The sequence below is a fragment of the Homo sapiens genome, chromosome 2 (assembly GCF_000001405.40).
Source record: "Homo sapiens chromosome 2, GRCh38.p14 Primary Assembly".
In the NCBI taxonomy this organism is placed as follows: Eukaryota; Metazoa; Chordata; class Mammalia; order Primates; family Hominidae; genus Homo; species Homo sapiens.
The window spans coordinates 526,309-597,681 of record NC_000002.12 but is presented as its reverse complement, the minus strand read 5'-3'; the positions used below and the strand labels follow the sequence as shown (position 1 = coordinate 597,681).

At 44.0% G+C, this 71,373-nt stretch overlaps 2 long non-coding RNA genes across 3 annotated transcripts, besides 6 other annotated features; both read right to left on the bottom strand.

Annotated features, from left to right (window-relative positions):
- Positions 13,898-15,097: an enhancer, noted in NCBI's record as "MED14-independent group 3 enhancer chr2:582585-583784 (GRCh37/hg19 assembly coordinates)". NCBI's record gives its function as "activates an origin of replication core promoter dependent on BRD2, BRD4, P300/CBP and CDK7 cofactors, and independent of MED14, by STARR-seq in HCT116 cells {active_cell/tissue: HCT116}" and the evidence as "EXISTENCE:reporter gene assay evidence [ECO:0000049][PMID:35650434]".
- Positions 34,464-35,013: an enhancer, noted in NCBI's record as "H3K4me1 hESC enhancer chr2:562669-563218 (GRCh37/hg19 assembly coordinates)". NCBI's record gives its function as "activates a minimal SCP1, AML or CMV promoter by ChIP-STARR-seq in naive H9 embryonic stem cells {active_cell/tissue: H9 hESC(naive)}" and the evidence as "EXISTENCE:reporter gene assay evidence [ECO:0000049][PMID:30033119]".
- Positions 35,589-39,481, bottom strand: LOC105373352 (uncharacterized). 2 transcript variants are annotated; one of them, NR_136168.1, is made up of 3 exons: positions 39,343-39,481; positions 38,466-38,573; positions 35,589-37,604 (listed from the first exon to the last, which is right to left on the bottom strand). It is a non-coding gene; the product is annotated as an uncharacterized LOC105373352 (long non-coding RNA). The 2 variants fall into 2 exon arrangements; NR_136169.1 differs by having other exon boundaries at positions 39,405-39,481.
- Positions 45,461-45,961: an enhancer, noted in NCBI's record as "H3K4me1 hESC enhancer chr2:551721-552221 (GRCh37/hg19 assembly coordinates)". NCBI's record gives its function as "activates a minimal SCP1, AML or CMV promoter by ChIP-STARR-seq in naive H9 embryonic stem cells {active_cell/tissue: H9 hESC(naive)}" and the evidence as "EXISTENCE:reporter gene assay evidence [ECO:0000049][PMID:30033119]".
- Positions 45,962-46,462: an enhancer, noted in NCBI's record as "H3K4me1 hESC enhancer chr2:551220-551720 (GRCh37/hg19 assembly coordinates)". NCBI's record gives its function as "activates a minimal SCP1, AML or CMV promoter by ChIP-STARR-seq in primed H9 embryonic stem cells {active_cell/tissue: H9 hESC(primed)}" and the evidence as "EXISTENCE:reporter gene assay evidence [ECO:0000049][PMID:30033119]".
- On the bottom strand, positions 51,015-51,877 carry LINC01875 (long intergenic non-protein coding RNA 1875). Its single transcript, NR_146470.1, has 2 exons — positions 51,646-51,877; positions 51,015-51,442 (listed from the first exon to the last, which is right to left on the bottom strand). It is a non-coding gene; the product is annotated as a long intergenic non-protein coding RNA 1875 (long non-coding RNA).
- Positions 69,322-69,843: an enhancer, noted in NCBI's record as "H3K4me1 hESC enhancer chr2:527839-528360 (GRCh37/hg19 assembly coordinates)". NCBI's record gives its function as "activates a minimal SCP1, AML or CMV promoter by ChIP-STARR-seq in primed H9 embryonic stem cells {active_cell/tissue: H9 hESC(primed)}" and the evidence as "EXISTENCE:reporter gene assay evidence [ECO:0000049][PMID:30033119]".
- Positions 69,844-70,366: an enhancer, noted in NCBI's record as "H3K4me1 hESC enhancer chr2:527316-527838 (GRCh37/hg19 assembly coordinates)". NCBI's record gives its function as "activates a minimal SCP1, AML or CMV promoter by ChIP-STARR-seq in primed H9 embryonic stem cells {active_cell/tissue: H9 hESC(primed)}" and the evidence as "EXISTENCE:reporter gene assay evidence [ECO:0000049][PMID:30033119]".

The following is a 71,373-nucleotide window of genomic DNA, read 5'->3' as shown; positions in this document are numbered from 1 at the left end:
TGGCTGAATAAAAACCTCTTCCTTCTTTAATCCGGTGTTTGAGGAGTTTTGTCTGCGGCTTGTCCTGCTACAATACAGTGGCCCGAAAGGCAAGGAAACTCCCGCAAGCGTTCAGAAAGGCTGCGGGTTTTTCAGGTAACATTTCTGCAGCCACTGATGTCTGACCCAAAGAGCTCTGAATGCTTGCCAGAGAGATGTGTAGTTCTAATCCCAAAGCCCTGAATGTTCTGATTTCCTCATTAAGACTGACTTAACATGAGCTATTTAGTCAGCTGAGTTATCAACTGAAGAAAGTAACCGGTGTTTCCCACTTATTTTCTTCTGTGGTTGTTTGAAAACAGCCGTGGTGTGGACAGAGTTCATGCAGCCTTGATGGTGGTGTGTCCCCAGCTCCACGCACGCACTAAACCTTTAATTCATTTCAGCATAAATAAGTTAATGAATATGCATACATGAATAAATTAACTGGCATAGTTTTAGTCCTATTGAAGTTTTAAACTCACCAATTTATCCAACTTCTCTGCACTGAGTTTTTATTCAAGTGAACTATTCCAGTCTTGTGACTTCTGATATAATAATAGTAACGACTAATATTTATTAGAACTTTAGTTTACCAAGCACTCCACATTTTATTTTTACATTTTGTCTTCACAAACCCCCATGAGACAGGCATTCTCACCACTCGCAGTGTTGATTGGCATGCAGAGGCTCAGGGGTTTAAATGGTTTCACTGAAGCAATGTGATCCGGTAGGATGTTGCTTTCCTATTCCTCCTAATACCACCGTGTTCAGACATGGGCAGCCGAGTGAGAATAGATCATTTCATGTGTGTGTATAGACGTAACCTACACTCACAGGCGGAAAGCTGTGCAGGCTGAGAAGTGAAGCCCTCGGCTGAATGACCAACAACAGCGTTCTAGGACCCCTTGTCCTTGCTCCGCAGGCTACACCCCTCACATCTCCTCTGAACCAGAAAGAAAACTCTGCGGTTGCTTCTCCCTTTGACAGTCAGCCACAGTTCTCTTCAATGTTCTCCTGGGGACTTGGGTCAATGTTCTCCCGTCAAATCTTAGCCAGGCCCAAGATTACTGTGCCCCCCACCCCCCGCAGATCTGTCAGGACACACTACTGCCCCAGATGTATTTGGTCGCCCCATCTGTGTCCTATCTGCCGTCCGTGCCTCTGGCCAGGCTTCTTGTGAGGTCCTGACTCACGCTGTCACTCTCAGGTTGTTTGCCTGTGGCTGGACACATTGTTCATAGGAGCCCAGCTGGCAAAGCAAAAATACCTGAGACTGTGATGGCAAGCTGCTTGTTCCCTGCATCCTTGGCTGGCGAGAAGCTGAAGAGAAGTGAAAGCTCTACCTGTGAAGAGGCAGCATTGCAGAAGGGAGGAGGTGGAGATTCTGTCCTCAGTGCCTAGGGCCCTGCCTGGATCTGGTTTTGCAGAGGGGAGGACGTAGAGATTCTGTCCTCAGTGCCCAGGGCCCTGCCTGGATCTGGTTTTGCAGAGGGGAGGACGTAGAGATTCTGTCCTCAGCGCCCAGGGCCCTGCCTGGATCTGGTTTTGCAGCTCCAGGGGAAACGTTTTGCACAAATTCTCACTGGGAGCATTATCAGGGCTGCAGCACTTCAGTCTCTCCTGATCTGAATCCTTTTAACATTAGCTGTGATGCTGAGAAGGATGAAATTGATGACACCAACATCTGGTGGAAGACAAAAACCAGAGGGATTTCCACCCAGGCAGAGCCCCTCCGCAGGCCTCCCCTCTTTGTGGCCTGAGGTCGGAGAGGCCTCTGGAGCAAGCCAGCGGATGGAATTCTCAGTTTTCTTCCATTTGATTATTTTCCTATTTTGACGTCTTTGAAAAATGGCTCAGCCTTATGGTGCATGCGTTTTCTGATTGCTTTTGTCTTTGTTTTATTCTGAATCAAGGACCGTGGCCACTGTGGGCTCCTCATCCAGGACGTGGGGGCCCTCCGGGGCCTCAGTCCATCCATGCTGCAGTACATGGTGATTCTCATGCAGAGGATGATCTCAGGGATCAGCTTGAGCTGGCAGAGAATTAAATTATATGGTTTATAAGAGTCCTGCCTCAGGGTCAGTGACACCAGGCCTGTCTCTGCTGCTAGCAAGGCCGACTTTCTTATGTGCTGTCATCGTGGTAAAAGCCTTGCCCACGTGATGAAGACCCTGGACGGCTCTACTTGAGACAGATTTCAGCTACGTTGCCTGGGAGTCTCTGGTACTTCTTCAAGGTTCTACTGAAGACAATGACGTCATCCAAGTACCTTGCAGTGCCTAAGTAGCTCTTGCCGCGGGAGCTCTGAGACCCCCTGTTATCTATTTTCGAATTGGCCAAGGACCCCCGGCCAGGCAGGGGATGCTCTGCCCATCCTCGTCAGCCCTCGTGTCTTGTGATCCTCCCCCAGCCTCCTGGCAAGCATCCCTGTGCTTTCCGCGGGTGAGCGTGGCTGAGCTCAGTCTCGCTTACTACAACGGCAGGCACGAGGTCTGCGGAACTAAGAAGGCTCCTCTTTGCTCACTGGCCTTTCCTTTAAGTCCCTGGTCACTAACCTCTGGCAAGACAATCCTTCTTGTGTTTTCTGGCGATGGACTTGAGTGATTACAATGTAAGCGGTGGCTCCTCCTGGGGGCACGTCCATTTTCTACCATGAGGAGGGCGTTGCCCCTGCCAGGCTGCTGCTGTCCTCTCGTATGCCCACCGGGCCGTCCCCCAAGATGGCTTGGTACCCACACTGCCTGGGAATTGCCACTCCTGCTTGTCCCGGACCCACCTCCCCTGCAGCCATCCCGCACTCTTGAGGGGCCGGGCCCTGGCTGAGCGCTGTTCCTAGGCCCTGGATGGCGGTGTGGATCTCCGTCCTTGTCAGGGTAATTTCCTCTTCTGTTTCCAGCATTTCGAGTAAATTCCTTTCTAATCATTAGGTGCCCTAGAGAGGACAGATGCATGGCTGTGGAGTCTTGTTCTGTGATATGTCAGGTATGTGCTTGGGCGCGCGGAGGCTGCAGGAGGTGGACAGGAATGGTCTTTCTCTTGCTCTGAGTCGCATGTGTGGGCCAGCCCACGGGTTCTGTGGAGGAGAATCCAGCTGCCCACCTGGCTGAGTCTAGCCCTGGGCTGGCGATGGCCGAACCCCAGTTCCATTCCCGGACCTTCCCTAGGCTGCTGGGTGGGTTCCCTGGCCACTGTCGCTGGGCTAATCCATTCTATCTTCTCCTGGGGCGAGGCCATTGCCGTGCTGTGCTGGTGCTGGCTCTTCAGGCAGCTCTTCAGCTCCGTGGCTCCCGGCCCAGCCCAGGCCTAACACAGGCCTGTCCCTAGTGTTCGTGCACTGAGCTTTGTGTCTATTGCTGGTTTTTCTTTTCTTTTAAAACTTACTTCGCAGAAGGAATTCGGCCTGAGCAGCTGAGCTTCCGTGGTAGCCTCTCCTGCTCAAAGCCGTCGTTTGCTCCCATATACCTGGCCTGCCAGTTTCCATTCTCTCTTTCCCTTGTTTCATCTTTTCTGCAGTAGGTCCTCTAGTTTCAACCACAGGTGTTTACAGTGTTGCAGTTTTAATTTGTCGTTGTTGCATTTAGTTTACTTGACGCACGTTCAAAACTGCAAAATGCTGGTTCCTACCCGTCTCTGATGTCACCAAAGGCTGCCCAGAGGCCTGCAGCACATTGACGATGGTCTTAGTATTACACAGCTGTCTGACCAGTACCACAAATCCAGAGTCCAAGCAGCTCAGGTTTGCCTTCTCCCTGTCTGTGTGGGTCCAGCGCCCTGGGCTCAGCAGGGCCTCCTGCTCCTGCTCCTGTAGGGTGGGCTGGGCCTTCCCACACGGGCCTGGGGAGGAGCCTCTCCTAGGTGCTGGCAGGGCCCTGGCCTTTACTTATTCCCTCTGATGCCAGCCAGCTACTGCAGCCCTGGTGGCGTCTCCCTGGGGGTGCCCGGGTGCAGGTGTCCGCTGCCGGGCCGTGGGTGTCTCATTCTGTGTCCGGACCTCTCTGTGATGTGAACCTTGGGCTTTTTTTTTTTTTTTTTTTTTTTTTCAGATGTTAAGGGAGTCCACCACATGTTTCCATGGTAACGGCTCCTTTTCCTGGTTTACTGGAGGGTTCTGACGGTCAAGGCCTCCTGTGTATTGACTGGGTTATCGCCTGGGGGTTTTATTGCTTTGTCTTTTACATTTAGTTTTACTGTTCCTGGAACTGAATTTGTTTGTGATGTGAGTCAGAAATCCTGTCACATTTTTCCACGTGGATATCCAGGGCCCCCGCCGTTTGTGGGAAGGCCGCACCTTCTGCCCGCTCTGCTGTCCATCCGCGTGCCCATCTCCATGGGTTTCTCTCTGCACGGCTTGTTCTGTCCTGCATGTCCATCCTTGAGATCGTTTTTCTCTGGCTTAATGATTACAGCTGTACGGTGAGTCTACAGTTATTCCAAGTTTATTTAGACAAGATTTTCTTAACCTTGTAAATTATTCTAGGGTTTTTTATATTATTATTAAACCCATAGGACTCTTTGGTGAAAACTGACATAGTTAAAATGGTTGAGTCTTTCAGTTCAATTAGGTCTTTCTTTTCTGTAATATTTTCTGGACTTCTCCATTCAAGTCTCATGCATTTTTTTGTTAGGAGTGTTGCTAAGATTTAACTTTTCTAACCCACTGTAAAAGTGTTACCAGGGGGTCCTTGCTCCCAGAACTCCTAAGATGGTGGCAGGTCGCTTCCAAAATGGCGGCGGCCCACTTCCAAGATGGTGGCAAGCCTACTGTTCTCTGACCTGGGGTTCTTGGCCTCACGGATTCCAAGGAATGGAATCTTGGGCCATCCGGTGAGTGTTACAGCTCTATTAGAAGCCGTGGGTCACGGAAGAGAACCATGGAACCCAGTGACTAGTGTTCAGCTCAATTAGGACGAACTGAGGCACTTAGCCATGCAGAAACAATGGCAAGACCTTAGCCTGATCCATCGGGAGTGGCAATGGGCGCCTCGCTGGATCAGGAGCACAGCGGACACCCTGCCGGCTCTGGAGAGATGGAAGTCAGCGGCGGGTCTACGACGGCAGCAAACAGCAGTGGTGGAGGGCGAGCGAAAGCTCAGCTCCAGCCGTAACAAACACGGACCAGAAGAGTGCAGTTGCAAGATTTAATAGAGTGAAATAGAGTGAAAACAGAGCTCCCATACAAAGGAAGGGGACCCAAAGAGGGTAGCCATTGCCAGCTCCAATGCCTGGGTTTATATCCCAATCACTGTCCCTCCCGCTGTGCTCTCAGGCAGTAGATGATTGGCTATTTCTTTACCTCCTGTTTTTGCCTTATTAGCATTTTAGTGAGCTCTGTGATTGGTCAGGTGTGAGCTAAGTTGCAAGCCTGGTGTTTAAAGGTGGATGTGGTCACCTTCTCAGCTAGGCTTAGGGATTCTTAGCCTAGGAAATCCAGCTAGTCCTGTCTCTCAAAAGTATCTTTTACATTTTATTTTCTAATTGTTTATTGCTTGTATGTTAAAATAAAGTGAATATTTATGTTGATTTTTATTCAGCATCTTGTTAAAATTCAGTTGACTTTACAAATTCATTTTCATACTTTATTGTATACTTTATATATACAATCATGTGATCTGTGTATAAAGGTGGGTTTTTATATTTCTCTCCAATTCTTACACATTTTCTGTTGTTCCAGTTTCATTTTCATGGCTGGGATCTGCAGGACGAGCTTACATATAGGTAATGATAATGGACTTCCTTGCTTCATTTTCCATCTCAGGATGGACAGTGTTCAACCTTCTATGACTAATTACAGCCATGCTGTAGGCTTTTCATAGATACCCTTTTTTTTTGACTCAGGAATTACATTCTCTTCTTATTCCTGGTTTGCTAAACCTTTTGTATTAATGGTGTCAACTATGAATATATATTGCATTTCATCAAATACTTTTTTTCTGCATCAATCAATACGATTTATCTTTCTTCTGTTAATATGGTGATTTACATTAATTTGTCTTAGAATGTTCATTTCTTTCAGGTCCTTGCTGATTTTTTTGCCTGCCTTTTCCATTAGTTCCTGAGACAAGCATTTTAAAACCAAACAACATAACTGAGGAGCTGTCTGTCACCCTTCGTGATTCTGAAAACACGTGCTGCATGTGTTTTGAGGTTGTTATTTGGAGCATGTGCATTTACAATTGTCTTACTGCCTTTGCAGTTTGAGTTTTTATTAAATGTTTCTCTTCATCTCTGGTCATGCTTTATGCCGTAGAGTCTGTTATTAGCAGAGCTACTCCAGGTTTATTTTTCATGATATTATTTTCACTTCTTTTTACTTTCCAACTTTTATATCATTATGTTGAAGGTATCTCTTTTGTTAATCACATAGTTGCATTGTGTTTTCTTTTTTCAAATATGTATGAGCAGCATAAAATTGGATGTTCCTTTGAAACAACAGCAGTCAGAAGTCCATGAGGAGGTGTCTTCTGACTGCGAGGATAAGGGTGGATCACCTTAATGCAATCAGGGAATGATGTGTTAGAAGCATCTATAGTTCCTGCTTCCCCTAATTTCTAGCTGTAGCCATTTGAAGATTCTAAGCAAGTCCTCAACTGTTCAGCAGAGCCTCTGGTCCAGCATGAGACCAAAACCCAGGTATTGTTTCTCTGCTCCTTTGAGACTTCAGAAACCTCTGCTGTGGTTTTCAGTGTCTCAGAATTGGCCATCATCTCTATCAAAACAGCCTCAGCGGCTGAGCTCCTCGCCCCGTCTCCTTCCCCACATAGGAGCTGGTCTCGCCCTTGGCCCTCCTAACTCTCCAGCGTGTCCAGCCTGACTGGGAGAAACGTCCTGTTCAGGTGTTTGGTTGTCTAAGTGCTTCCCGCGGGGACGCCGGGCCTGAGCCTCTGTGAGAAGGGGAGATCCCTGTGCAGTGTGGACCAACTTCTTTCCCTTTTCCAGGCTCCCAGTTTCTCCGCCTGTGCTGAGACCTTGTTTCCCAGGACCTCGGTGGACTTGGCTTTCATGACTGGTGCCTCACCCCAGCACATGTGCCTAAAATAACAGAAAAATACAGTGCCTGCATGTTGGGAGCAAGCCCCCCAAAGTCTGGCCCCAAAACTGGCCATAAATAAAATCTCTGCAGCAATGTAACATGTCCATAATGGCCATAAAGCCCAAGCTGGAAGGTTGTGGGTTTACAGGAATGACGGTAAGGAACACCTGGCCCGCTCAGGGCGGAAAACTGGTTAAAGGCATTTTTAAGCCATAAACAATTAGCCTGAGCGATCTGTGCCTTAAGGGCGTGTTCCTGCTGCAATTAATTCAGCCCATCCCTTCGTTTCCCTTAAGGGATACTTTCAGTTAATTTAATATCCATAGAAACAATGCTAATGACTGGTTTGCTGTTAATAAATATGTGGGTAAATCTCTGTTCGGGGCTCTCAGCTCTGAAGGCTGTGAGACCCCTGATATCCCACTTTACACCTCTGTATTTCTGTGTGTGTGTCTTTAATTCCTCTAGCGCTGCTGGGTTAGGGTCTCCCCAACCGAGCTGGTCTTGGCACCTGCATTTAATAATCTACTTTTGCCTTAGACTTTAGAACCCATCATTGAGAAAATAAGAAAGTCTTGGTGAGTGGGCAGAAATAAGCTCTGAAACTTGGCGTGGAGAGATGAGAATTGCCTTTCCAGCTGTGAAAGGCTGGCGCGCCTCCTGGTCATCTGCCCTAGCTCAGGTGCTCTTTTCTATCGTATTTAAGGAAGGAAATCTCAGTATTCATTAAGAGAAAGTAACCAAAAACTTGCATTAGTGGAACTATTGGCAGAGTGTGCAATGCCTTTTACACCTGTGGCTCCCAGGGATTAAGGATCCACACCTTGCCTTACAAATGGAACGCTGCCTGGGACCTTGCCGACCAGGAAACAGGAGAAGCCCAGTTACTCACTGCATTCCTGCATGCTAAAAGGACATCTTGTCCTTGGCAATTGTGGAGACTGTCTTTCTAAAGGTTTTTCTTGTTTTCCATGTAGTGTGAACCTTCTCACAGTTGACTTAAGGTGGCTATGGGGCTGCACCTGTTTCTTCTGCTCTGGGGCTGCCGCACTCACAGCGCCACTCATTGAATCCCCTCGCTTTACTTAATTAGCAAATGAGTCGCACCTGAGGGCTCACTCAGCAAAATTAAAAACTTAATTGGGCTCCTCCTTCAGCTAATGTCACAGTGGGTTCAAGGCAATGAATCCCAGCTAGAATTAAGAGTTTACTTAAAACTTAAAGGAAAATAGGCTCCATTTTCATTTCACAGTAGGCACCATTAAAGCTTTTGGGGGAATGTGGGTTAATGAGAAAATCCATTTACTTTAAGGATTTGTGATCTTTGCTTCACTGTAAGGGAAAGTGAAATCTATCTCATTTTTACTGGCTGTGCTAGTGGGTGGTTCTTATTATTTCAATGCTGGCTTTATAATTATTACACAGTATTATTATGGATGTGACATGTACCTAAATATGTCAGTCATGAAACTATCACCTCTGCACACGGATTGCACCAATAGAAGTGTGTCCAAAACCTGCAGAACCCGCCCGGGATCCCAGACTACCCCTCCTCACCTATCACCCCCCTTGAAAAGGCCCACCTTCAAGGCCCCACTCAAGCTTTGCCGTCTCCATAAAGCTTCCCATGGTTTTTCTGGCCAAAAACCATGATTTCATTTATTACAACATTCTGCGGCTCTGTACCTCGTGTGTGGGCCTGCACTGTGCTGCATGCCCCAAGGTGTCTAGTAAGGGTCCCCAAATCCAGCCCTTACGTTTTCTGCCCTTTCTGCATCATGCTGCCTCCCACCCTTGGCGTTTTAAAAAATCTGAGACAAGCGTGTCCATGGGGAGCAAAAATGCACCGAGACAAGAAACCAGTGGCACATGTTTCCGAGCTGCCGCACCTTCTGGGAACCGAGACGCAAACTCTCAGAGACGTCTGCAGACCCTGGGTGCACATGGGGTCTCTGCATACATTTTTGCTGCAGATGAGTTTATGGTCAAAGTGAAAAACACACGAAGGACATACACGTTTCCACAAACAGTAGCATCCTGTCTGGATTTTCAGAGGCGAAGGGAATAGTCAAGGGGCTGTGGCGTTAAGTGTGTCTATAATCAAAGCTCACGGCCGAGGCCCTGGGGGAGGTTCAGGTGTGCACCAGTGGGTGTGGTCCAGCGCTGCACTGCCAGGGGCCTCACCTTCCTTAAATTCTAGGCCTTTTCCTGGGTGCTGGTTAGAAAAGGCGGGTTCCATGAACCCTAAGTCCTGTGGCCGCCACCTATCTCAGGGCCGCGCAGGTAAGGTCCCGCCCCCTCCACCTTCTGCTGAGGGTCCAGGTGATCCCCTGGTGGTGCAGCCCAGGCCCTCACCCCTAGGAGACCCTGAGCCTTGCTCACCACGGAGTCCTTGGGCTGGGCTCCTGCACACGGCCACACACCATCCAATGCTGGGCACCGGGAGATGCCTGCGTGAAGCCCCCTGCCCCAGGCAGCACAGCCCTGCTCCTGCTGACACCAGGTCCAGGTGGTGCCCATTTTCCTGCCTGCGGGTCCATTGATGAGCAGCCTAAGGACACTGTTGTACACAGAGCTCATCCTTCCAGGAAACCTGGCCCTGCCCCTCCTGGAAGCCCCACAGCTGTGAAAACCGGGAGCTCCCACCTTTCAGAGCTGATGTGCAGGGTAGAGATGCACCCACTGATCCTGGGCGTGATGCGGGGCTTGGGTGGGGACACTGGGCTTCTGACGGCAGTGGGTGCTCCCATTGCCACATGTTCCACCTGGTGGGACATGGCACTAGGCAAAGGTGATGGATTCGCCTAGACGCTGTGTCCTCCAGGCTCAGCCCTGATTTTGCACCTGAGCCAGGCAGCTGGGTCTGCAGCTCCCAGGGGTGCAGGTGCCGTGACCAGACCCATGGTGTGCGCCCTCTTCCTCCCTCCGTGGCATGAAACCGGTCCCTGTGACGGTGTCGTGTGAGATCTCGTCCTGGTAGATAGCACTTTCTATAAACTGTCCTGTGGCCCTGAGGAAAGGCTGGGTCATCCCTGCAGGTTTAGCTGTTTCTGTCAAATGCATCCCTGTCCTTCCCAGGGTGTCAGGGCCTGGTGCAGTTGATCCAGCCTGGCAGGCAGTCCTCTTGAGGGTTGCATGGGGGGGTGGGGCACAGCCTGGGCCTGGCTCAACACCCTGGCAGGAGGCAGCTGAGCCTGGGGCTGACCTGTGCTTCCTGCTCAGTGGTGGGAGACACGGGGCAATATTTCTTGCCTGTCCTTTAGAGAACGTCTCCCAGCCCGGCTAGGCCACTAGACTCCTAAAAATGTGACTGGTAGGCAGGGCCTGGCTCTCTGTGGTGGTTTTTCCCACTCTGAGCACCGGTGTCTTCCAGGCCTCCAACTCTGCCGGCTTCTCCCTACCTGAGCTCCTGGGTCAGGGTGAGGACTGTATTGTGGCAGACAGTGTACCAGTTTATACAGCTCTGGGACAAAACTATAGGTATACACTATTGTATGTCCCAGTTAAGTGAACCCCATTTCTGGATGCTTTTTGGACACGTTGGGAAGAAATGCATTGGTGAGATCCACGGGCCAGAGCTCCCTGGCCTGTGCTCCGGCTCTGGGAGCCGCTGTGTGGCTCCGGAGCTGTGGGTAGGGCTGCTGTGTCTTTGTTCACTGTGTTAAAGGCTTTCTTTGTTTCTTTGTTCAGTTTGTTTTCTTTGGCCCCTGTTTAGCAATAATGAAAATCAAACATTCCTAAGAGGTGGAGACATTGCTTTGGGGCAGGGGCAGGGGCAGGGCATGGGATGGAAATGGGGGACAGGTTTATGGTGGGAATTTCATTTTCCCGAGCCCACGTGCAGCCTCTTAATGGCTCGTCACACATTCACCTGATAACCTGAGTGGCTGTTGTCCTTCTGAGTGGTGTACGTGCTTGACAGGCACATGAACAGTGCACGCTCACATTTTCCAAGTGAAGGGCTAAGACGGGGTTGTCAGCAGATTGTAAGCCTAAAGTATGCCAGTGTTTGCTCCACAGTAAACCACTTGTCGGGAGCTTTAAAAAATTAGCTTCAAATTTGGCAAGAAAATGACAGTAACAAATTAAATTATTATTGTAATATACATTCTTCTTAAGTTATAATTATATATTAAGTAACAATTTTGCAGAAGTTTCTCATCCACCAGTATTTATTTTTCTTTTTGTATAATCAGTCTCCTAGGAACCCTAGTGACAAGGACTGTCTCCTTTAAAATTAAATTTTGTAATTAACTCCCAGAGCCCTGGTGGTAAGAAACAAAACAAAACAGAAACGTGAGACGAACATTGGATTTCTGCTGAAAAGGAGGATGCAGCATGGCCGTGCCTGCTGCGCTGCCCCACAGCTGATCCTTGGGCTGAAAGAGCCTCCCGGGTGAAGCTCCACACTCCTTGTCACGGGCTGTGGGGAACCAAGGCCGGCTCCAGATTCGACCATCTTTACCCAGTCCTGGGAGTTAGAACATGTCTCTTAAATTATTTGAGCTGCAGCTCTCACATGTGTAAAGTGGACATATTTTTAAAACTTTATTCTGTATTATAACCTTGTGTAAAGATAAGATGCAATAGTACATTTCGAAGCATTTTAAGTCAACGTTCGTGTGCCTGCATGTGTGTGCACACAATGGCTTCTTATTTATTTTTAGGGCTTAACTAACCTGGTTTTACTAGTACTGTTACTAGCACTGTGACTTTGTGTCTCTGAAGACCATGAAATACTTAGAATTAAAACAACAAGAAGCACCTGTCAGAGTGTTCTGTACCCAGTGACACTTAAAATAACTGGATATAATAATGTCTTCAATTCTTCATTGTTCACAGACTCCCTATGAAGGCTCAGATTACTTCTTCTTCATTGTACATTTTTGTAAGTAAGTGGGGACCTAAGTTCCTGATTCGGGCACCTGCTTCCCCAGGGCAGGAGAATGAGCCCAGTGGAGCTCCCATTGCTGAGCTAATGACTCGTCACGCCAGCATCTCCAGAAATGTAGCAGGTCTGTGGCATCTGAACGTTCCCAAGTGGAAGTGCAGCTCAGCAGTGGTGTAGATAATGCACATCTCTCCTCCTCCTAGTTTTACGCTTTGGAGCAGCAACTGCCTCAGGCCCCTGCACCGGCCTCCCTGGAGCTGGAGCCGCCTGGCTGTGGGCGCTGTCTGCTTCATTTGCATGTGGGTTTTCTCATGTGGTAAAATGGTGAATTCACTGTACACAGAGGAAGATCTCGACCCAGGGCAGTGGAGGGCGGAGCTTCTGTGTCCTGGGCCATCTGATTTTGCGGGCTCAGGAAAGTGAACCTTTTCCTTTGTTGCGTTTTTTTCTGCTTCCTCCTGGGTCTCTCAGCCTGCGTGCATCTTCCTACTCTTGCTGGCTTGTCTTGTCTCTACCAGCTTCCCCGGATGTCTGCGGCTTCTCCAGTGCAATCGAATCCTCTCAGGTTAGGGTTTCTCATTCTATCTACACATGCTGGCATCAGCCTTTCGCTAAACCCGAGGATGTGCTGCTTTGCTGGCATGCGAACACGAGGCTGATTGCATTTAAATTAATTAAGTAAGTTGAACACCCTGGTCCCAATCACACTGGCCAGATTCCAGGTGTGCCGTGACCACATGGCCAAGACCCTGGCAGAGGATGGGCAGGTATCAGCCCCCACAGGGCCTGGTGCTGGCCTGCCTTGCCCTGGTGGAGCAGCCCACTCTCACTTCAGGTGGCAGAAGTTGTTGAAATAGGCACAGTGGTTCTTGTCACCTGCTGATGTTACTTTCCCTGCCTTAGAGAGGCATTGATAATGATACACTTCTGAACCACAGCCAGGGTCCAGGCCTGAACAGATGTCAGCATCTTCAGGGAGCTTTTGCCAGGACGCCGCCCAGCCACATGGCCACCACGTTCATTCAAACACGGGGCTTCCTGTCAAACTACACTAGAATTTTATTGGAATAACCTTAATAGTAATATGTCTACTTTTAAAACAATATTCAAGAACGTGAATTTCTGTTCCACACACCCATATGTAGACCAAAACACTTACAAGTTGATGCAGACCACGTTAAAAATCAGAGCCCAGGGCATTTTACACGATAAAGCCCGAAAGACATGGAAAAGCTGCTGTATGGTGCTTCCGTTTTGTTTAAATAACTCTGAATAAACAACCTACCTCTACTCATTAGACTAGGCACTATGGTCAGTAGTAATTTCTCTCCTGCTTATTTTTATCTTTAGAATTGCATGTGGCTTCCAATAATCTTTAATCAGAAGTAATGTGATTTGGAATTTAGGAGAATACTATTTTATATATACATATATACACATGCATTTATATATAGGTGTATGTCTGAAGTGACATGATGAAGAAAACACCATCTTTTGAGCAAATACTCAATGCCTCATCTTAAAGGCCAAGGGGGCATTTTTCAGAGTACTCGATGGGAAGACGACCTCTTATCTCAGTGGCCAGTTTCAAGACCGGCTGTAGGGGCCACTAAGAAGGATTTGTTAACAAATGAAGAAATGAAGCCTGACCTAACACAGACGGGGCCTCCCTCTGTGACTTCCTGCTCGCCAAACACAAAAGCAGACGGCTTTCACTGATTTTACACCATTTCTTTTTTGAGGGGGACTAAAGCTTGCTCTGTCGAGCCTTCCCCCAGGAACTGAAAGTAAGTGAAGCCCACAGTTAACGTCCGGGTGGGAGATTTTCCCAGCAACGCGTCATGGGCGCCAGGACCACCGAGGAGGCGCCGCTGCCTTGTGGGTGAGTGGGGACGTGATGGGAACAGGTTCCCTGCGACCAGCAGGGGTCACTCTGAGGGGTCAACACTTATTCAGGCACACACTTTTCTGGTATATTTGTAAAACTCACACCTCTTATTAGGTCTTGTCTTTATATTTTAAAAAACTTGTCTGAAATAGGTGTTTAAAGACTGATAATAATGATATAGTAATATTAAGTTTGGGTTTCACAGTTGAAAAGTTTCTTTCTACTATTTTTATTATTGCATTAGAGAAAATCACCCAAAGCAATAATCAGTTGTAAACATGAATTACCTTCCTCATACAGTCCGGGCTCTAGTTTTCCGATGATAACTCAAATGCTCCACCTACGAAGTCCACACGAGGTTTTGCACTTTTCTTCCAGTGTCAGAATGAATAACCTCACCTAAATAAATATTCCTAAGAAAAGTGGACGGACACATGTGAAAAGTTCCTGTGAACCAATGAAGGGACGCTCTGGACGCTGGAGGTCGAGGCGTCATGCCTGGCAAGCGTGGGCTCGCCACCGTCCCGGGAGAACCTTAGCGGGCACGGCCTTGTTCCCTCTGCTCGGCCGCTCCCTAGTCGTAGGTGCTCTCACTGCCGAGCTCAGGATGACCCAGGAAGAAGAGGGACCGATGGTTCTGAACTTCTATCCGCTCCATTTACAGTCTCAGGAAAAATAAAACACAATAACAGCAAGTGAGCACGCCCTGGAGCAGGATTCCCTGAGCAAGCGCCGCGTGGAGCTTCTTCCTCACACGCTGGCGGCCGCCGCCTGGAGCTTCTTCCTCACACGCTGGCCGCTGCGTGGAGCTTTTCTCACACACTGGCCGCCGCGTGGAGCTTCTTCCTCACACGCTGGCCGCCGCCGCCTGGAGCTTCTTCCTCACACGCTGGCCGCTGCGTGGAGCTTCTTCCTCACACGCTGGCCGCTGCGTGGAGCTTCTTTCTTACACACTGGCCGCCGCCGCGTGGAGCTTCTTCCTCACACACTGGCCGCCGCGTGGAGCTTCTTCCTCACACGCTGGCTGCCGCCGCCTGGAGCTTCTTCCTCACACGCTGGCTGAGGTTCTGTGGGCTGCAAAATGAGGGCTCATGGATTGCTCATGTTAAGAATATTGAAAGAAGGGCTGGAGAATGGAAACGCTTCCGTTTGCCCTGAGTTTCCTGTGGCTGTTAGGGGTTTGACTTCTGCACTGCCTGCTCTCCGTGCCCCTCGCTGCTGCTGGACGCTTGCGGTGTTGTTCTGGTGGTCGAGGCAGCTTGTGCCCCTCGTTGCTGCTGGACGCTGGCGGCATTGTTCTGGTGGTCGAGGCAGCTTGTGCCCCTCACTGCTGCTGGACGCTGGCGGCGTTGTTCTGGTGGTCGAGGCAGCTTGTGCCCCTCACTGCTGCTGGACGCTGGCGGCATTGTTCTGGTGGTCGAGGCAGCTTGTGCCCCTCGCTGCTGCTGGACGCTGGTGGCATTGGCCTGGTGGTCGAGGCAGCTTGTGCCCCTTACTGCTGCTGGACGCTTGCGGTGTTGTTCTGGTGGTCGAGGCAGCTTCCATCAGAACCCGGCTGCCTCCTCCGGCTCACAGCTCAGCGTTGTTGTTCTTTCTAATGAGCCTCAGCGTCTCTCTGCCCTAATTACATTTCACTGTTTGCTAGCATTAACTATTATTTATGTAAATGATTACCTTCTAATACTACTTGCAGTACAGAATTTATTTCAATTAAGGACAGAACTTTTCCTTTCTAAATGTCCCTGTTCTTCTTTCATTTCCAGATACAATGAGCCAATTTCTCGTCACAGCCCCAGGGCACCTTTATGTCATTTTCATCAATGTTTTCTAACTGTTCTCAAGGTTTTTCTGCTTATATAATGCAATTAAAATAGAGTTTTATTCTAATTAGAGAAACATCTGAATAGAAGGGGAAGCTTTAGGAGCTCTGGACAGGGAAGGGATCTGGAACCTTGTCTCAGACCACACTCCTGTTTGTCAGTGTGGAGGCCGAGGCTCACAGGAGTCATGCTGGCCCGGACTACACCCTCCACAGAGGGCTGCAGATGGACACAGAGGTCTCTCCACACAGACACAGGCACTCTGGTCAGATCTTGGGAATTTCTTGCCAAATCAATGGCCCGAGTCTGGCATCTTACGATGGAGGCCGGATGCCTCTGCACAACCGTCGGCTCACAATCCTTAAACTTCCCAACAATGTTTCATCAGCACCACACTCCCGGCTGTGTGCACCAGCTGAGATCCTGGCCCTTACCCACCCTCAGGGCTGGCTTAGCTGCCCTTTCCTCACTGACTGCCTTTGACTGTGTGTCTAGGCCCAGGAAACTTGCCTGACAAATTACAGAGCTCTCCAGAAATAAGCATTCACTTTTATTTTTCTTTAATAATGCTTTATGCTTATACCCATAAATGCAATCATATAAATATGTAAATTACCTTGTTAGGGGTGCATTCCTTATTTTTCTCTTATTTTTTTTCTCTTTTCCATTTTCAATAACCTTTTTTCTCCTTGCCGCCTCCTCTCCCACTCCCTCCTCCAGATAGAAACCTGGCATGTAGACTTCCACGTATTTTTCTCCATGGCCATATGATAATATGCAAACACAAGCATAAATATTTAAATTCACATTTACCTTAGCCATTATTAAAAATCCCATTAATACAAATGGGATTCTATTGTACGTCTCCCAAATCTGTTTTTTTTTTAACTCATCCACAACTTTGAAACCCAAGTCAACTGATATATTTTTAATTAGCTCTTAAAAGCTCATGATGTTAATGCTGCGTCTGCTTAACCCTCCACCGTGTTAAATACAATCATCTATTCAGCTATTCTTCTACTGATGGGCATTTGCCTGGTTTCCAGACTTCTGCAACTACGAACATAGTTTGCCATAACTTTCCTTGCACATTAATTCTTACTTGGGCTTTTATTCCACAGAACAGATGCTGGGGACTAAGCTGGCTCACAGAAAGGTTGATGCATTTTTAACTTGAATGCATGCTGTCAGATTTCTCTCCAAAGTGCTTTACCAAGCCCAGCAGCCACGGATGAGACCGTGCATCTCTCCCACACCCCCATGGGAAATAGGGACCTCTCTGTATCACCTTAGCCAGGCTCGTGCAGTGATGTTTTATTATCGAGTGGCCACCAGCCGTAATGTGAGACTTGCAATGTTCCTTAGAAATTGAGATTTGATCTAAGGATTACCCTTTCATCCTGTTACCCACTTCACTATTACTGCCTTTATTACTTTTCGACTTCTAAATTTCATTTTTTTAAATGGTCAGTGGATGTTCATGTTTTCTATTCAAGTGACATTCTATATATATAGTTACTGAATTTGTTTTACTGACTGCGTGTTCAGTTTTTCTGCATCACGATTTAGGTTTATGCACTGGAGCGTCCCCATTCTAAAAGTTGTGGTTAAAATTTTCCACTACTATTTTACTGGATTGGATGGGACTGAAATCCATTGGGCTTTTTATGTATTTTGTCCCGTTCTTATTACGTTTTCATTGTTGGTTTATACTCAGGTGCTAAGTTCTGTGCATATAAATTGGTGACTGTTAAACGTGCTTTCCACAGAGTGCCCCCAGGAGGCTTTGACCCACTGCCCCCACTCAGCGCCCTCACACGGAGACCTCCACCCTCTAGCTGGCTTGCTGCCACCTCTGCCCGGCCTTCTGCACATCCCTCTGTGACTCAGTCCTTCTTCACAATCAGGTTTGGTAAACCTATTTCATAAAGAGCCACATAGTAAATATTTTATGTTTCTTGGATACACAGGGCATCTGTTGCATATGCTTCTTTTTACTTTTATAATCTTATAAAAATGCAAAGAACACGTGTAGTTCACGGTCAGTTAAACATAAACAAAAAACAAACTGAAGTCATAGTTTGCCGAACCCTGACTTATAATTTTATTAATGAGTGTTTTTTTTTTTTTTTTGTAAATAGCACGTTGGGTTTGTTTTCATTTTATTCAATTAAACATTCTTTGTAAATAATTGAAAAAAAATCCCTCTGTTGAGCCTACAAGCATGATGATCGATGTATCAGTGACAGGAAGCAAAACCAGTTGCAACAAGAGAAGACCCTGAGAATTCGGCAGGAAACCTCAGAGCCGCAGCCGCCCTGTGTGCATCATGGGGTTGAAGACTTCCCACTGGCTGCTGCTGTCGGTCTCCAGGTTGCTGTGCACAGAGGGGATGAGACGGGAGACGCGGGTGCCAGGTGCAGCCCAGTCCTGCCCAGGCCAAGCTCCTTGTGAGCACAGGTGGAATGGCTGCCTTCCAGTGGACCACAGAGGCAGTTGGCAAGCTGGGAGCAGAGGCTCTGATTGGGCCTCAGGTTGCACCCTTGTTATTTGTTTGTTTGTTTTACTGACATCTTTGTATTTGTTATAGCTTGCCAAACTTTCAGAAGATAATGAGAGCTCTAAACACAGGGCTTGATGAACTATGACTCAGCACACAGCGTCCAGGTCAGCATACAGGACACCCCTGGCATTTCCGTGTCTCAATCTCCCTCCATCGCCATTCCCTCTTCGCCAACGCAGCATCATCCTAATTCCTAACAGGAGAATTCTGTTTTCTTATTTAAAAAAAAAATTCTAATTTTCAGGCCGGGTACGATGGCTCATGCCTATAATCCCAGCACTTTGGGAGGCTGAAGTGGGTGGATCACGAGGCCAGGAGTTCGAGACCAGCCTGACCAAAATGGTGAAACCCCGTCTCTATTAAAAATACAAAAAAAAAAAAAAAAGAAAAAAAGCCAGCCGTGGTGGCACATGCCTGTAATCCCAGCTACTCAGGAGGCTGAGGCAGGAGAATCACTTGAACCCGGGAGGCAGAGGTTGCAGTGAGCTGAGATCACACCACTGCACTTCAGCCTGGGCAGCAGAGCAAGACTCAGTCTCAAAAAAAAAAAAGAAAAAAATTCTAATTTCCAATATAAATTTTGACCAATTTTTTAAAATGTTCACTTGATGAGTAAAAATTGTATATATTCACGATATACAACATGCTGTTTGGATGAATATGCATTGTGGAATCAGCTTTGACTAATGTTGACATTTCAATGAAGAGACTCATATAATATATTTTTCTGTGTCTGGCTTCTTCTCAAATGTTATTTTATAAAATTTATCCTTTTTATTGTATGTAACATTTTGATAATTTTGTTGTTCTATGGTATTTTATTGTAAGCTTATAACACGACTTACTCAACAATTCTGTTGACGAGCATTTGAGTTGTTTTTAGTGAAAGGATATGAAATCCTGCTCTGTATATTTTTCTAAGTAGATGTTGGTGTCAGTCTGCATTTCTCAGGCTACACATAGCAGTGGAATTGGTGGGATCCAGAGTCTGAGCACCTCCAGCTTCCATGAGAGACGCTAAAACGATTCCCACTGCAAAGGTGCTGGCCCGACAGGCTCAGAGTGTTCTTCTCCTCCACATCCTCCCCATCACTCAGTATCACCAGCATTCACTTATTAGCCATGGTGGGTGCATGATAACAATGCAAAGATTTTATTTTACATTTCTCTGATGACTGATGAGATCAAATACTACATCTTCATAAGTTAACTTGTTATTTGGTTAACTTTTTATTTATGTGTTCATGTGTGGTTTCAGTCTTCTCTTTTTTGAAGTCCCATTTATGACTGTCGCCATTTTCATTTTAGATCAGGGTGTCTTCTCTTCACTGGCCTGCAGTTCTCCCTGTGGTTCCTTGCTGGCCTGCAGTTCTCTCTGTGGTCCACATGTAAATCCTTTGTTGGTTGAATGGATTGTAAATAGCATCTACCATCCTGTGGCTTGCACTTTGGTGCTCTTCATAATGTCTTGTGAGATAAAGGTTTTAATTTTAACTTTAACTTGCAAATATTTCCCTTTATTACTTATTTTTTAAAAATTTAATTGACATTATAATTGTATATATGGCATACAATGTGATGTTTTTACATATATTTACAAATGTGGAATCATTTTCAAAATAATTAGCATATGTATTACCTCACATACTTAATCTTTTTGCAGTGAGAACACTTAAAATCTATTGTTTGCCATAAAAATTGAGATACGATATCAGTGAAATTGGAAGCAGTTAAAGAATAGAAAAAATCAGTGAAACCAAATCTAGTTCTTTGAAAACATTAATATCCATAAGCCCCAAGCCAGGCTAACTAAGAAAAAAAGACACAATTGCCACTATCAGAAATGGAAGAGAGTCTATCCACTACTGATCCCAGGATGATTAAAAGGATAAAGGGATATTATAAATAGCTCTAGGACCCCAAATTTATAATTTATATGAAAAGCATGAATTTTTTGAAAGACAGTAATAAAACTCACTCAGGGAGAAATAGACAATCTGAATAGGCTCATAGGAGTTATAATAATTAATTATTATACACAGAAATTAAGTCAATATTAATAATCTTCCAAAAATGAATTATCAACTGTCATCTGTGAAAGACACTAAAAAAAAATCAAAAGACAAGTGAAATACTGCAAGAACATCTTTGCAATACACATATCTAATAGTTGACTTGTATCAAAAACATACAATAAATGTTGAAAATTCAATATGAAAACAAAGAACACAAGAAATGAGCACACAATGGATATGAACATCTCACCATAGATGAGATACAGACGGCGAGTAAGCACATGGAAAAATGCTCATGGCCACTTGTCACTAGGAGATTGCAAACTGAAACAATGAGGTCCCATGACACATGTATTAAAAAACACAACATAAAATTTTAAAAAGCCTGACAAAACTAAATGCTAAAGAGGAAGCAGAGAAACAGGAGCTCCGATTCATGGCTGATGGGAAGGCCAAGTGAAGGGGTTTGGCAGTCTCCCACAAAGCTAAGCATAGCCTGATTGCAGCACCCAGAAGCCACACTCCCAGCCACTTACACAGTTTATCTGAGAACTGTGCCTGCAAAAAATCCATATGCAATGTGTAAGGCAGCTTTCTCCATAACCACTAAAACCTGAAAACAACCAAGCTCCTTCCACAGGTGGATGGACAAACAGACCTTAGTGCATCCCTGCAATGGGAAATTATTCAGCACTAAACAGAAGTGAGTTACTAAGCCTAAGAAAGATATGAAGTAAACTTAAATGCATATTTCCAAGTGAACAAAGCTAACCTGGAAAGGTTGTATACAGTGTTATTCCAATTACATGGCATTATCTTAAAAAGCAAAATTATAATGCCAGTAAAGTGATGAGAATTGTCAGGGGTTCAGTGGGTGTGTAGTGGAAAGAGAGAAAAAAGTGAGACAATACTAATGATCAGTAGCATGAATGACAGATGAGACATCACTACAGATCATACATACATTAACAGGAAAACAAGAAAATATTATAAACTGCATTACAGAAATATATTTGTCAAACTTGAGAAAATAAACACATTCCTTGAAGAGTGCAGCTTATCAAAATTGACATGAAAGGCTAATCTGAAAGCTTATATTTATCAGAGCTGTTTAATACATAATCAAAAAATCTTCCCAAAATAAAACACCACAGGCATGTAGCCTTAGTGGTGAGTTATATCAGTCATTCAGGATAGAAATGAGGACGGGTGTGGTGGCTCATGCCTGTAACTCCAGCACCTTGGGAAGCTAAGGTGGGAGGATATCTTGAGTCCAGGAGTTCAAGCTCAGCCTGGACAACATAGTGAGACCCTGTCTCTACAAAAAAATAGCCAGGCATGGTGGTGCACGTTTGTGGTTCCACCTACTCAGGAGGCTGAGGTGGGAGGATTGCTTGAGCCTGGGAGGTTGAGGTTGAGGCTACATGATTGCATCACTGCATTCCTGCCTGGGCTACAGAGCAAGGCTGTCTCAGAAAAAAAAAAAAGAAATCAGAAATGATATTTTCAGAATATTAAGAAGGAAGGAATATTTCCCAATTTATTTTATGAGGCCAGAACTATTGTGACACTGCAAAGCTGCAGCAGGAGATTTTAGAAGTGATGATGTCATGTTCCACACCCTGGTTTGGGTAGCTGATTTTTTTTATACTGGTGAATATGACTGCCAAAACTCAGTAAGTAGTACAATGATGATTTCTGCATTTTATCTTATACAAATTATACTTCAATACAAATTACATGTGAAGAGACACATCTCATACAAGCCTTTCCTTGTTATTTCCACTTTCACTGTCCTTCAGACCAGCAGCACTCAGCAGGACTCTCGCAGTCATTCCCTAACAGGCTGTGTTCCTTCTGGCCCTTGCACACCCTGTGTGTCCCATGTCCAGGCTTCTCTTCCTAGAACACAGAGTTGGTTACATCTCTCATGCTCCTAAACAGCCACACCTCTAAAGGCTGCCCATTGCTTTTAGGATAAAACCCAGACTTCTCAGTGGAAGCCCACAGGCCCTGCATTGCTGTAGCCCCCGTCCCCATACCCTGTTCATTTACTCAGGCAATTTCTGTGATGGACACCGGAGTCAGGGGCGAGGGTGGCAGGCGTGGCTGCTGTCTGGGGACACAGCCGACCTCATGCACAGTGATAGCCGTGTGACTGAACCAGGAGAGGCACGTGCAGGGCCCATGTGAGCTGCCTCGGCCTCCTCCATCTTCTGTCTCTCAACGACTGCTGGTTGTTCCCGGGTCTCACAGCTGTGGAAGAAACCTCTCACCTGCCACTCTCCCCTGAGATGTGCTTCATCCTAGGGGTCCCGTCAGGGCTCACTGAGCCCCTCCCTCCCTGGACTGGGTGTTTCTATGCCGTCCTCCGAGGTGCACTTTAGGGTCTTTTCCTGGAAGCCTTCCCATCTGTCTCTGGTGGAATGAAGGGTGCATCTTCCACTGAGACCCCACAGTTCCCTGGACACATCTATATTGTTGTAATTTTTCATTTTTGATGACTACCAGATTACAAGACCCTTCAGGGCAAAAACAATCTTATTTACCTCAGCAGTATCAGCACCGACACAAGACTGAGTGCGTAGTAGGTCCTTGATCCGTGAATGCACAAAAGATCTTGACTTTTACTAGTTTCTGTGTTACACCCAGCTAAATAGCTGAGCAGCATGCACTGGCACTCACTGGGCCCGTGCCTCACCTTGCACTGCTGTTCCAATGCTGTTTCGTGGAGCATAGCATTGCTTTTCTGGGGCTCTGCTGTATTCAGATCCATTGTTAGGCCACTATATTCTTCACTTCTATCCCTCTCCTCTTATGACACGAGACACACAATGAATTAAGCTCCATTTATTACAGGTAACTTGGATTTTGGATTTAAAATAAAGTTAAAAAGAAGACTGCACCAACAACGCACACTTGACTGGCCAAATGTGCCTGTGATGGCCCCTTTCTTGAAGCTTTGTTGACTGCATGATTAATGAGTTGTTGGTAGAAAATTGCAAGCATATTTTCACTTCTAAGTCATATTATTTAAACTTCGATTATTGACTGGTTAAAAAACCAGAAGATGTAATTTTATGTGGCAGACATTATTAATTTGAGACTGTAGAACTGTAAAATAGAGCTTCAACTTTCTATTTATCAAACATTTAAATTGAAATAATAGCAACCTCACTTATGTCTCTGTTTTCTTAAGGTGGAACTAAATGATCATTTTCAGGCTTTTAACCTATCTTCTGTTTTTCCAACCCAAGCCATCAGCCAAATCTGATAAGTTAAGGCAGAAATACAAGGGGCTGCCAGCTGGCATTTGGAGGGTCCATGGGTGGGCTGGAACCCCGGGGTCACCTGCAGAGTCCAGAGTCCCATGCAGCCCATCTTCTCCCAGCACACCAGCACAGGAACCAGAAGCTGGAGCAGCAGCTGCGGTGGGTTTTCAGGGAGGAGGGAGGCTCCGGTTAGGTGCTTTGGATGCGGAGATGCTGTCTTGATATGCTAATTGGAAACAGATTCAGGCTGAGGCCTCTGTTTTCTCACTGCTTGGCTTTCAGGGAAGCTTCAGTGAGACTTTTAGAAAAAGAGCTTTTATGTGCACGTCTTGGGCACCAGCAGTGGTTGTAGACACTGTCCGGGGGAGCCTGTGGTGCACAGCAGGCACCAGGTCAGTGTTCCCCGAGATGATGCTGGGAACTGCCCTGCAGTTTAGATGTACTGCGAGTCACCCGTATTTATCGGTGATGCTGCATAAATGTCTTTTAACAAAACAACCCCTTCTCTTCTTTTCCATAGGTTTTAACTTCATTGAGACTTAACGGCTTCTTGCCAATATTTTTGCCAAAACCCTGTAATCAGTCTCATTTCTTTTATCTTGCTATACCAACTTACAGCTCCCAAAACAAACAAACTATTCTCTTCTCGGTCTTGGAACTGGTTTTCTAAAAACAGCACAGAGTCACCTGAGTCCTCCTAGGTAAGTAGATGACTTTCCCATCGCGATTCATCCAATTCCCCATCAGGCTGCAACCATCTCCTCTCTCCACCCCACTGGCTGAATGACTGGAAACCACCAGAATCTCTCAGACCCCATGGCTCATAAATCCTGAGCCTGGCATCTCTCCTCTCTGACACGAAAGACTTCACTCCCGCTCACACTTAGCAGATTCCTGGACCCTTCAAGGTCCAACTTGTGATGCTCGACCTGCTCCCCTAGAAGGACGGTCCCTGGCACTTCGTGGACATTGGCTGTCACTGTGCTCTAATTGTGTACAGATGATCTTGTCTCACTGTATAAAGTAAAGCACTGCGCGGCCTCTGGTGTGTCGGAGCAGGTGTGACACTGATGCACAGTTGGGTAGGTTCTCTCCAGAGGTCCCTAAGGACGCCTGACAGCCCAGGCCTATCTTCACCACAGCTGGCATCACAAAACAGCCTCAAATGATGGGGTTTAACACTTCCAAAATGTGTTTAGGTATATATTTTTTCATTTTGAATCAGCTTATTTTTTCCCATTTTAATTTTTAATCTTTATGGGCACACAGTAGGGGTATCCATTTATGGGGTGCATGAGCTATTTTGATACAGACATACAATGTGTAATAATCACATCAGGGTAAATGGAGTGTCCATCGCCTCAGGCATTGATCACTTCTTTGTGTCAGGGACATTCCAATTCCTCTCTTTTAGTTATTTTTAAATGTGCTACAAATTATTGCTGATTGTAGTCACCCTGTTGTGCTATCAAGTACTAGGTCTTATTCATTCTATCTACTCTATTTTTGATCCATTAACCATCCCACATTCCCCCAACCACCCACTACCCTTCCCAGCCTCTGGTAAGCATCATTCTATTCTCTATCTTCATGGGTTCAAAATTTAGCTTCCACAGATGAATAAGAACATGTAAGTTTGTCTCTCTGTGCCTGGCTTTTTTCACTTAACATCATGACCTCCAGTTCCATCCACGTTGCAAATGACAGGATCTCCTCCTTTTTTGTGACTGAATAGTACTCCATTGTGTACATGTACCATATTTTTACCCATTCGTCTGTTAGTGGACACTTAGGTTGCTTCCAAATCTTGGCTATTGTGAACAGTGCTGCAACAAACATGGGAGTGCAGAGATCTCTTCAACAGACTGATTCACTTTGGGGTATATACCCAGCAGTGGAATTGCTGGATCATATGGTAGCTCTATGTCTAGTGTTTTGAGAAACTTCCAAACTGTTCTCCATAGTGGTTGTACTAATGTACATTCCCACCACTGTAGAAGGGTTCCCTTTCCTCCACATGCTTGCCAGCTTTCCTATTGACTGTCTCTTAAATAAAACTCGTTTTAACTGGAGTGAGATGATGTCTCATTGTAGTTTTGGTTTACATTTCTCTGAGGATCAATGACATTTAGCACATTTTCATATGACTGTTTGCCATTTGTATGTCTTCTTTTGAGAAATGTCTATTCAGATCTTTTGCCCAGTTTTAACTGTATTATTAGATTTTTTTCCTATTGAGTTGTTTGAGCTTCTTATATATTCTGGATATTAATTCCTTGTCAAATGGATAGTTTGCAAATATTTTCTCCTATTTTGTGGGCTGTCTCTTCACTTTGTTGATTGTTTCCTTTGCTGTGCAGAAGCTTTTTAACTTGATGTGATCCCATTTTCCATTTTTGCTTTGGTTGCCTGTGTTTGTGGGGTATGGATAAATAAAACTTTGTCCAGACTAATGTCCTAGAGAGTTTTCCCAGTGTTTTATTTTAGTAGTTTCATAGTTTGAGATCTTGGATTTAAGTCTTTAATCCATTTTGATTTGATTTTTGTATATGGCAAAAGAGAAGGGTTTAGGGTTTCATTCTTCTGCATATGGATATTCAGTTTTCCAAGCACCATTTATTAAAGAGACTGTCTTTTCCCCAGTGTATGTTCTTGGCATCCTTGTCAAAATTGGTTTCCTGTAGGTTGTGGATTTGTTTCTTGGCTCTCTATTCTGTTCCATTGGTCTATGTGTCTGTTTTTATGGCAGTACCATGCTGTTTTAGTTATTATAACTCTGAAATATACTTTGAACTCAGATAATGTGATTCCTTCAGTTTTGTCCTTTGTGCCCAAGATAGCTTTGGATAAATTTTAGGATTTTTTTCTATTTCTGAGAAGAATGTCACTGGTATTTAGATAGGGATTGCATTGGATCTGTAGATTGCTTTGGGTAGTATAGATGTTTTAACAACATTCTTCCAATCCATGAACATAAAATATTTTCTCTTTTTTTGTGTGTTCCCTTCAATTTCTTGTATCAATGTTTTGTCATTTTCATTGTAAAGATCTTTCATTTCTTTGGTTAACTTTATTTCCAGGTATTTTATTTTATTTGTAGCTATTGTAAATGGGATTACTTTCTTTTTGATATTATTTGCTGTTGGCATATAGAAATGGTACTGATTTTTGTATGTTTATTTTTTGTTCTGTGACTTTACTAAATTTGTTTCTCAGTTCTAATAGTTTTTTGATGGAGCCTTTAGGATTTTCTTTATCATCTGCAAACAAGAATAAATTGACTTCTTCCTTTCCAATTGAGGTGCCCTTTGTTTTTTTTTTTTCTCTTGTCTGATTGCTCTAGCGAGGACTTCCAGGGCTGTGTTGAGTAACAGTGGTGAAAGTGGGTATCCTTGTCATGTTCAAGATCTTAGAGAAGGCTTCCAGGTTTTCCCATTCAAGACTAGCTGTGGCTATACTACATATGGCTTTTGTTGTACTGAGGTATGTTCATGCCGTCTCCAGTTTTTTGAGGGTTTTTTTGTCATGGAGTGTTGAATTTTATCAAATGCTTTCTCAGCATCAGTTGAAATGATCATATGGTTTTTGTCCTTTATTCTATTGATATGATGTATCACGTTGATTGATTTGTGTATGTTGAGCCATCCTTGCATCCCAGGGATAAATCCCACTCAATCCTGATGAATGACCTTTTTGATATGCTGCTGAATTTGGTTAGATACTATTTTGTTGAGGATTTTTGCATCAATGTTCATTGGATACATTGTCCTGTTTTATTTTTTTTTTCTCTTCTTCTTCTTCTTCTTCTTCTTCTTCTTCTTCTTCTTCTTCTTCTTCTTCTTCTTCTTATTGCTGTATCTTTGGTTTTTGTATCACGGTAATACTGACCTTGTAGAATAAGTTTGGAAGTCAAAATATATTTGTATTTTAACAAGATAATCTTTAGCAAACAATCATGCAAAAAACAAGCGAGCAAACATGAAAAGGTTTGCTATGGAAGCCAGTGGCTGAGTAACTGGAAAGAGGATGCCACGGGACCACCCTGCCCACTGGCCACCTATGCCTCAGCAGCGGATGAGCTGCCTTCTAAAAGCTCTTGCCCGGTGTCTAAAAACAGTACAGTTATTTACTTCTGGCACAGATCTGCAGAAAAATGGAGATTTTTATTTTGCAAAATAAATCATGAATAGGCTCCAAACTACTGTCACTTTAGAACTGCCTTAATGAAACAATTGGGTAGATTGGATAATTCTTGGCTGGCTGTGGGAGGCTGGGAACAGGAAACCTGGTATCCTGAGGCTGGACAGGACCCACAGTGGCCAATAAATGCATACTGCTTTTGGCTAAATGGATATACCTTTTAACTTAATTTCTCACAACTAAACGGCCTGCAGAGGCTGCTGATATCATCTGCACAGCCGTTCTTCTTTCCTCTGTCTACTCTCCTCACACCACACACATTTTGCCATTAGAATCAAGAAAACTGGAAATGTAGGGAGCATTGTGGTGTCAAAGTGTACAAGAGACGGGGTCTGTGGCACATAAGTGGGCATAAGCCCATCGTAGACCATGGGCTGCATCCTGTTCTGACTTTACTAAAACTTAACACCAGACGAAAATAAAATGAAGATTTTGTGTCATTATTCTTGGTGCCTAGGAAGATCTATTATGCCATGAATAGCTTTATCTGTTGTTCTGAATTTATATTTATCTTTTGACATTACTGTTTAGGTCAATGCTCCCTACAGGCTAGAAGAAGCTCAATGCTCTAGGACACAGTTAATAATAATGGAAAAACTTTGACACGTTCATTTTCTAAGTTACTGTGTGGAAAACATAGGATGCTTATGAGACTGCATTTTCTCTATGTGTTTAGTTTTGTAAAAAGCAGCAATATCACACATTGCACATCAGATAACAGATACTATTTCACTTAAAGCTCAAAACAGCTTTGTGCAGTCAGGTCATTATTCCTGCTTTACAGGAACCAAAGCTGAACTTCGAATCACACCCTGCTCTGGTGACTTAGACAGTGATGGCAATGCCAGAGCCAGAGGCTACATCTTCTGATTCCAATCCCCACTCTTTTCTCAGCACAGGCTTTCTCTAACTATTCCCAAGTGAAGTTAAGCACTGGCCTCTGTTGTGGAGACAGATTCTTCTCTGCTTTGCAAATAATATATTATTTGTTTAGGTTACAGCTAAAACACAACAACTGTTTGGGTGAATTCCTGTTGTTCGAGAAACAGCAGTTCAGATGTGTGCACGAGATGCCAGCTATGTGCACAATGTGGCCACAGGCTTTAAACTAGACAAGGAGACAAACTGACCACTTTGCAGGCAACATCCCAGACCCCTTAGAAAAAGCCAGGTGACTGTGGGCAGACCGCCCAAACCCACCAAGTCCAGGGGTGTTCACAAGTCTGCAAGGAAGAAAGGTGCATGTGCCTTGCAGGTGGAACTAAGCCTAGGTGAAAGCAGGGGTTCAGAGTTGATTTCAGAGTCAGAGCAGAGGCCAGGGGAGGCTCTGGGCTGGCAGGCTGAGCAGCTGCTGGACTTCAGGACGAGCTCCTAACGTGGGAGGAGAGCACTGGATGTGCTGAAGAGGAAGATGTCGCCCGCTTTGGCAGAGGCACACGTCTTAAGGGTGGGAAAGCTGGGGCGGCGGTAAGATAATACCGTGGTGCTCAGCCCGAATCTGCTTTCAATTACGATGATGTTGTCCATAGAGCTATTCACAGCATCTGAGTATCAAAGTCTGTCCAGCGGTCTTCCGTCTCGAAGAACATGATCTTGAGCCAGCTCCTGTTTTCCATTTCTGAAGGAAAGAAACTGCATTTGGCCTCCAGTCATGCTGGCCGCCCAGATGCAGCACAAGTCTATGAATCATGGAATTGCTCAGCACGCAGGAAACATGCAAGGGGAGGCTGAGAAAACAGCGGGGTGGGGCAGCCTCGGCCTCAGCCCCGAATGTGGGCAAAACGGAGGCACGTTCCTCTCTCTCTTGTGACTGTCCCACGGACCCATCAGATGTGAGAAAGTGCAGGACTTACAGCTCCCCTTGCCGTGATTTTTGTTAAGATCATCGACATAGGTGTTTACACATTCAATCAGCTACGCTATAGAATATGAAAATTGCGTCAGAACCCAAAGCAAGAAGTGAGTTACAAGCACCAGGGAGATTTACTGGAGATCAAATTTTCAGCCCAGAGGCTATATTCCTAAACCCCCACGCAACTAATCCCAGTGAATGTGTTTCCTTAAAAAAGCATTTTCCAGGCCACATGCTCCGCTCTGGTGGCTTATGTAAATATATATGTTGTTAGAAACGTGATTCTTATCAGGGGTGACTGTGAGGGAAAATTGTCATGTTTTCTTTTTTGGCATTTTCTACTTTCATATTTCTAAAGATTACCTTCCGTATATGCTGGAACTTGTCCATGTTGGTAGTTTATAGCGTTACCAGGACGGACAGGGACCCGGCCAGCGGCCCCGTGCAGATCGGCCCTGTATCCTCTCTTCTTGTGAACACCCAGCTTCCTCTCACCCTCTTGAGGCCTCACCAACACCCTAAACAGCTCTGAACTAACACTGGGTGCCTCTCCTCTCTCGCTCTTGGGTTTAATCCTCTTCTACCTGGCAGCCTTTCATGTATTTGTAAACAACTGTTCCAGCTCTGACTATGGACACCCCTCGTTGGCTCCTCAAGTTTCCTTCACTTAAAAGCAACACAAGCAGGTTCCTTCAATAGTCTTCTCAGTACAAGACTCTGAGAGCTTCTATCTTCCTTGTTTCTTAAGAACACGTTATCAACCATATAGCGTGCATCAGGCGAAGCCCCAACAATTGGTAGAGAGAATGATGGAAACCAAACCCTGATTTCTCCTTAAAACTTCGCTGTCTCTAAACATCCCTGCAAACCCTGGCCAGAGGTGTCCCATGGAGTGTGGTGACCAGCCAAGGTCACCCGTGTCACCGTGGAGTGTGGTGACCAGCCAGGGTCATCCCTGTCACCGTGGAGTGTGGTGACCAGCCAAGGTCATCTATATCAGCTGAGGTCATCTGTGTCAGCCGTGAGAGTGGAGGAGCCTTCCGGAAAGGCAGCCAGGCTGGAGTTGACAGCTGGCAGCTCCTTTCTCAGGGGCTTCTGTGCCTCCTGCCCACTCTGGGCGTTGGTCTCCAGCACCATCTCGTGAATTAAACAAAGCTTCAAGTCTGCAGTTCCACAGTGTCACTCCTCTTCCTCCGCCTCACGATCTTCTTAGGCTTCTTGTGCTGCCATGCATGTTTTCTCAAGAACATTTTCGAGTCTAAAGTGCTCAAGCCCCGTCAGGTGCACGAGGCTGTCCACCACGTGGTTCTGCTTCAGCCTGATGCATTCCTTCTCTAAACCTAATTTTCCGTGTCCTTTTTATAAATTGTACTCTGTACTACATATTTTAAAAACATCAATGAATGTACCCCTTCAATCGTCTGCGTTAAGTAGGGACTACCATTAGCTACATTTCATCCATGAAAAACAAAAATATCAGAGAAGCATAGGCTTCACAGAGACAGAGACAGGTGTCACAGGGCAGGAACAGCAGCCTTTACCCTGGACTCTCCCTTGCAGACACAGGACCCTTCCAGCCCAGCTGGATGCTACACACCATGAGCTACTGACTCGTCTTCCTAAGAAGAGATCATCTTAGCTCCCACAGGCCCCTGTATGCTTTCGGAGCACATGCATGCTGTATTTCACTCATATGGTAACTGAGTGCACAAGTTAAATTCCTAACCAGCCTGCAGGTTCTTTCAGAGCAGCAATGATTTCATTTGCCTCCTTAGATCTGTTCGCTACTTAGAACAGTAGATCACCTCAGCAGGTCTTCCCTTGGCCAGGGATTTAATGGTAGAGTTTGTCCCTCACAGATATGGCTGATTCTGTTCTGTGCGGAGCTGTTTTAAAGGCAATGTTTAGAAACTATGGGTGTTCTTGTGTTGAGGGGCCGTGGCGACGAGCACTCAGACCTCCCCTTCCAGCGGGGGCCTCATCGGGCAGCTGCCTGAGGCAGGACCCTTGACCAGCCTGAAACACCACAGATAAGGAAAGGAGAGCTCAGACAGATGCATCTGAAATGACTTCCCATCAACGATCGTTATCGAAATTCAATGGTCTGTGTGTCACTTACGCTTATTAGTAGAGATCTCATCTGAGGACTTGAGTTTTATTTTTCACTCATGCCTTTTAATTCGGCACAAGGCTTCAGTGACTTTTAGCAACAGAAAGAGTGCTGGGTGTTTGGGAACTGCCAGTTGGGGTCAGCAATGGTCTGGTGACTTTTCCTGCACATTCTGAATGCAACCTTTTCATGACGGGGGATGGCAGGAGTCCGGCCTCCTTGCAAGAGTTGTGTGGATTATACAGAAGCTCTACTGATATTTCTGCTTCCCTGGTCAAGATAGGCAAGGCCAGTACATGATGACAGTGTGTTCATAAATCCCGGGGGTTCATCTGCACCCCACAGACACACTTGGTGTAGGTTGTGGCAGATGTGGATTGAGATGGGTGGTGTTAAGTCTCATTAGAACCTTACTTGACCCTAGGAAATTCCTTAGAACTTTTTTCTATCTAACTTTTATCTTTAAGGTTCTTATTAACAATCATCTATGCGATCATGGGGTTTGGGGTTTGTGGGTCCCAGGGCTACGCACTGCCATGGAGAGCAGCCATGGGCAGGTTTCCTCATCTGGAAAATGGGGCATTAGAAGGACGAGCTCCCACTGCCTCAGGTGACCCCGAGGACCCCAAGAGCTGGGAGCAGCTATGTTCTCACTCAGGGCCTGGACGATGAGTGACTGGAGAACAGGGAACGCTCATGTCAGAGGAACACTGTTTTACAAGAGCAAGGAAAGAGAAAACAGCTGAGGGTGAAGCAGCCATTTACCTTCTTACTTGCAAAAATTAAACCCTGCAGGACCCAAGGATTATACTAGAGTCACCGATGCTTTGAGAGTGAATGAGCAAGCATGAAGAGCTGGTTGTGGGATAGTGTGTACAGACACACAGACAAGACACAGCAGAGAGTGAGAGTGGCTGATGAGTGCACTTGGCTTTGCTGGATGTTGGCTGCTCCTTCCTGACACCAGTGAGTCCTGCATTCCCATGTGGCCGCCCTGCTCCACTAGCCCGGAGGTGTCCCTGGTGCCGGCCACCCCCTATCCTCACACACAGCCCCCTCTGCAGCCTCCCCAGCGGCTCACACTTTGCCACTGTCCTTGGCTCGGCCACGGCCCACGAACATGGCCTGCACCCACGGTGCAGCAGTTTTTCCTGCTGGTTTCCCACATGACTTAACCAGAAGCTCCTGTCTGGTTCTGGCTCTTCTTTGCTGCCTCCAAGAGGACATTTGCGGCGGCCTCCACTGTGTCCGGGTCTGAGCCGGGCACCCAGACCCCAGTTCCCTAGAAGGAGGTGCAGGAGGAGGAGGGGTACGGTTAAATATAATACTTATATCAGGTACGTTGATACTGACGGGACTGCCCTGTGTCCCCCAGCTCCCATTCTTCCTCCCCGGCCCCACGCGGCGCCAGGCCCCAGCTCACCCTGGTTGGTGGGGATGCTGGATGGTGCATGGAACTGGGCTTGGAGTTGGAGTCTGAGTTTCCAGCAGCTGTATCTTCAAGGAAAACTCCATCCCATGTTTTTGGCACAAAAACAACATGGTGTGCCAGGCGCAGGTGCACCCCACGGAAAAGCTTGCAGCTGGGAATGCATTTCCAGACAGAGGTGGTATGCTTAGTCCCAGAGATATCCCCAGATTCAGTGTGGGTTGGGTAGATTATAAGCTTGGGGATTTCTTAAGAAGGTAAGAAATAGGGGTAGGGATTTTGTTAACTAAAAACCAAGGGACAATCTCAGGTGCAACCGCAGGATTTCGTGCAGAGGAAAAACATGTCCGCTCTCTCCTTCACCTCCTTCCCACCTTTCCTTTTTCTGACCTCCAAAATTTTTGGAGCGTAGTGAATGAAGAAAACAAAGGAGATAATAAAAACTGAAAACAGAGACTGTGTTAATTCTTAATCTGTATATAATAACCTCTTGCATGTACAGGTGAAAGTCCTCATGGTAGAAAGGAGATGTTTTTAATGAGGCAGGTCTGGGACTAAACCTCTCTCTCCTAATCCGCTTCGTGGCCAGCGGACTGGGGATTAAAGGCATTCATGGATGCAACAGTCTTCTGTGATGTGGCAATTATTGTGATGATCGGTTTTTATGTTTGCTCACAGATCCCAACCTCGAAGGAGCTTGGAGGCAGGTCCTGTGTTCCGGGGTGGAGCCAGCCGGGCAGCTCCTGTCCCTAGAACAGAAGAGTGAGCAACAGCAAGAGCTTTTCTTTCTCATTTTGGTCGCAATGGCCCTTGTCTGGGCTGCTGCCTTTGCAATCTGGCTCTCAGAGAGGGACAGGTCACTGACACTGAGGGCAGCCTCCCATCTAGACTGTGAGGAAGAGGGTGAGTGTTAGCAACCATGTCTGAGTCCTGGAGTCAACACACGTGGCCTGCCTGGCATGTTGGGGTCATGGAAAGATAAGGCTGGGAAAAGCTCAGCCAGCAAGAAAGAGTGAGCAAGCCCCGTGCATGCAAAACCCGCGGGAGCCACGCACAGTGTGACCTGGGACTCAACGTGCCTGGGATTTCACTGTGCCTGGGGGCCCGCAGTGCCTGGGATTTCACCATACCTGGGGTCCCGCTATGCCTGGGATTTCTCTGTGCCTGGGGTCCCGCTGTGCCTGGGATTTCACCATACCTGGGGTCCCGCTATGCCTGGGATTTCTCTGTGCCTGGGGGCCTATGGTGCCCGGGATTTCACCATAATTGGGGTCCCGCAGCACCTGGGGTCCCAGCTATGCCTCCAAGATGAACGAACGCCACCCATTGAGGACGTTGCTTGTGAGGGGCCAAGGCTCGAGTGCCTGAGGTTGTGCTGGTTCCAGACGAGGGGAGCTTGCATCGCCCATGCTGGCTGCCCTCCTCCTGGGGCAGGATGTGGCTGTCTACCCATGAACTGGCTGTGCCTGCAGCTGATGTGCGACCTGGCCACTCCACACCCGGCTGACTGAGGCACAGGTCTGGAAGCAGCACAGACACCAGGAGAATGGTGGGGGTCTCTCCCAATGCGGCAGCCCCACAGGGTCCAGGTGAACAGTGGGTGTCCCCCGACAGCCCCGCAGGCCCAGGTGAACAGTGGGTGTCCCCCCACAGCCCCGCAGGCCCAGGTGAATGGTGGGTGTCCCCCACAGTCCCGCAGGGTCCAGGTGAACGGTGGGTGTCCCCCCACAGCCCTGCAGGCCCAGGTGAACGGTGGGTGTCCCCCCACAGCCCCGCAGGGCCCAGGTGAACGGTGGGTGTCCCTCCACAGCCCCACAGGGCCCAGGTGAACAGTGGGTGTCTCCCCCATGCTGCAGCCCCGCAGGGTCCAGGTGAACAGTGGGTGTCTCCCCCATGCTGCAGCCCCGCAGGGTCCAGGTGAATGGTGGGTGTCCCCCCACGCTGCAGCCTCGCAGGGTCCAGGTGAACCGTGGGTGTCCCCCCCCTACGCGGCAGCCCCACAGGGCCCAGGTGAACTGTGGGTGTCCCCCCACACTGCAGCCCCGTCGGGTCCAGGTGAACCGTGGGTGTCCCCCCATGCAGCAGCCCCACAGGGTCCAGGTCTCCCGCTACAGCCACCTCATCAGAGACGACGGTGCCCAGAGCACTACGGGGTACAGACCTCACACTGTTGAAAGTAGGTTTCCTTGGAATTCTGAACCTGCTGAAGTAGCCTTTAGAACTGAAGTTGAGAAAAGTACATTTTCAGTTAAACAAAGGCTGAGAGATTGTGTGGTCCTCACACCCAAACCACAATAAATGCAAACAGGATGAAGAAAAATGATAACAATTGGAAATTCTAGTTCACAAAAAAGATTAAAGAGTGCCAAAAACAATAAATGGTGGAGGGAAAATTACTGTTTTAATGACATCCTCTGGAAATTACAACATATGCAGAAGAAACCTCACTGACAACATGGTACAGAAGCTGAGAGGAGGGTGCAGTAAGGATTTTATATTTGTATAAAATGTTATGATCTTTATTTAATATGAGACTTTAAGTATTTATATTTTAATTTCTAAATGACTCACTGAAAATAAATAAAACAAGAAGTCATAGTTAAAAAAAAACAAGGTACAAAATCCATACTAAAAAGACAACCCAAAAACTCTTATTAAACAAACAAACAGACAAAGCAAAACTACAATAATCCAGAAGACCAGGAAAGCGGAACAGAGGAAATAACAGGTTCAGGTGCTGACTTAAACCCAACCACAGGAATAGCAGATCTGCACTGACTGAACACTGCCAGTGAAAAAGAGACTGTCAATGCAGGTAAAAAGCAAGCCTCGATATGCTTTTACAAAGAAACATTCTTTCAAGATAAAGATACAAATAGATTCAAGCTGAAAAGATGGACAAATGTATACCACAGAAATACTTGTTATCAGGAGGCTGCACAGGTGTATGGATGGCAGATGAGACAGACGACAGGAAGGACCAGCATCGCCAGGGACAGAGAAGGACATTTTATATTAATGAGTCCACTTGCTTAGAAAACCTAATGATCATAAGCATGCATGCACCTGATACAAAATAACAAAATATATGAAGCAAAAATAACCAAATTTAAAGGGTAAATGCTTAAATTCACAATTTGACAATTCTAATACCTATATCTCAAGAATTAATAGAAAAATAACAAGAATAAAATGACAAGATAGAAGAGATTATAACTAGAGCACTGGGAGAAAACCGCAAATCCAATATGCTTAAAATTATTAGTCGATAATTTAAGAATTATTTTAAAATGTAGGACACTAAAGAACGGTAAATAGGCTGGAAAACCTACAAATCAGCATAAGAAGGAAATGGAAAAGGAAATGTCAGTTGAAAATAAGTCTGGAGAAAGGAAAAGAGAATCAAGGATAAAGTTTTGCAAATCCAAAATCCAAAATCACATAATAGAAATAAGTTCAAATGTATCACTTTTTCCTACCAAACACAGAGGAATTAACCTCACATATTAAAATACAAAATTATCAATAGCAAAGCAGCACTTTCAAATTAAGGGCAAAAAAGAATGGAAATGAAACTACTGAGTAAATATTCACAGAAAGCAAGTTGCTGTAGCAAAATTAATAGTTCAAATACAATTTAAGGAAAAAATAATAAACAGCAGGATGGATGCCACAGGTGAGCAGTAGAACCAAGGAGGTGACACAGGGTTAAGTCCAATGCTGACCTCACCTCCAGGACACACATGGAGACTAACGGGAGCAGATCGAGAGAGGAACATTGGGATCGTACTTCTCAATTTAAATGGAAAATAGACAAAAATCTTATGAGTTTATTAAAGGTTTAAAAATCACAACAAATACTGAATATACATTATTTTCTAGTACATGGTAATACTTACCAAATGGGACCATATTAGGTTGTAAAAGAAATTACAAAACAACTGGAGGTGGGAACCGAAGAATTAATAGAAGTAAGAACAAAAACCAAACCCCAAACCCCACATATTTTGGGGAAAATGGCACAGTGATTAAATGGTAAATCACTATAAATGTGAAGGGATTCACCTAGAATAGAGATAAGATGCTAGAGTTCAATCCACAACCAGCGACAGCCTAGCATTCTGAAGGATGGCACAGGAAAGGGTGCAGTCCCAAGGGAGTACAGAGAAGGACATCCTCAGGTCCTGAATGGAGAAGGATGTCCCTCAGGTACTGCAAGGAGAAGGATGCCTCTCAGTCCTGGATGGAGAAGGATGTCCCTCAAGTCCTAGATGGAGAAGGATGAACCCCTCTCCTGGATAGAGAAGGATGAACTCTGAATCATGGATGGAGAAGGATGTCCCCCTGTCCTGGATGCAGAAGGACACACCCCAGTCCTGGATGGAGAAGGAGGCCCCCCAAGTCCTGGATGGAGACAAATGCCCCTCAGTTTCTAGATGGAGACAAATACCTCTGGGGACCTCATGCGGAAGGAGGCCCCTCTCCCATCCTTCACATCCATAGTTGTCCTGACCTGTTAACATAGAACAAAGAGATTTGGAGAAATAAACATCAGGTTAAACTTTACTCCTAATCCTTTCAATCAACATTTTATAAATTCTAGATTTCATTTTATAAAAATGAGTCAAATGTATGACACAAATGCCATATAACAACAGATTAAACCTATTTTTCTAAATCTGAGTCCTGGCTACGGTCTCCATTATTCACTCTACTTTTCTGTATGTCTAAAGCTTTTCAAACTTGAAAATAAAAAAGTTCATTGGAGAAAATGTGACTGTTCAAAAATAAGTTTATTCTATGGGCTCCTTTGGAGGGGTTATGATCTACTAAAATTACTAGTGGATATATATTACAAGCTCAGTGGTGGAAACAGACAATAAGAAAATATTCTATTTTGTTAGAAATTAGTGTTGAGTGAATATTAATCAAAATTTTAAAACCAAAATACATGGATGTAAGAATAGATTATTCCACTTAATTCTCCACTGACTTTAAGTCTAATTGCTAAATTTACCCTTTGCCCATTTCCCCTCCTTCAAATCTCCCAGTAACTCTTCATTTTCCTCTCCTGTCAATATTCTGTTCTCATTTATTTATTTTTTCCTATTTCCTGATTTTTTGAACAACTCTGAGGGACTCATGTTTTGCTTGTATTAGAATGAGTTCATTACATAAACCCCTTAGGCAACAAGACCCTCACCCAGGAGAGCACCTGGAGACTCCAGACCATGGAGCCTCTCCTGGTTTTGACTCAGGCTACCTGACAAGTGTGTTTGAGTTACAAATTGTTTAATTTTTTAGATCCCTTACGGAAAAAGAAGGATTTTAATAACCATTCATTTAAAATGCACATGGACATTTTATAACTGACATTTCTTGCCGTTTCTGCGCTGTGACCTCGTGAGTAACTGCCTCTGAAGAACCTCACGATCCTCATTCTACCCTTGCTCCTCAGGCTCCAAAGGGCAAAGCCGGAAATCTGTGGATATAAAACACGGAAACATTCCGTCTCTGAAAGAAAAGGCTATAAACCAAAGACAGGAACGGGGACAGAACGTCACGCTACTACCTGGTGGCATTTTGTTTGTTTTTCATACCTTGCCACGGATGGAACGTCTAAGCCCAATCCAATGATTTGTCTCCTCAGAGAAGCCCTATGAGATTCCTTTCCTTACAATCCCGACTTTCCCTTTTCAGGTGACAGGAGGCTCTTCTAGGTCAAGGGTTAAGTAACTTCTGCAAGTTTACTTGGCCAGTGAAGGGCGGGGTGGGAGTCAGCCAGAACCTTCCAGAACGTGAACCCCATGCTGCAGGTGCCATGCCGTGCGCTCACCCTTCGCTGGGGTTTATGCATCTGAAATTATGACATGGGAAACGTCCACACCACGCATGTAACACGTGTGCTTTCTGTGCCCTCCAATCTGATAAGAGGTGGGGGAGTTTTTCTTGTTTTACTGATTTAATATGGCAAAGGCCTTTCACTGGAAATGGAAGGAAATGTCCCTCGCCAGTGCAGCCAGGAAGCTGTGAGGACAATGTGGGGGGGGGGGGGCGACAATGACCTAGTAGAAGGGAACGGACAGGAGAGGAGACGCAGCCATAGACAGTGGGGTTGAAGCGGGGACGACGCGGCCATGGAGGGTTGGGGTTGGGGGGCGATGACCCAGGAGAACGGAAGGGACAGGAGAGGAGACGCAGCCACGGACAGTGCGGGGGGGCGACAGATGACCCAGGAGAAGGGAACGCACAGGAGGGGAGACGTCAGCCCAGGCGCCTTGTGATTGAATTTGCATTTTTGGGGAAGCCTCACAGGAAGCTGGAGGAATGTGAGACCAGACTCCGTCTTCAGGAGGCCACCGTGGCATTCGTGGTATCCGTGTGAAGAGCAGACTGAGGGGCGGGACGGGGAGAAGCTGTTTCCGCCAGGAGGAGGGCGCTTCCGGCGGGAGAGGGCGGGTCCTGGAAGATGAGAGGCGGCCCCAGCCGATTGGACCAGGAGGCTGGAGACCCACGAGACGAGGCTCTGGGTGACTGGAGTTAGGCAGAGGAGGCATCGGATCCGGGTTTTGCACAAGGGGGTGGATAAATTGCTGTTTGTCGCGGGTGTATTGGACCTCAGCACCCTGGTGTGTCTGTACGCCTTGTATGCTCTAACCATCAAGTCTGGGAGAATGGACTCCGCCAAGGGCGTTGAAGCTCTCAGATGTTTCCTCAGAGAACGGTGCTGGGAGCCGACTAACCTCCTGCAGGAAACAGCAGAGGCGTCCGGGGCTCCGTGTCCTCAGACAGTGACCGAGAGGATGCAAAAGGGCCATTTTCTGAAAACACAGCCAAGAGCTGCAGTGGGCTCTACGTCCTCCCACGTGACTAGGAAGAAACTGACGCCTTTATGTCTTCAGACGGGGTCCAGGAGGGACCGGGGCTCCATCCCAGGGCAGCCGGGTTCTTGTTTCTCCTGAACGCCAGCTGGTCCCTCTATCTTGAAAACGTTTTGTCACTGAAGTAAGGACAGGGTGTGCTTATCTGCAGCCAAAACAGTCTTCAGTGATGCAAATGTGCAGGTGACAGAATCTCCCTGATGCCATTGCTTTCCGAGCGTGCACCTGGAAACCCGGGCAGGTCGGTCCAAGGCTGTGCAGGGCGTTCTGCCGATCTAACCACCCAGAGCCAAGGTTTGCTCATGTATGAAAGTTAATCCATCTCCACAGCCATCCCCACAGCCATTTACACCAAAACCGTGGGAAAATGGCATACATTTATCCGAGAGTAGAAGCAAGCACTATTGTTTCCTAAAATATTCCGTAAGAATGCCCAGAAATGCAAACACACATGAGGTCCTAGTGCCTGGTGGGAACCTGAGGTCCTCTTTCAGGGAAGTTCCTATGATACTGCTGCGGCTAATAACAAAACATGAGGGAGCAGAGCCTAACTCCTGATCAGGTAATTATGCCAACGAAACAGCAGCGATGAAGCATTTAGGCAAATGAGTCATCTCATATAGCCGAATATCATTGTTCAGTAAATGATTCGCAAGATAGCCACCGTTAACTTTAAAAAAGCCACAATTTATAAATTTGGAAAAGCAGAGAAGACTTTATTTCTTGTAAAGGGTTACAGCCTGCAAGGAGGCCACCCTATGGGCTGGGAAGTCCAGCCTCCTGCCAAGACCAGAGATGGGCACTTCCGGCAGGAGGGGTTGGGGCAGGAGCTTCAGGCTGAACAGTTGGCTAAAGATACCCATTCATCAGGCACAGGAGAGCTGCAGATATTTACAAAGGTGGTGCTGACACGTGTTAAACAGACACGTGTGTAACATACGACTCATGTTCACCTTGGGGTGGAGATGTAATATTTAAATGTATTACCGTCAGGTCCTGTATGTCAAAAGGTGTTTTCAGAATGTGAAGGCAGCCTCTGTAAACCGGTCAGAACCCGTCTGTGGTCCGGGGTCGCTTAGGAGAGAGTTACTGAAATCAGCCTCTTGTGCAATCAGAGCTGTAGTTGTGGCTCACGGAGCAGTGTCTGTGAGCTGGATGAGCTGCGATGGGTTTCATGTTGATTCAAGGCTAGTGCTTGTTCGGCTGCTAGAGAAGAAGAAAAACCTGGTGGCAGTGAGGACAGTCGATTCTTTGCATGCGGGGTGTGTGACTTCACCCTTGCCTGCAATGGCCTTAGGTCCTGTTCATAATTTGGTATCTCATTGCCGCAAAGAGTCTGTTCTGTTCGTTTTTATAATCTCCGTTTTAAAGCTGGTTATTGTTGTGTCTAAACTGTAAACTGGAGGGGTATCTGAGGCCCGTCCAGCCTCCCATCCCATCATGGCCAGGAACTCAGCTGTAAGGTTTTTCTGGGGTTTCTGTGGCCATTCCATCAGTTGTTGGGGGGCGCTTAGGATTTTATTTTTAGTTCATATCACTAAGAGGAGAAACAATTAAAATGCATTAAAATGTTCCATGTCCCTCAGAAAAGCTTTGCATAGTAATTTTTGGTTATTCCACAAATTTATCCAATGGCTCTGCACATGATCATATTTAAACCTTTCTAAGGGAACATACAAAATATAAAATCAAGAGCAATTATATGGTGGAAGTTTCAAGGCGGCACAATGTGCAGGAAAATGAGGCAGTGGAAGGAGAGGAAGGGGACTCATCGTGAACACTGGGTCAAAGGAGGAAAGAGAGAAGTCCATGGAAGAACCTGCCTGTTTCAAGTTTGGGATATTCTGCCTAATCCAGGCTTCTATTTCTTCAAGCTTTTTAGCTGCTTTTAAGTCATAGCCTCTGCTCTGTGGGGTCTGGAGGCTGGCAGAGGCCCAGCAGGAAAGAGCTGCCGGCTAATTCCAATAGCGCTGCTCTTCTGCCAAACGGAGTTGTTTAAATGTTGATTTTGGCAAAATCTGTGAGCAGGTTGCTCTCGCCTCCCCAGATCTCTCAGGATACTTTGTAAATCATCTGTGAGCACACTTTTACTGGTCCTGCAGCAATCTTCCTTACTTATAACCTATCAAAATATTTTAAAGTGACGCAGATCTGGGGCATGTGAGGAGAGTGTGTAGACACGTGCCCCACTGGGATCCACAGTGCCCTGAGACCCTCGTCTCCCCCACAGGCTGTGACAAGAGGGCACTCTGGGTCACCGAGGGGAGGTCGTGGAGGAGCAGAGGCCCTGTGTCGTGAGTGCCTTCTGACCCTGCGCGTGACCCCCTGTTCAAGTCCACAGGCTCTGAGTGCCTTCCAACCCTGCTCATGACCCCCTGTTCAAGTCCACAGGCTCACCATGGCCTGGAAAATGCTGGCACTGCTCATAAGTCCACCTTTGAAAATTGGCTTGAACATGAGAACATGATCATTCCTGTTGTATTCATTGCATGTATTCAACAAGTGTTGTTTCATTGTCCTTGTGTTAGGTGTAGGGTAGATGACAAAAAATCAGAACACAGTCAAGTGGGAAGACAGACCTCGAGTCAGTGAACACGGTGTGCGTGTGTGTGCATGTGTGTGTGTGAGAAACAGAGACAGACTGTGAAAAAGACTGATTTAGAGGAAAGGTTCACTGCGATATTGTGGAACTTTCAGCCTAAAAATATAATTTTCAGAAATAGGACTCCGTAGATTTTCTGTTAATTGAAGCTTTTTTCAAAAATTTGGCTTAAAAAATATCTTCAAGACAGTGTTTTTGGAGGGGAGACTTGACCTCAGTTTTCTAAATAATAGATACTCCCAAGAGTTTAAATTTTAATAGGTGAACTATTATTGGTTCTTTAAATTCAGGTCCTCATAAACAAAGCAGGCACCACCAACACTCACATTAAGCAATAGTCTAAGGAAACAAAGCCATGGGAGCACGGAATGACAGCACAGGAGGCAGTGTCCGGTCTCCACGCCCCGCGGAGCAGGCCCACGTCACCCCCAGGAAGAAGGGCCCGGTCTCCACGCCCCGCGGAGCAGGCCCATGTCACCCCCAGGACACGGTGACAGCCCAGGCGGAGCAGGGAGGGCCCCAGATCAGAACAGGATGAGGACAGTTCTAAAAACTGTGAATTGTAAAAACCGCTCTCTTCCTAGAAGGATGACAGTCTTAAGGCTGCATTCTTCATGATACAAAGCATTTGAATGTTTCCCATGATGGAGAAAAGTGTTGAGTTTTCTTTTTAACTGGTTTTGTGAATGAAAACTTATACGTGGGCAGAGACAAGTCCCACGGGGGCCCGAACACGGTGGGCACGCAGGAAGCTGCCTTAAGGAGCGGGTTTTCCCCTTACCACACACCCAGCCATAGTTTTCTGTGTCCAGTGTCATGAAAATATTTGAACCAGGGACGCAAATGAAGTTCTATTCCTTACCAGATTTTTAAAAGAAGTTATTAAGTTTTTTAAAACCTTACTTGTCAAATGAGAATAAAACCTCTCTCTGTGAAGCACAAATTAAACAATGCAGGAACCAGATGGAAAACAGCTTCTGGTGTCCTGCAGCCGCTCCGCGAACTTCAGTTTCCTTAAAACACTCGGATCTTCGTTAAAATGAAACATTTTATCAGGAACGAATAGAAAAGATGGGCCATTATAATATATATTAAGAACCAGGTGCTGTACCCTCAGGGGGTCTCACACCTTATATACTAGGGGGTCAGGGGCCCAGGTAAATTAACTAACCAAAATCAACAGAATTTGGCACAGGACAAATGGGGTAAAATTCTGGACATACCACCTGCTATGTCTGTAGCCTTGGACCCGTTATTCACCTGTGTAAAAGCCAGATAAGATAGCACATGCCTCAATTCTCCCAGGAACCCTCCCCACCTCCTCCTGGGGGCACAGAATCCTCCCCACCTCCTCCTGGGGGCACAGGGACCCTCCCCACCTCCTCCTGGGGGCACAGGGACCCTCCCCACCTCCTCCTGGGACTACAGAATCCTCCCCACCTCCTCCTGGGTGGACAGGGACCCGCACCACCTCCTTCCGGTGCACAGGGAGCCCCCCCACCACCCGACCTCCTCCTGGGAACACAGCGACCCTCACACCTTCTGCTAGGAGCACAGGCCATCCGTGAGTTTTTGCTGAAGTACACAGAAATGTGTAGTGAATCCTCAACAATTGAAGACATGTTTCATTTCCCACCCTGGGCACCAGCCAGTCCCCCGGAGAAGGTAGGTGTGATCAGAGCAGGGGGGTGGCACAGCTCTCCCCAGACACCGTGGCCAGCAGGACAGATGTGAAGGATGCTGAGGTCTGGCTGGCCCCTGCTTAGGTCCCAGAATGGCCAGAACGCACTGTTCTTTTCTGAAAAATCAGACATAACCCAGGGGAATTGACATCAGATAAGCCAAGTGTCCCCAGCAAGGAAAAGTGTCCTTTCGTGTGGGCAGCCCTCCCTCAGCCCTGCCCATACCATGCAGCGCCACTGAGGGCTCCAACAGCGTGCCCTGCATGTAAGGGGACCTGACTCAGAAAAGAAAGCGCAGGCTTTTATGCACCACGTGCCACGCACAGGAAAAATCAACATTAGTTCTGTTTTTCAAATGAGAAAGCTAAATACAGAACGACAACATTAGTTCTGTTTTTCAAATGAGAAAGCTGCATGCAGAACGAGTCGTGCTTCCTGAAGCCACAGTCGTAGCCGTTTGTGGGAACCTGGAGGTTGGATTCTGGAGGGACGTCCCTGTGAGTCGAGTGCGCAGGTTCCCAGGAGCTTTGCTGTCTCCTCGCCATTGCTGCAAGGATGGGGTGCTGGGGACATGCATTCTAGAAGCCTGCTCTGCTGTGATCACAGCCCAGGGGTGGAAAATGGGAGAGCCAGAGCCTCACATGGACAGCAGGACTTTCCCTGATGGAGAAGCAAGTTACACACTACCATCTGGGGTACAATCAGAAACTTTCATGGGGATTAAGTTTTTGAAACAAGACCTGTGTGACATGTAGCTGCATTCTCATATCCTGAAGCATTTGATGGAAATGCCTAATATATTGACGTAGAAATGGGATCCTGCCAACACTCAGCCATCCATGTGCAGAAGAGCAGGCTCGGTCCAAGCCCATGGCCACCAGGCCTCCTCTATACAGCTCTGAAAGAGGAATGCATATCGTTTTGGCAGCAACACCTAATCAGGTTCAATTAGGCTATTTTTAAATGGATTTCCCTTAGTGTGGAAGAGCTGGTCAGTGTGCGGCGGTGGGTGGGGCAGGGCTGGCTAGGAGGTGAAGGAAGCCGTAGTTTTAGTATAAATTGGCTTCAGAGACTCCTTGATACATACGATGTGCATGGGAAGGCCTGGGGATGTTCTGCTTTTAGACACACTTTCTGTCTCTGGCATCAGCTCACAGATGTGCAGACATTTCTCTGTTTTGTGGGGCGGCCAGAGTGGAACAGGCAGGGAAGGGGTTGCTGGAAGACCTTTTCTCATTTGACAAAGTTTCAGTGAGTTGAGAAACTGATGTTAGTTATTGAGTACTGTATTTGCAAGTGTCTGAGCGTCATCACTGAACAAAACCAGCCCAAGTGCATGTCCCTGCGGAGCTCACAGTCTGTGGGCCGAGTGCAAAACACCAACAGGTATTTGTGAGTAAATTGTGTGATGTCAGAAGATGGCAGGGGCCATAGTTTTTGTCTTTTGTTTTCAAGGCCGTGGTGCCTGTGGCTGTGCAGGCGGCATCCTCAGAGCAGCCTGTGGATACCCTGGTGTCCGGCAGGAGGCCCGCGGGAGGCGCTGGGACAGCAGCATTCACACAAAGGGACCAACAGGCAGGGGCTCTGACAGGGACGTCTGCCCTGTGGTGAAAGAACAGGGAAGAGCCCATGGGCTGAGGACACAGGAAAGTGGGGGCAGTGGTGGGAAAGGTCGATGGGCACGACCTCGTGAGGGCTTCACAGGACCCAGGAGAGCGTCCCGGAGGATCAGGAAGACTCGCAGGGTTTTAAGCAGGAAAGTGACAGATCTGACACCTTTTTAAGTGGATTCTCAGGCTTCTGGGTTGAGAAGGGCTGGGCTGGGAAGGTGGCACCTGCCCGAGTCAAGAGGGGCGTCCGCATGGTTCAGGCAGATCGGGCAGCAGCAGTCATGGGAGCTGCTTTCTGTGTGTGCTGGGAGTGGGCCATTAGGATTTTCTGAGGAATTACACTGGGGTATGAAAGAAAGAAAGAGATGGGTGATTAACTCAAAGCACTTGCATAAGCAGCTGAGGGAGGTGTTTCAGCACCCGGGGTGGGGACTCACAGTGCGGATGATACTAACGTCCTGGAGTGAGAGCCCCAAGGCACGGGATGCGAGTACCTCTGTGTCCCACCTCCTTCACTGCAGCCTCTGTCCTGAGACGTGTTCTGGTCTGTGGATGGTGACCGAGAGGAAATAGCTCACATCACCTCCAGGTAGGAGCAGATGGAAGCACCTTTCCTGTTTCATCCTTCCCCATGCAGGGACCTCAGAAGCCTCACCAATGGCTGTGCAGCAGTCAGACCCTGAGTGACTGCACAGAGCAGAGCTCTCTGCTGACAGCTGCGCAGCTTCCGTGAATGAGAAATGAGCCTTCACTGCCTGCAGTCACCAAGGCCTGGAGGCCTCTCTGTTGAAGAAGCAAGCAGACAGGTGGAGAAGGCTGTGGGTGGAGAAGTTGGAAGCTCAGTTCTGAGCCTTTTGAGCTCTCTATTAGACGACCAAGTGCAGACATCAAGCAGGAACTTGATACATGAGTGAGCAGTCTGCAAGTGCGTGAACTTTATGTGATGGAAAATGATAACCCTCCCCCAAAAATACAACTCAGTAGATAAATTGAACTATTTTGAGTTTAAGAAGCTCACTTTCTAAAGAGCAAGCCATACAATAAAATTAATGTGAAGAAAAACTATGCAAATTAACATGATGCCATCATTTGTAATGTTATGTGACTAAACCTTTCGATCTCAATGATAGTTTGTAATACATTGGTTAGTTCAGAAAAGTGCTAAGGCACGGCGAAGCTGCTGAGGCATCCCAGAATCCTGCTCTGTACACTGTCATAAAAATGATAATATTAAAAGCCACGATCTTTAAAATGAAGATGACCCCATGATATTTGGGCATCGGAATTCCCCAAGCTCTTACAATTCTTTAATTTCAACTTTGAATGGTGTTTCATTTTCAGCAACCACCTGCATAAATAATTCATTCTCTTTAAAGATGCTGGGAACTAAGCAACTGGGATAATTGACAATTTTGAAAGGAAGAAGATGAATGTGCATGTTATGGAAAGGTCGTGTTTCCTATAAGGTTTTTCTCTCTGAGGATTTGTGTGGTGCTGAATGAAAAAATATTAAATCAACTAAAATATTTTTCTTGAAAATCTCGTAAAATTACAAAATAAAGTTTCTTTTGTGTGAAGTTAAATAGAAATGAAAATTATAAGTGGAATATTTAGAATATATAATGCATCCTCTGTGTAGATAATTTTAATCTAGTCCGGTCTTTTAAAGTCAACATAGTTTTTTTGTTTCATATTAATTAAATATAGATGTGATTTGTCAAATTGAAAGTTTCAAAATTTTTTAGAAAGAGACTGTACGCTGCTATACATAGTAAGTACAAGGATGGTAAGTTAGCCTTAGGGGTGTTGGCTGTTGACTGGTGATATTAAATACAACTGATTTCCCCTTTGTCATACTGGAGCCTTGTTCCATTTACAAAGAGATAACAGTGTAAGTCCAGCAAACCAGCTACTTACTTTTAAATGAAATTTTCAGCATTTACTGAGGCCTCAGGTACCAGACATGCATGACCAGCTGCAGGTACTAAAAGGTGAACAACTTGGTCACCCTTCTTGACTTGCTACTACAATGATAAATTATTTAAAACATGAAAAATAACTATTGTTCATTGAAAAATTAAATATAAATATATTAAATATAAAATAATTAAATATAAAATCAGGCAAGGATTTATAACTTAATTAAAGAAGTAGCCAGGTCCTAGCTCTACATATGGAAAAGTCCCATTGCTAGGCTGACTCTATGATTGCTAAAGCATATGGCACCCTTTTTTAGCCAACAACGAGAAATGCATGCTTCCTGAGCCACTTGCAAGGTTGATGGTCTTGAAGAAATATTATTTATGTCTTGGTGAAAGATCAGTGGAGACAGTGGCATTTTAGCTAGGGCCTTAGGGATGGGCTAGTCATTTCTTTCTCTAGTTTCTTTGAGTTCAATCTGATACCAATGTAAATCATCAGAAAAAAAAATTTGGCAGCACCACTGTGGCTCCCTGTAGAAATGCTGTCACTGAACAGTGCTTCCACGTGTGCCTTTATTTACTTTTATAATTACAGCACTATTCATGATCACACCCACCTAAGAAACTAGCACTGATTGAATAATACCATCTAGGATACAGCCTCTACTTACATTTCTGTAATTGCCCTGGAGAGAGTTTTCTTACTGTTTTTGAACCCAAGTTCATGTATTGTATCTGAAAGGTTTGTCTCCATCCTGTTTTTTTTTTAAGAATTGACTTTTTTAAGCAGGGTTTTAGATTCAGAGCAAAATTGAGAGGAAGGAACAGAGGTTTCCCACATATCCCCTGCACACACAGCCTGGCAGGTAGCAGCCTGCTACCACCATCCCTGCTGAAACAAAGCAGTGGTTACAGTGGATGAGCCTCCAAGGGCACACACTGTGACATCACAGGGTGTCCACAGCTTCTGTTGGGGTTCACTCTTGGTGTTTGGGCAGATGAAGAAGGGTGGAGACCGTAGGAATTTGAGGGAGCCCCTGGGGGTCCTGCAGGGAGCCTGTATTGTGCACAGACCTCCAAATTCTACAGAAGAGGAGGCACTTTGAATGCATGTTCCTGAGAAATGATCTGACTACATGCACGTTTAGAAGGACGGCCAAGGAAAGGGGAGACGTGCATTTAGCTGGGCGTCGGAAGGATCCAGAGGACACAGAATAAAGCAACAGCTTAACGGCGTTTACTTCGACCCCATGCCCAGCATTGCGTGACTGCCTTTCCAATGACAACAGCCTCTTTCTCCATCTTCAGTTATTTTTAACTATATACATATAGAAAATAATATATTTACATATATGCTACATGTGTATATATACTTAAAATAATATATTATTATTCAATGTAATATGCATTTTAAATATGAGGTTGGTTCAAAAGTAATAGCAGCTTTTGCCACTAAAAGTAATGACAAAAACCACAAGAACATCAACCTGTGTTCTATATATTTCTACATATGTGTTATATAGGTTTTAAATATAAACCTCCTCCAATACTGTTTTGGAAATAGGTTTGATGCAGTTAATACATTTCTGCATGAATAGCTTATTCTTTTTTCCGTACCAGCACAGTAGTTTCCTAGAACAATCTCTTGGAGGGGCGCTGTGCTCAGGAGGGGGTTCTCTGAAGACAAGGAAGGATGTTGGCCTCTGAGGATGCAGGTGCCACACAGTGTCCACACATCACTACAGAAATGGACACCAATGCTGCTTTGAACAGGACCCATTTCAGAGCCCATGTTGATTAGGAGAATCTAATTTACATGACTTCTGAGGCTCTAGAATTTCTCTGTAACACCACCAGGCTCAGTTGTGTTGAGTTGAGCCAAGCAGTAACTGGACAAAAATACTGTCCTGGCCTCTGGGGATGAAAGCAGATGCTGTGCCTGCGGGTCACTCTATGTTTAGTGAGACAGTCTCCTCATGAAGGTGTCTCCCTGTGCCCAGCTGTCCCTCCTTGGGTAGTGAAACACTCTCCTCGTGAAGGTGTCTCCCTGTGCCCGGCTGTTCCTCCCTGTGTAGTGAAACACTCTCCTCGTGAAGGTATCTCCCTGTGCCCAGCTGTTCCTCCCTGGGTAGTGGGACACTCTCCTCGTGAAGGTGTCTCCCCATATCTGGCTGTCCCTCCCTGTGTAGTGGGACACTCTCCCTGTGCAGGTGTCTCTCCATATCTGGCTGCCCCTCCCTGTGTAGCATGACACTCTCCCTGTGCAGGGTCTCCCCGTATCTGGCTGTCCCTCCTTGGGTAGCAGGACACTTTCCCTGTGCAGGTGTCTCCCCATATCTGGCTGCCCCTCCCTGTGTAGCGTGACACTCTCCCTGTGCAGGTGTCTCCCCATATCTGGCTGTCCCTCCCTGTGTAGCGGGACACTCTCCCTGTGCAGGTGTCTCTCCCTATCTGGCTGTCCCTCCCTGTGTAGCGGGACACTCTCCCTGTGCAGGTGTCTCCCCATATCTGGCTGTCCCTCCCTGTGTAGCGGGACACTCTCCCTGTGCAGGTGTCTCCCCGTATCTGGCTGTCCCTCCCTGTGTAGCGGGACACTCTCCCTGTGCAGGTGTCTCCCCGTATCTGGCTGTCCCTCCCTGTGTAGCGGGACACTCTCCCTGTGCAGGTGTCTCCCATTCTGCTTTCATGCCTTTCTCACATCTCAGCTCTGGGGAGGAGCCCTTGGGTCGGGCGTTCTTCAGAGCTGAGTCTTCAGAGCTGAGTGCCGCAGTGGAGCTCAGTCCTGTTGAGCAGCCGCTGCTTACGGCACAAACACACTCATACCCTTTAAATTGTTCTCTCCAAAGAGCCATTTCTGCTTTCAAAAATAGGACCACGGCGGATATTAGTTTCCAGAAAATGCTTTTTGGGACATCTTCCCGGCACAGAGCACCACCCTGTTGTATTCTCCGGAGACTTTTCCAGCTACTGGATGCTTCCAGGAATGTTGGCTGGCTGCATAACAGTATGGGTGTCAAATGCATTGCCACGACGTGCAGTAGGACCAAGCAAAGCAACTGACTCGAATTTCATAGCCTCATGCCCAGCTCCGCAGCAAGTCCCAGTGCCTTCCCTATCCACATGGAAATCACTGACATTAGTGTCAGATGTGAGTGATAAATAACAAGATAAGACAGCTGTCTTTAGAAGGCACCTATTAAAATAAAAAACTCACCTTATTCAGTTAGCACCTCTGTAGGACTTTATTTTTCAAACCAGCTTTTGATATGGCTTGAAGCAAAGTACCCTGAACATCTGAGGCAGCACAAAGTTAGAGCCCAGAGAGGGGTGTGAGGAACTTGGCATGAGCTGCGGCTCCAAGAAGCAGTGACAAGAATGTGGCCCTCTGGGCTGGCTGGGCTCCGCATCAGGAACTTGGCAAGCACATGCTCACAGCACCTGCCACGGGCCCGTCCCTGCCATGGGCACAGCAAGGGAAATGTCACTGCTTCTGCCGTAAAGAGTGTGCGGGCAGGCAGCCCCCCCAACCCACAGCCGCCCGCCATGTGGCCTCTCAGTCGCTGGTGCTCCCTGGAGTTCGGTGGGAGGCTCCACTTCCTGCCATGGCCTCTCCTGCCGGCTGGTGTCACTCAGCTCCACAATCCTCAGTGTCATCTGTAGACAAATGACCCCAAGCTTTCATCTTTGCTCTGGAGGCCTCTCCTGAGCTCCACACTTGTGATACTTCACGTTCCAGCTCAGATGTCTCACAATGTCTGGACAAGAGGTAGCAGGCACCTTTGATGCCTGGGAGAACCCACCAGCACCTGTGGCCGGCCCCCCGCATCCAGGACACCACACCCACCCGCGGCTCTCACCAGGAGCCTGGAGGTCCAGCTTCACTCCTGCCGTGGAGGCTGTAGCACATCTGAAATCTCTTCCAACTGGACTTTCTAGTTTGCTGTGTTTTCCTACAGGCCCTGGCGGTTGTTTCCCCGGGGGAAACAGTGAACTGAGGAGACTGAGGGCGGCGTGTGGGTCTCACGTCCTAGACGATGTGCTGGGGCCTTGTGAACACCAAGACACTGAATCCTTCAGGCAGCTCATTGGGTGTTACTCTTGTTCCACACATGAGGAACTTGTCAGAGAACTTTACTTACCACAATGATACAGATAACGGTTATGGAGTGTTAGCTCCTGTTCTAGGAATAGAGAATCTGTCGGTAAACAGCAGAAGGCAATTATTCAAAGGATCACGCGGACTGGATCGTAGGAGGAGCTCTAAGGGTAACTGACCTTGGGTTCTCTCCAGCACGCAGCATCACAGGAGACACCTGCAGGGAATAAGGAAGCCTCAGCCCCAGCTCACTGACTCCGTGTGCTCCACGGCAGCAGCGATGCTTCTCAAACGTCTGTGGGCATCAGGAGAAAGGCAGATCAGGGTTGTGACACAGCCCACAGTCGCCTCCTCACCACGGTGGAAGGATGCCTGCGTTTGTGATTGCACGCTTGATCAACACGGTTCTCCAGAAAGAGGCTGAGGTGAGCCTTCCAAAATCTTTTCTGCAGTCAATTTCCATCTCTGTGTAGGTCTGTAAAATCATCCCTCAATGAATTGCCTACTGTTTTTCCAGTTCGGTAAGTGGGCGGTTGACATGAAGCAACACCCCTGCTTTATCAATCACCTGGATTCCATTCAAATTCCAAACCTCTTCTGGCTTTGTATGTTTCATTCCCTGTTACTTCTTTCCATTAAAAAAAAATCAGAATGTTACCTTGACTCATGGTGAAAATGTTTTATGATGGGACAAAACCTTTAGTTGAAAATAAAATTGTTCATTTATGCAGGGATGCTATGCCCTGAAACAATAAGCTGAAGAATTGGAGAGAAAAGCCTCCTTCGAAAACTGCCCCCAGCTTTGACTGAGGTCACAGGATCTCCTGGAACATGCAGTGAGGGTGAGAACAGGGGCCAGGGGAGATTCTCCGTGCTTCTTCAGCGCCCGCTGTGGAAGGCAGACAGGAACAGGCCGTGCTAGGAGGAAAGCAGAGTGGGGGACTAGCCCTGGACTCCAGCTGCAGGGCCAGGAGGGGCCTCAGGAGGGGCCTCAGGAGGAGGAGATGGCGTTTAAATTAGAACATGATGAGCATGCATCGAGAATTGAACAGCAAAGAAGCTTGCAGGTTATTGTAGCCTGAAGAGTCACAGGTGGGTCACAGGCTGAATTAAATAACGGGTTTCCACTACAGTGTTGTTACTTCAGCAAAGTAAGAGGAAACACTAATACCTGCTGAAGGTGATGTCTTAAACCGAAGGGCAGGGGAGGTTAAACAGATCGCTGTGATTGGTCAAAAATACAATGTCAAAATAAGGAGTTATTGCTGCTTAACTCAAAGAAATGCCAGGATGACTTAGCATTAGAGTGGGGCTTGGGGAACAGGAACAGGCAGTGACGAAGGTTAGTGTGAACAAGGATTAGGTGAGGAATAAGCCACTGATCTTCTCACTTAATAAATATTTACCCGATGTAGTCCCCCAAATTATATCCATGGAGTATGTAGTAAAAGCGTTATTTGAGGTCAGTTCATGGATTCCTAAATAACTAATATTGGGAATATTAACTCCATTTAAAAAAGTCAGATCCCAAGACACATAATACACTACTCAGATAGAAATCTGCATGTGATAAAAAGCAATGTAAATAGAACTAAATATTTGAAAAAATATATAATCTTACACTTTCCATAAGCTGCAAGGAAAAAAATAAATAAATATTTTTTCACAATAGCTAAAAGATTTTGTAGGGCCAAAGAACAATAAACAAGATTAACAGCAAGTAACAAACCAAGATAAAACATATGCAGCCTATGTAACTGCACGCCTTAGCCTCCGTGCCTCCAGCCTCCCACCTTCAAGCCTTCCTGCCTCCCACCCTCCTGCCTCCCTGCCTCCCTGCCTCCAGCCTCCCACCCTCCAGCCTCCCTGCCTCCCATCATCCTGCCTCCCTGCCTCCCACCTTCCCGCCTCCTTGCCTCCCACCTTCCCGCCTCCCTGCCTCCCACTTTCCCACCTCTGTGACTCCCACCCTCCAGCCTGCCTGTCTCCCACCCTCCCCCCTCCCTGCCTCCCACCCTCCAGCCTCCCACCTTCCTGCCTCCCTGCCTCCCACCCTCCAGCCTCCCTGCCTCCCACTTTCCCACCTCTGTGACTCCCACCCTCCAACCTGCCTGCCTCCCACCCTCCCCCCTCCCTGCCTCCTACCCTCCAGCCTGTGGGCAGGCGGCCTCTCCTCTACACAGCCTCGCAGGAAGAGAAAAGAGGAGACAATACCTGATAATACTTGGAAGGTGATATTAGGTAAATAAGGGAAAATACATAAATTCACAATTCAAAAAAGCAGAGTGCTCAATAAGCACGAGATGATGTTCAGTCTCATAAAATATAAGAAACTAAACATAAAACCAATAATATCATGCCATCTTTTCTCTCCTAGGATTGGAAAATATTTTTTTAAGTGACAGTTACTTGAGCTGGTTGAGATGCGCACTGTTGGCACCAACATGGACAGACGACCGTTTGACAGTATCCGTGAAAGTAAAAAGGCATGTTTGTAACTGGACAAAAAATGCTCTATTTTAGAAATCTCTTCCTCAGAACCTGCTCTTACTGGACAAATCTGTACATTTATGACTCTTCACCTTATTATTTATCTTTTAAAAGTTTTGGCTCAGCCATATATACACAAGCTTAAAACGAAAAACAATGTATAATGTGCGCAGAAGAGACAGTTGCTTCGTTACCCCTATAATGGCTCATCTCTGCCAAGACCAAGATAACTCCTTTATTAGTTTTTGCAGAGTTTTTACACAACTACAGCAAATGAAAATATATAGTTAAAGGGTGGTTTAGAAATTGCAGACCGATGCTTCTGTAAAAAAACAAACCTGTGAAGTAAAGCACAGCATTCATTTGCAGTCCTCTAAGTGAAGCCTGATGGTCAAATGCCCCATCCTGAAGGTATTTGGTTAATCTCCCCGCAGGCCGCCCGCCCCAGTCCCAAAGGATGGTCGTCATTCATTCTAAATACAGGTTTGATCGTTTGCTTCTGTTTGCATCCCATTTGGGCATTTCCACCCACCTGCGTTGATTCTTTTACATAGTTCTAAAACAACAATACAAATGGTCTATTCAATGAAGTGATATATTTGTGGTATAGGTATGTGAAATTTAATGTGGTTCTCAAAGCACAAAAAACTCTACTGAGAAGCGTTCTGCAACCAAATTTTCCATTCCATTCCCAGCCCCATCCATGACAAGCTTGGCCTTCTGCCCTCTGTGTTTGTGTTCTACAGTTAAGCAGATACATGTATCTTATTTTCAATATTTTACACACATTGTGCCGTACTTTAGACATATTTTATACTATTTCCCACGTAGTAATATATCCTGGAAATCAGTTTTAGGCACTTCCTGTGGCCCTTTCTCTCCTCTTTATTTTACAGCTCTTTTCTATTCCACTGTGCAGATGCCACACAATTTCCTCACCCACTCTCCAAGGCATGGACGTTTAGGTCATTTTCAATAGTTTTCCATTTCAGTGAGGCAGCCAATAACCACGTGTTTGTGTTTTATATTTTCGCAGGTGTATCTTCAGAAAGAATTCCTATTGTTGCAGGTGTATCTTCAGAAAGAATTACTAGGTGAGGGATTGCTCATTCAAAACATACATGCATACTTTGACAGATATTGCCAAATGTTCATTCAAAGGGTTTTCCTAGTTTACATTCCCACTTGCAACCTATCACAGCATTTATTTCCCCACAGCCTCACCAGCACTGTGTGTTGTCACCATTTTTCCCAAATTAATTAGATAAGAAATGGTATCTCAGTGTAACTTCGATTTGCATTTCTCAAATTATGAGTGACCTTTGACTATCTTTTTATATATTTAAGGGACATCCCACCCCTTTGTTTTGAGATGGAGTCTTGCTCTGTCACCCAAGATGGAGTGCAATGGCACCATCTCAGCTCACTGCAACCTCTGCCTCCCAGGTTCAAGTGATTCTCCTGCGTCAGCCTCCTGAGTAGCTTGGATTACAGGTGCCCACCACCATGCCCGGCTAATTTTTGTATTTTTGGTAGAGACAGGGTTTCACCATGTTGGTCAGGCTGGTCTCGAACTCCTGACCTCGTGATCCCCCCACCTTGGCCTCCCAAAGTGCAGGGATTACAGGTGTGAGCCACCACGCCCAGCCCATCCCCCTTTTTAATAGCACCTTTGTTAAGACATAATTTACATATCATACAATTCGCCCTTTTTATTGTTTGCGTATTTATTTTCTTTCCAACTTTAATTTTAGGTTTGGGTGTACATGTGCAGTTTTGTTACATGGGTAAATTGCACATCACAGAGGTTTGGTGTATAGATGGTGTACAGATTATTTCGTGACTCGGGACATAAGCATAGCACCTGACAGGTTGTTTTTTAATCCTTGCCCTCCTCCCACCCTCCTCCTTCAAGTAGGACCCAGTGTCCTTCTTCATGTCCATGTGTTTTCAATATTTAGCTCTTAGTTATAAGTGAGAAGATGCAGTGTTTGGTTTTCTGTTTCTGTGTAAATTCGGTTAGAATAATGGCCTCCAGCTGCATCCATGTTGCTGCAAAAAAACATGATTTCATTCTTTTTTATGGCTGTGTGGTCTTCCGTGGTATATATGTTCCACATTTTCTTTAACCAGTCCGCTAATGATGAGCATTTGGGTTGATTTCATGTCTTCACTATTCTGAATAGTCTGCAGTGAACATACACATGCAGGGATCTTTATGTTAGAATGATTTCTATTCCTTTGAGTTTATCCCCAGTAATGGGATTGCTATGGTAGTTCTAAGTTCTTTGAGAAAACTACAAACTGATTTGCACAGTGGCTGAACAAGCTTACATTCCCACTAGCATTGCATAATAATTCCCTTTTCTCTGCAGCTTCACCAGCATCTATTATTTTTTGACTTTTTATTAATAGCTATTCTGACTGGTGTGAGATGATATCTCACTATAGTTTTGATTTGTATTTCTCTAATTATTATTGATGTCGAACATTTTTTCATATGTTTGTTGGCCATGTTTATGTCTTCTTTTTAGAAGTGTGTGTTCATGTCTTTTGTCTATTTATTAAAGGGGTTGTTTTTTGCTTATTAAGTTTCTTATAGATGCTAGGTATTAGACCATTGTCAGATGCATACTTTGCAAACATTTTCTCCCATTCCACAGGTTGTCTGTTAACTCTGTTGATAGTTTCTTCTGCTGTGCAGAAGTTCTAGTTTAATTAGGTCTCATTTGTCTATTTTTGGTATTGTTGCAATTGCTTTTGGTGACTTTGTCATGAAATCGTTGCCAAGGCTTACGTCCAGAATGGTATTTTCTAGGTTTTCTTCCAGGGTTTTTATAGTTTTAGATTTTATATTTAATTCTTTAATCAATCTGGAGTTGATTTTTGTATATGGTGAAAGGAAGAGGTCCAGTTTCAATTTTCGGCATATGGCTAGCTGGTTATCCCAGCACCATTTATTGAATAAAGAGTTATTTCCCCCTTGCTTGTATTTCTTTTCTTTTCTTTTCTTTCTTTCTTTTTTTTTTTGAATTTTGTTAAATATCAGATAGTTGTAGGTGTGCAGCTTTATTTCTGGGTTTTCAAACCTGTTCCATTGGTCTATGTGTCTCACTATGCTGTTTTGGTTACTGTAGCCTTGTAGTATAGTTTAGAGTCAGGTAACGTGATGCCATTGGCTTTGCTCTTTTTGCTTAGGACTGCTTTGGCTATTTGGGCTTTTTTTTTTATTCCACATGAACTTTAGAATTCTTTTTTCCAATTCTTTGAAAAATGTCATTAGTAGTTTGATAGGAGTAGCATTAAACCTGTAAATCACTTTGGGCAGTGTGGCCATTTTAACAATATTAATTCTTGCTATCCATGAGCATGGTATGTTTTTCCATTTGTGTTGTCTCTGTTTTCTTTCAGCAGTGTTTTGTAATTCTCATTGTAGAGATTTTTCACCTGCCCCTTCTTTCTAGCTGCTTCTAATGTGTTTTCTTTCATGCTGACCTTAGAGAATCTGATGACCCTGGGTCTTGGGGTTGGTTGTCTTTTATGGTATCTCACAGGGGTCCTCTACATTTCTTGAATGTCAACCTCTCTAGTGAGGTTGGGGAAATTTTCATGGATAATATCCTCAAATATGTTTTCCAAGTTGCTTGCTTTCTCTCTGTCTCTTTTGGGGATGCCAGTGAGTCACAGCATTGGTCCTTTTACATAATCCCATATTTCTCAGAGATTTTGTTCATTCTTTTTAAATTTCTTTTTTAAACTTTTGTCTGAGTTGATTTGAAAAACTGGTCTTTGAGCACTGAGATTCTTTTCTCAGCTTGATCTATTATGCTATTAACACTTCTGCTTGTGTTATGAAACTTTGGTAGTGAGCTTTCTAGCTCTGTCTAAATGTAGTTCTTTCTTAAAATGGCTATTTTGTCTTTTAGCTCTTGTATTATTTTCTTGGATTACTTACATTTCTTGGATTGGGTTTTGACTTTCTCCTGCATCTCCATGATTTCTGTTTCTATCCATATTCTGAATTACATATCTGTCATTTCAGCTGTTTCAACCTGATTAAGAACCATTGCTGGAAAGCCAATCCAGTCATTTGGAGGTGAGTAGACACTGGGTTTTAGAGTTACCAGAGTTCTTGTGCTGATTCTTTCTCATCTGTGTGGGCTGATGTTCCTTTCATCTTGGAAGTTGCTGTCCTTTAGTTGGGGTTTATTGCTTTTATCTTCTTTGATGCTCTTGAGGGTTTGACTGTAGTGTAAATTGTGTTCAGTCAACTGGCTTTATTTCTGGAAGATTTCAGGGAGCCAAGGCTCAGCTCAGCACTCCTGGGCTGCATGATCTCACCCTGGGGTCTGGTACCAGGACCACAGCTTTGTTCTCTGGCCACCTGAGGTTAAGCAACTGCTGTGCTGGAGGGGCTGAGCTGTTCCCAGTCTGTTGGCAACAATACTCCAAAGGGGGGTGCCAACCAAAGCATTTCATTGAGGCAGTGGCAGTGGGGTCTACACTTGCGTGTGTACGCCAGAGGCAGCAGCACCCTACTGTTTTAAAATGTGAAGTTAGAGGTTGGTTTCTGTGTGTGTGTTTGTTTAGTATGTTCAGAGTTGTGCAACCTTCACCAGTAACAACCTTTTAATCACCTAATGAACATGCACTGCTCATTTCTCCCTCAGTCAAGACACTGCCACAAGCAATGCACTTTCTATCTCTGTAGATTTGCCTGTTTAGGATGTTTTATACAAAGGGAATCACACAATCATTTGTGACTGGCTTTTTTCACTCAGCATATTGTTTTCAAGGTTCCTCTGTGTGGTAGCAGGAATAAGCCCTTTATTCCTGTCTATTTCAGAACAGTATCTCATGTGACTACAACATATTATATTTATCCATTTATTATCTGATGAACATTTGGTTTGTTTTTGCCTTTTGGATTTGTTCAATAAGACTTATATGTTTTTGTAAACATATGTTTTCAATTCTCTTGAATATATACCTAGAAGCGGAATTACTGGATTGTATTGTAACTCTATGTTTGTCATTTTAAGAAAATGTCAAAGCGAACTATTTTCCAAAATGGTCGCACACTTCTTGAGCACCAATTAACCACATATGTAAGGGATTATTTCAGAAATCTACATGTCCAGTGATTTATGTGTCTCTTTTGCCATTTCCATCCTGTCATGATAACTGAAGCTTTGTAGTAAATTTTGAAATCAAAAAGTATGAATCTGTCAAATGTATTTTTTTAGTATTGTTTTGGATATTCTGGATTCTTTGCATTTTCCTATAAATTTTAGAATTATAGCACAGTTAGTTAAAAGCCAGTTAGAATTTTGACAGCAATTACATTAAATTTGTAGATCAACTTACAGAATATTACCACATTAACAAGGTTAAGTCTTGCAATCAGTAGCATAGGGTGTCTTCCATGTATTTGATCCTCTGTAATTTCCTTTTACAATGTTTTATAGTTTTTTACTATACAAGTCTTACACTTATTTATGTTAAATTTAAACATAAATATTTTATTGTCTTTATACTATTTTTAAAGATTTCTAAATTTTATTTTGAAATTATTTTATTTCTAGTGTACAAAAGTGTAATTAATTTTTGCATATTGATCTTGTATCCTGGCACTCAGTTTTTTAAGTTCCTTTTTTTATGATTTTTCAAAAAAAAATTTTATGTACAAGACCATGTAATCTGCAAATAGATATAGTTTTATTTATTCCTTTCCAACCTTGATTAGTGTATTATCATAAAATGGTGTTGGATTTTGTTAAAAGATTATTTTACATCAATTAAAATGATCATGTGTATTTTGGCCTTTCTTCAATCAATATGGCGTGTTACTCTTAGCTTTTGTGTATTTGATAACAGTCATCCTTACAGGTGTGAGACAGTATCTCATGTGGTTTTAATTTGTATTTCCCTTATGATTCATGATGTTGAGCACCTTTTCATGTACCTCAAGGCCATTTTTATGTCTTCTTTGGAAAATTGTCTGTTCAGGTTCTTCACCCATTTTTTGAGTTGTTTTGTGACAAATTGTTGTTGTTTTCCTGCTATTGAGTTGTAGGAGTTCTTTATAAATTTTGAATAGTAACCCCTTATCAGGTACATGGTTTGCAATTATTTTTTTCCATAAGGTGACTTTAAATTTTATTGATTGTTTCCTTTGCTGTACAGAAGCTTTTTGATTCAATGTAGTGTTATTTATTTATTTTTGGTTTTATAGTATAAGTGTTTGATATAATATTTAAGAAAATATATTGCCAAGGCCAATGCCAAGAAATTTTTTTCTTCTCCTTTCTATACTAGAAGTTATGGTTTCAGGTCTTCCATTTAGGTCTTCCATTCATTTTGAATTAACTTTTGTATATGGTGTGAAATATGCATTCAATTTTATTCTGTTTCATGTGGAAATCCAGTTTCCCCAGCACCGTTTATTGAAGAGACTCTTTCCCATTGTGCCCTCTTGGAGCCTGTATTAGTTATGGCTTTCTAGAGGGACAGAACTAATGGAATATATATAAAGGGGAGGTTATTAAGTATTAACTCATATGATCACAGGGTCCCACAATAGGCTGTCTGCAGGCCAAGGAGCAAGGAGAGCCAGTCCGAGTTTCAAAACTGAAGAACTTGGAATCCAATGTTCAAGATCAGGAAGCATCCAGCACAGGAAAATGATGTAGGCTGAGAGGATAGGCCAGTCTCTGTTTTCACATTTTTATGCCTGCTTATATTCTAGCTGCGCTGGCAGCTGATTAGATTGTGCCCACCCGCATTAAGGGTGGGTCTGCCTTTCCCAGCCCACTGACTCAAATGTTAATCTCTTTTGGCAACACCCTCACAGGCATACTCAGGATCAATACTTTGTGTCCTTCAATACAATCAATTTGACACTCAGTATTAACCATCACAGAGCCCTTGTCATAAATTGGTTGATCATATATGTTTGAATTTATTTCTGGTCACTGAGTTCTGCTCCCTTGGTCTATGTTTCTGTTTTTATGCCAGTGCCATGCTGTTTTGTTTATTATAAGTTTGTAATATGATTTTAAATCAGGAAGTGTGACGATTCCAACTTTGTTTTACTTTTTGGAGGGGATTTTGTCTGGTGTTAGTGTAGCAAACTTCAGTTCTTTCGGTTGATGTTTTCATGGTGTTTGTTTTTCTATCCTTTTAATATCACCCTATTTGATTCTTTCAGTTTAAAGTGTTTTTCTTGCAGACAAGATACAGCTCAACTATTTTTAATTCATTCTGAAAATCTCTACCTTTTAAAATAAAGTGTTTAACCCATTTAAATTAATTTTAATTACTCATAAGGTAGGATTTATGTCTTTCATTTTGCTGGGTTGCTTTTGTACATTTCTGTCTTTTTTGTTATCCTGTTCCTTCATTGCTATTTACTTTTAAGTTAAGTAGATAGTTTCTAGTGTGCCATTTTAAGCTGTTTATTTTACTGTATTTTAAAAATTATTTTCTTAGTGACTTCCCTGGGGATTAAAATTAACATACTAACAAAAATAATATTGTTTATATTAATACCAACTTAATTTCAATAGTATTCAAAAATTTGTTCCAATAATGCTCTTTTTAATTTTTCTTCTTTTTGCTATTATTGTCAAACAACATTTTTATACAATAGAAATCCATCAACATAGTTTTATAATTATTAGTATTTATGCTTTATTTCAGAAGAGGATCATAAGCAAAATGATTATTTTGGCATTGATCAAACAAACATCATTAAACCCATCTGTTCTCATACGGGTCTTATATGAATCTGTATCTTTATACAAAGGACATATCTATGTCCATATCTATTGTATTATTCATCTTTCCTGGTGGATTCCACTTACTGCCTGCTGCTCTTTCATTTCAGACTGAAGGCCCCTCCTGGGTATTTATGGTAGTGCATGTTTGATAGCAACAATTGTTTTTTGTTCTGAGAATGATTTATTTCTCTTTCATATTTTAAAGAAAGCTCTGCCACATATAGAATTCTTGATATTTTGTTTTCAGTGTTTTAAATATGTTTTCTCACTGCCTTCCGGTGCCCGTGTTTTCTGATAAGCCAATTGTTAATCTTATTGATAATACTTTCACATGATGCATCCAGGTTGTCTTGGCACTCTCCACATTTTTTGTTTCTTTTGGGTGTTTACAGTTTGACTACAACGTGTGTAGGTGTGCATTTCTTTTAGTACATTCTGCTAGGAGTTCATTGAGATTCTTAAATGTGCAGATTAACCTTTTACGTCAAATTTTAAAAGTTTTAGCCATTATTTCTTCAAATGTTCTGTTTGATTATTTCTCTCTTTCTTTCCTCTCTTAATGGGACACCCATTGGTCAATGATATGTTAGGTATCAAATGTACTGAACTGAAATGCCTGTGTGCACAAGTCTGTGCTGAACTGAAATGCTTGTGTGCCTCCAAAATTTATGTATTGAATTCCTAATCCCAACAATGTGATAATATCTGGAGGTGAGGCCTTTGGGAGGTAATTAGGTCATGAAAATGGAGCCCTTGTAAATGACATTTGAGCCTTTATAAGACCAAGCTAGACAGCTAGCTGCTGTTCCTTCCACCATGTGAGAACACAGCAAGAAGGCACCATATGTGAGCCAGAAAGCAGGCCTTCTTCAGACACCAAATCTGCTGGTGTCTTGATCTCGGAATTCCCACCCTCCAGACTGTGGGAAATAAATTTCTTTTTTTTAAATGCTGTATAGTACATATTTTGTTATAACAGCCATAATGGACTAAGATTTTAAAAATGGTACCAAGAAGTGGGGGTGCTACTGTAAACAAATATCTAAAAATGTGGAAGTGGCTTGGCTTTAGAACTGGGTAATGGATAGAAGCTGGAAGAGTTTTTAGGTGCATGCTGAAAAAACCTACATTGCCATGAATGGACTATTAAAGGCAATTTGGTAAGAGCCCAGACAGGAAAAAGAAAGCCTGAAGAGAAACACCCAGTTGCCTTAGAGGACACCTATGCAATCCTGAACAAAGTCGTAGAAATATGGCTGGCAAACAGGCCATTCGATGAGGTCTCAGATGGAATGAGAAACATGTTATTAGAAACTGGAGGAAATGCCATCTTTGTTATAAAATGGCAAAGAACTTGGCACAACTGTGTTCATGTCCTAGTGTTTTGCGGAAGGTAGAAATTTCAAGGAATAAAGATGAATATTTAGCTGAGGAGATTTTCATACCAAGTGTTGCAGGGGTTGTTTGGTCCCTCTTGATGACTTACAGTAAAATTTAAAAAGAGAAATCACTTGAAGATGGAATTACTAAACAAAAAAGAACTAGAATATAAAGATTTAGAAAATTCTCAGCTGATCCATGTTGCAAAAAAAAAAAATGAGAAAGCATGTTTGAAAGAGAACACTAAAGGTGTGGCCCAAGTGCCCTTCTGATAGGGAAATTAGTAGCAGTGTAAACTATGAACTGCCTTAGCTACCTCAGCAGAAAAACTGTCAGTTTGATCTGACAATGAAGGAGATGAGAAGGAACAAAAGAAGGCTGTTGGATTTCTTGGATTTTACAGAATAGGACTATAGCACTATTCTTCAAGACAAAGGAAGAAAGACCCCAAAGGTAATTCAGAGATTATCAGGACTGCCTCCCCCATTTTGAAAAGGGGGACCATCACCTAATTTCCAACAGGCCAGATGATCTTTGCCCAAAGACATTGGGGTAGAGCCCTTAGGGTGCAATTCCTTCTCCTAGGGTGCAGAAAGGGTTGCCACTCCAGTAGGTCCATAAGGCAGGAAAACCATCTCACTGAGCAGGGCCGGGGGGAAGTGTACAAAATTAAGCCAAAAAGGATCTTTCTCCAGCCTTAGGATCTCATAAAGTTTGCCTTGTTGGATTTTGGACTTGCTTGGGACCCATCGCCACTTTTTTCTTCCTTTTGGGAGAAAAGGGTAACTATGTCTGTCCCATCATTGTATTTTGGAAGCACATACTTAATTTAATGAATTTATCACTGCAGAGAAATTTTGCCTCAGAATAAGTAGTGTACCTCAAATCTCACCTATATTTGACTTAAATAATATTTTAATAAAACTTTGGACATTAGATTGCAAACTTGATGCTGAAATAAGTTAAAACTTTTTGGGCTGTTGGAATGAAATGAATGTCTTTGGTATGTGAGAAGGACATACATTTTGTGGGGCAAGAAAGCAAAATGCAATTAACTGAATATTTCCATCCCCCCAAATTCATATGTTGATGGTATTCAGAGGTGGGGCTTTTGGGAGAATTAGGTGATGAGCATGAAACCTTCATGAACTGAATGAGTGCCCTTATAAAAAGAGTCCAGGGAGCTGGCCAGTGCACTTTTCACCATGTGGGGTTACAAAGAAGTCAGCAGCCTGCAACTAGGAAGATGACCCTCACCAGAATTCAACCACGATGTCACTCTGGTCTCAGACTTCCAGCCTTCAGAACTGTGGGAAATAAAATTGTTGTTGTTGTTCAGCCACGTAGTTTATTGTATTTCATTATAGCAGCTGAACTGACTAAGTGCCCCAAAGTCTGAGTCTATTTATGTATCTTCATTCTTTTATTTTCTCTTTCTTGGACTGAATAATCTCACTTGAAATATCTTCAAGGTTGCTGATTCTCTCTTCTTCCATCTCAAACATGATGTTAAATCACTTTAGCAAGATTTTATTTCAGTCATTAAACTTTTCAACTCTAGAGTTGGAATTTAAAAAATTTCTTTTTTTCATTGGTATTATATATGTGGTGAGCCATTTATCTCCATGCTTGTTTAATTCTTTGGACATGATATCCTTTAGTTCTTTTATTAGACTTATATCTCATTTAAAGTATGTGTCTAGTAAATCTAACATCTGGGCTTCCTCAGGACAGTTTCTTTCCACTGTCTGCTTTCCTGGGGATGGGCCATACTTTCCTGTGTTATATGCATGCCTCATAATTCTTTGTTAAAACTAAATACATATATTTTTTAAATTTGTCCACTCTGGAAACTAAAGCTCCCAATCTGTGTGGTGTTGTTGCTCTTTGTTGTGGTTGCCATCATTGCTGTTGTTGCTATTTGCTTGTCAGTGATATTCCTGGTCTAATTCTGTAAAGTGCGTGTTCCCCACTTTGTGTGAACACAGAAGTCATGCTCAGTTATCTTCATTGTTAGCAAATGATTCAACCAAGATTTCTTAAGCCTCTTTCATCAATGTTTCCCACCCTTTGCAAAGGGGCTTCCAATGTGAGATGGGACATGCTGTCATTCAACACAGTGACTGTACGTCTATGCCTTGGCCTTCCCCTTTTCCTTGTGAAGAGCTTCAGGATCAGCCTAAGGTAAGAAATGGGGACTTGTGTCTTTTCTGAGTTGTACGCAGCTCTGCAGTCACATAGCTGTCTATATTCCCTGGAGCGTGCAGATGATTCTCAATGCCCTGTGGACATCTTACTTCCCAGATCTTCCTAGTAAGATTCTTGGCCATCCTCTTGTTTGCAACACTGGTATCACCTCTTTAAGTAAGTGCAATTGTAACAATTTCCATTGATTATTTTCAATAGATTCCCTGGACATAAAATAAGGATTTTCTCACTGAGTAAGGTCAAATAATGACAATTTCTGAGAATGTCACAAATACTTTCTGGTTGTTTGCTAATATGTTTATAGTGTTTTGTCATGAACTTGTGAAAATATTTTGAATAATCCAATTTATCAACCTTTTATTACATCTCAATTTTTAGTTGTAGATACAAAATCTTCTCTTACCCATGTTAAAGGGAAATTTACTCATTTCTTTTTTCTAGTGCATGTATGGTTTTGCTTTTTTACATTTAGTTTCCTAATACATTTGTAGTTTATTCTTGTGTATGGCATAAAATAAAGATCCAAGTTTACCTTTGTCCAAATGGAAAATTAGTTTTCCAGTACATTTATTAAGAACTCCATCTTTGTTTCAGTGATAAGAGATAGGATCTTTATTGTACACTAAATTTTTGTATTTTGGGGTCTATTTCTGGAAATTTATTTCATCCCACTGTTCTATTTTCTATCTATGTACCTGTACCACACTATGTAAATCATAGAGGTTGCATGGCATGTTTTAATGTCTGGTAGAACTAATCCATTTCCACCACTACCACCATGAGTGACTTTTTTGGTTTTTCAGTGTTTCTCTGGCTTGTCTCATGTTTGTTTCTTCATATGAAATAGATTTTTACAGAGGCCTGCAAAATACTCTCTGACGGTTTATTTTTTAATAATTTCATTTCAATACTTATTTCTCTTTGTGCATGTGTATCTGTACATCTACATCTATATCTGTATCTATGTCTATAGCTCACTTCGTATGTGTATGTCCTTTATTCTTGTTTGAGTTAGGTAGTGATTTGTGTATTTTGTTCATTTGAAAAATACGGAATTATTATTTATTAATGAAGGCTACTACTTTTCTAATTTCTACTTTATTCATTTTTTATCTATATTATTTCTTCATTTGAGCTTTCTTTGTTTACTTTGCTGTCTTTTTTAAACATTTGAGCTGATAATTTAATTCATTTTATTGTTTTATTTGTATTGAAAAAACATTAAGAACTATGGATTTTCCTCTGATTGCTGCTTTAAATATATCCCATATAGTATGATTTTTTGAGAAATTAAATACTTTCATATGTATTCATTAATTTCCCATCTTTGTCCCTAGCTTTGTTGTAATCTTAGCTTTCTAATTAGATATGTAAACAATACACCATTGGCCATTGATTGACGTTTTTACAAATATTTGTTGGTGAATGAAGGTTATCCTTTAGTATGTTATTCAAGAAATTCCAAAGTATACAGAATTCCCTAAGTTCTTGTATGTTTAAAACTTGAAGAAAGTCTTGGCTGAATATAATTTTTTTGCTTTACATTTTCTTTTTTATTTTAATTATGCTTCATTATTATCTTACACATTATTATGCCATGTAAATTATTTGATCTTTTGACCTGAAGGCTTTGAAGACTTTTTTCCTTGAGATCTAAGAGTTTTGTTGGGATGTATTGTTGTTGATCTATCTGGGTCAATTTTTCCTATTAATCTAGTGTATCTTTAAATACATAGACTAATAGCTTCTTTTATTTTGGGAAGGTTTTCTCAGATTATAATTTTAAATATTCGTTATATTAAATAGCTTTGTTGTTTTTGCCTTCATGGATTCCAATTATATGTATGTTGTTTCAACCTTTTCTCCATAATCATTTTCGCTTCTTCATTTTCTCATTTTCATTGTATTTCCCTACATTTATTCAATACATCTTGGTAAATTTTCATTTTAGGCTATTTTCCATGGTGCACTTTACTTTGCTTTCTATTTCTGAGATAACTTTGTTTTCAGCATTTTCATCCTGTGTTCAATCAACTGTCATTTCATACTCATTGTGGTTTTTCCTCTTTTTTTTTCATTTTTGTTTTACAGTGTCTAGATGTTTTCATATCTCACAAATAATTGTTTAAGGATAATTAATGTAGTTTGAAATATTAGGTTAAAATTTTATTCTGCTTCATGTTTCTTTTGGGGGTTTGAAGAGCAAACTGAATATTGTTTTTGGACTACTAATTTTAATGTAGTAGCTTTATTGAAATTAACATATTTTTAAAATTAATTTTATAGATTTGAGGGTGGTTTATAAGATTCCTAGTTCAATAGCACCCTCTTCTGTTCATGCAGTTAAGCATGGTTTCATTAATGGATTTCTGCTGCTCCTACTGCTGGTGGTAGAGGGAGGGCTTGTGTTCTCTTTGACCACGTGGGACTTGAAACGTTGATTTTTTTTCTTCCCCTATATCAGCTCCCAAAGAGTGCCTCTCCCTTAGTGCTTTTGCTTTCTTCTCCCCCACAAGCAATGCATTTTGAAGACTGCCCTTCAAATTATACTCACCTTAAGGTTCTTCCACTGCAGTCACTTCTTTAAAATATCAGAATACCTTTTCATTATTTTCACATTTAGGATGATTTTTCTCTTTAGGACTGTGATTTTAAATCAATCTTTAGCCTGATGCTAGCTTCGTTCTTCTTTCTTCTCTGTAGTTGTTTGTAAGCCCCTTTGCTCACTGCAAAGACTCTTGGAAGAAGCATACAAAAATCTTCCTTTAAAAAATTTTTTTTCTTACTTAGAAGTGACTTTAAGTTTGAGATAATTCTGTGTCCAGTATGTTGAGTGTTTCCTTTTCTTTTTAGATTCATATTATTGTTTTGTATTTTTGGAGATTATTTGTGAAGGTGTAGATTTCAGAAACTACCATTATTCCTGTTAAATATTTTAACAAAACAATATTTTGCTTTTTAAATAAAATATTTAAAATTTTTATTAATTTTAAGAAAATTTCAAAGATCAGAACACACACTTTATTAAAGAAGAAATACAAATAAATAAACGTGAAAAACATTGTTCCATATTATCAGTAATCTTAGGTAGCAGATTAAAACAATGATAGACCATGAAACATTTGTAAAGTCATTAAAAATGCATTGCCAGTGTTGGCCTAACACTGTTGGTCTCAGGCACTCCTAAGTATGATAACTGGAAGTCTCAGTATATGGTATGAATGTCAAAGATGTTCTTATATTTCATTTTAGCCATTTAACTTCCAGAAATTTATTGTGATCAAATAATAAACAATGAACACAATATTTATCTGTAATGGTGTTCTGAAGAACTGTTTATTGGCCAGAGTTGGAAATAAGAGTTGGTTAAATAAATCATGGTTCATATAATGCAAACTATGTACAGATCATGTTTAGAAAAATATTTAGGTATGATAAATATTAATCATAGTCTGTTAATAAAAAGCGTACAAAACAGTGTGCATACAAGCATTCCGTTTTTCTTTAAAAATTGTGTGTGTGTGCATGTAGAAGAAAACAAAATATTACCAATAATTTTATCATGCTTGTACTATTACTGTTGGGTTTTGTTTCATTTTTCTTTGTACTTTTAAGTTTGGCATATACATTTTTCAATGAAAATGCATAATTTTTAAAACAGAAACATGAATGAAAAACAGAAAACTTTCTAAATTCACTAGTTCTGAACAAAGAATTCATATAATTGTGACTTAATAGCACTCCTAGGTTATCCTATAAAATTAACTCATGTGTCTCTGTTATCTACTGTAAAAATTAAAGGAATCTCATATTAATTTATTGATGCCAGAATATGTATAAGACAAATATTTCACATGTTTATCTACTTTTAAAGATATATATAAAATTATTGATATAGATGGATTCTAGGAAGTGTTTTATAAGAAACAACAAAATACCTATCACTACTGAAATGCTTTGGTCTGCATCTGTGCAGCGCGGCCTTTTTCCACGTCCCTCAGTGTCGTGGCTCTAAGGTCATCAGGCTCTGAGGGCCAGGTCTGTCTGCTCACACCAGTGCCACATTCAGCACCACTGCCGGTTCCTCCAGCCCTGCGGTGCCTTTCTTTGTCCCCTTTGACCAGGGCTCCCAGCTGCCTCCCGGTCAATTGCGCTTGAATCAGGGGGCTCCTACCCACCTGCTGAGCTCCTAACACCTGTGCAGCCTGAACCACACGCTTTCAGTCTTAACCCTCCCTGCCCTGTCCTCCCTCCCTTCTAAATCCCCACGGTGTGGCCTCCAGGCTGCACTTCAGGCTCGGAACTCTGACTTGACGTTAGCAAGAAGCTATTGGGGATGTTTCTCCATGGGCCCAAGTCGACCCAACATTTATCTAATTCACCTGGGCTGTGCAGTGCCATCAGGTCTCCTGAGTCTGTTACAAACATGCGTTCATGCTAATCTGTTAGACACACACCACACACAACACATATCACACACCATACACACCACACACACAACACACACCCCACACCATACACCACACATCTCACATAGCACACACCACATATATCACACACCACACACCCCACACACTACACACACCACACACACCACGCACACTACATACATCACACACCACACACTACACACACGACACATCACACTCACCACACACCACACACACCACACATCACACACACCACACACACCACATACATCACGTCACACATACCACACGCCACACACGCCACACACACTACACATCATATACTACATGCACACATCACACACTGTGCACACCACACGCACCACACTGCACATACCACACACACCAGAGATCACACAAACACATCACACACCACACACACACCACACATCACACATCACACACCAGACACCACACACATCACACACACCACACATCACACACACCAAACATCACACACAGCACACACTAGACATCACATGCCACACACACCACACATTACACCCATCACACATATCACACACTAACATTACACACACCAAACACCACACATATCACACACCACAAAAACCACACACACCACACAGCACACACACACCACACAGCACAAACCACACACACCACACATTACAAACATCACACACACTACACACACCCTACCACACACACCACACACCCCACACACCACACAGCACACACACTCACACTGAGCAACTATTAATATAGTAAGTCGGCTGCTGAGTGCCTCACTATGGGAAAGGAGGGAGCCCCCTGATTTACTTGCCCTCAGACACTGGCTTATGACCTTCACCTGCCTCTATTGCCTATAATGACCAAGTTTTGTGTGATTTCGGCACACTAGTTAGTGCTTAGAGAATCTTCCAAAAGGCTTAAAAACAGCTTGTTACCAACGGGAATTAGGTCCAGGCAAAATACAAAATAAAATAAAATCAGTCAGAAAACTATACAACTGTGAGAAGAAAACGGATTCCTATATATCTAGAACACTCAAGTTTAATACATATTTTCACTTTTTACATAGGGAATATTTTTACCTTTCTGAAAAGCATGGAGAATAATTTTATAGTAATTTGCCAACTACTTGGAAAAAGACAGAAACACCTGAAAATTTAACTTGTTTTCTTCTGATCTTTTTTAAAG